The sequence below is a fragment of the Chanos chanos genome, chromosome 1 (assembly GCF_902362185.1).
Source record: "Chanos chanos chromosome 1, fChaCha1.1, whole genome shotgun sequence".
In the NCBI taxonomy this organism is placed as follows: domain Eukaryota; kingdom Metazoa; phylum Chordata; class Actinopteri; order Gonorynchiformes; family Chanidae; genus Chanos; species Chanos chanos.
The window spans coordinates 35043618-35115055 of NC_044495.1; the positions used below are offsets into that span (position 1 = coordinate 35043618).

At 39.8% G+C, this 71438-nt stretch overlaps 5 protein-coding genes across 6 annotated transcripts in view; 3 read left to right on the forward strand and 2 right to left on the reverse strand.

The window, feature by feature from the left end:
• The first annotated feature begins 3912 nt into the window (after nt 1-3912).
• On the forward strand, nt 3913-28964 carry LOC115821044 (suppression of tumorigenicity 5 protein-like). The gene is made up of 17 exons (XM_030784832.1): nt 3913-3983; nt 5799-6986; nt 7124-7319; nt 15010-15106; nt 18165-18209; nt 18826-19013; nt 20420-20529; nt 21017-21086; nt 21885-21962; nt 22532-22672; nt 22766-22914; nt 25155-25332; nt 26219-26260; nt 26359-26470; nt 26952-27191; nt 28614-28700; nt 28930-28964. The coding sequence occupies exons 1-17, from the start codon at nt 3913-3915 to the stop codon at nt 28962-28964; spliced, it is 3027 nt and encodes a 1008-aa protein (XP_030640692.1).
• A 748-nt stretch (nt 28965-29712) lies between these two features.
• On the reverse strand, nt 29713-31677 carry rpl27a (ribosomal protein L27a). Its single transcript, XM_030769562.1, has 4 exons — nt 31597-31677; nt 31257-31332; nt 30814-30988; nt 29713-29882 (listed from the first exon to the last, which is right to left on the reverse strand). The coding sequence occupies exons 2-4, from the start codon at nt 31286-31288 to the stop codon at nt 29754-29756; spliced, it is 336 nt and encodes a 111-aa protein (XP_030625422.1). The 5' UTR covers nt 31289-31332; nt 31597-31677; the 3' UTR covers nt 29713-29753.
• A 2287-nt stretch (nt 31678-33964) lies between these two features.
• Nucleotides 33965-40861, forward strand: LOC115821143 (zinc finger BED domain-containing protein 4-like). The gene is made up of 3 exons (XM_030784941.1): nt 33965-34450; nt 39212-40415; nt 40464-40861. Exons 1-3 carry the CDS (start codon nt 33965-33967, stop codon nt 40859-40861), a joined length of 2088 nt encoding a protein of 695 aa, XP_030640801.1.
• Nucleotides 40862-64223: 23362 nt separating this feature from the next.
• On the forward strand, nt 64224-68104 carry ric3b (RIC3 acetylcholine receptor chaperone b). Its single transcript, XM_030785057.1, has 6 exons — nt 64224-64341; nt 64881-65104; nt 65830-65911; nt 66148-66241; nt 66504-66646; nt 67686-68104. The coding sequence occupies exons 1-6, from the start codon at nt 64224-64226 to the stop codon at nt 68102-68104; spliced, it is 1080 nt and encodes a 359-aa protein (XP_030640917.1).
• Nucleotides 68105-69674: 1570 nt separating this feature from the next.
• Nucleotides 69675-71438, reverse strand: part of psma1 (proteasome 20S subunit alpha 1) — an 11033-nt gene continuing 9269 nt past the window's right edge. For both annotated transcript variants that reach the window (XM_030769343.1, XM_030769336.1), the window contains exons 4-10: nt 71370-71438; nt 71179-71267; nt 70832-70902; nt 70607-70736; nt 70335-70414; nt 70134-70238; nt 69675-69961 (exon numbers count right to left, since the gene is read on the reverse strand). The exon at nt 71370-71438 is cut by the window's right edge and continues 35 nt beyond it. In XM_030769343.1, coding sequence (XP_030625203.1) covers nt 69902-69961; nt 70134-70238; nt 70335-70414; nt 70607-70736; nt 70832-70902; nt 71179-71267; nt 71370-71438 — 604 coding nt within the window. In that variant the 3' untranslated portion in view covers nt 69675-69901. The remainder of the gene's footprint in view (nt 69962-70133; nt 70239-70334; nt 70415-70606; nt 70737-70831; nt 70903-71178; nt 71268-71369) is intronic.

Sequence of the window (71438 nt, forward strand, 5' to 3'; positions counted from 1 at the left end):
AACAAAGAGATAAACACAGTATGTAGCTTGGCTTGAAGTCAGACATATATGCATTTCATGATATTCCTGTCTTTTCAATGCCTAATTTTTGAAAGAGAAGTTAACAACAAGTCTGAAGACACTGGGTAGTCAGAGAGGCCTAACTGTTGTGTTCAGTGAAGTGATTTGTTTGGCCTAGAGAAGCTATGGCTTAATGTGTGAATGTTCAAAATATTTGCTATTAAACAGTATTAAAGTGTGTTATTTCCAGGTTTTTTATGCTTTCAGATAAACTTTTGTTAGAGTAATTGATTATTTGGCAAGTATTTGCAGAGCTAATAAAGATTTAACTGTTAACTTGCCACAATTATGTTGAGTTTTGTGTGTGACGTATGGGAATAGTCTTGTGACATAAACATTACCACAGATCACTGACACAAGGAGCGGTCATTTCAAACCTACATTACCACACCATATTCAGACAATCCTAGTAAGGCCCTGAGAAAGAGAACTGTTTGTAAGATTTGGACCAGAATAAAATTCTTTATTGGTATTTCTTCAAGAGGGGTATTGGGTACACGTATTAGGGCGTTAAAATACCTCACTGGCCCTTGACATTTGTCGGCATTTTATTAATACCGTTAGTCCTCAACGAAGCCAGCAGATAAATTTGTGTATACCGGCACCTAGCGGTTATTACTTTGTCAACATCTATTGTATTTTTTCTCGACTTCACCGACAGTTTTGTTTAGTCACAAAGTAACAAATTTAAGTTTGGTCCTAAAACTGAGTGTTGGCATCAAACAATTCACCTTTACCTCGGTATACTTTAGGAATAATTCCTATAGGCCTACTTTCAGCATTTTTAGTTGAGCAAAATAATAATGCACCTCCCAGTTACCATAAAAAAAATCCACTTTCACAATTCTGAGAAATTTAAACCGTCATAGTAAAACTGAAACTCGGTTGTTAAGGACACCCACAATCATAAAGTTGTTGTGAGCTCGAAATTCCACCGTTCTATCGGTTTAGAACAAAACTGGCATGTAGCTAGTTCTGATGGCTTTTCACAGTACCTACCGTATGAGATCTGTCTTCAAAACTTTTTCGGGAGTTCATACCTCTTGCCAAAACCGAATTTGTATTATTGATTAATATCACTGGTGATATTTTGAAGTTTTTGCTGTTACTTTGTCTAATCGACAACATTATGTTACAATAGCATAAATGCACAAATAATTTAATTTTCTTTATAATGTCAATGTCAGAGTTATGAACTAGCGAAATAAATGCCAGAGTAGGCAATTTACGACAAGAGTAACGTTCCTCATAATCATCATACCACAGGCTACGACATTGATGTCCATAACTGCCCTCATACGTGTACTTTAGTAGGAGTGTAACATGAGCACTGAACAACCACAATGTTAGATTAACTAATGAGATGTTTGTTTCGCAAACAAACAAGTAAAAATAAACAAATAAACTGAGCTCTCAGCGTAAACACAAAGCAGCTGAAAGTCTTGAATAAGCAAGGAGCCTCCGTCATACTTGAGGTCTCGTTGAGAGGCATTCATGCTTGTTAGCCGGCAGCGTCCGTACCTCGTTTTAGGGAGCTTGCCTTGGATTTGGTCAACACACGGACTTGCAAAGAACCATACAAATTTACGAATTTCCGCGAATTAACCTAATATCAAGGTAAGAGTTTCTACACTTTATCGTAAACATAACCCAGTGTGATTCATATTTCTGTCCGATAGTTCTGAAACAATATCTTGTGTTGTCACTGAAATTTGCATAACAAATTCAGTCAACTTTTTCTATGTTCTGAGCGAACGTTTAAGTCTGTCTACTGAGGTACAAGAGTTCTGTAGAGAGTTGAAGAATTTTGCACAAGCCTGCTGAAAAATGTGAGTGTAAAGGCAAGTGATTATCTATCAAACACGCTTGGAATAGTTCAAGCACAGGAAAAGGCAACATTTTGTGTGCTGTGTGTTGAACATTTGTGCACTTATAAACCAATTTTGCATTTCTTAAGCGATGCAGTTGCACCTTCCAAGGACATTTGCACATTGGCATACATTAGGCAGAAACAACACAAACCCACTGAATTAATTACCTCACTATCGTTGACTGTACATGTAAGGCGTATACTCTCCTCGCTTTATTCTTATTTTTAGTATCCTGGGGCAGTGATTCTCAGGCACCTTAATGTGACAGAGGTACTTTACTGCAATATTTTTGTGTTTTACATATTTTTTCATGCTTAGGGAGGTCAAAGTGGTAAATTCCATAAACTGTTTGGGCAAACGTTCATCGGGTCAAAGTCAGCCAGCAATACCGTGTTCACATATTATGGTACCCATAAGTTAAAATGAGACTAAATAATGACAATTTAATTTGCAGCAGCTGCAGAGAATGGAATTTCAACTGTTGGGACAAGCTGACACACTGTAGAAATCATTTCAGCATTTTAGTTTCCCTGCGTATTTTCACATTCATCAGCAACACAGGCTTTTTTTTGTAGTCATTTAAAATTATATTGCAAGACAAATGACCTTGGTCATCTGAGATAAAATCTCTCTCTCTCTCTCATACACACACACACACACACACACACACACACACACACACACATACTTGCATCCAACTCAAATGTGGTAACAGGCATTGTTCAGGTGGAACTTAGTTTAGGAAAGCTAAAGAAGAAGGAGGGTGGGGGGTGATATTTCAGTAGAATAGATCAGAAATGGAGATCAACGTTCTTCCAGTCTTTTGGCACAGGAAGTAACTGACAGAAGGAATGTGTTCTCCCTTCTTTAGTGTCACGGCAGAGTTTAGCACGAATACACCCCTAAAGACATGCACAGTCATATAACACTCTCTCACTGATGTCCCAGACACACCTTCCACATTGAGAAGTCTCTTGTTCTTCCATTTTAGCCTTTTGTTTAAGAACAATCAATTAAGGAAGGAAGATATATTAGTCAAGCATGTTCTTTGTACTGATGTCAGAGACATCCATTTGTTTGGTATTGCTGAGAACATTGTTTGCATGTGTTTACAAAACATGCAAGAGCATGTTCCCTGATTAGGCAAAATGAGGTTAATGTGAGTTGGATTAATAGACATATCTAGTATAAGCTAATGAGTGTTTTAAAGTAGGGAGCACTGCTTTTTTATAATTCAAATCAGATGGGATCTTTTTGAACGTTTCGGGTTACCTATTTGGATGTTGAAACATTTAATGGGCTTGAGTTATTATTCGTGGAGTCAGGGACAAATTAGTCACAGCACTGGCAATGTGCAGGTCATGGAGTGTTTTTACGTGTCTTGAAACAATAATTTTAAATATCTCTGTTATGATTCATCAGAGATTACCATTTGTTAAGCACCACTCCATGTTAAGTTCAAAATATGGAGAAATATTTTCATTACATTGGGATGAAACTCTCCTATTATTGGTTCACTTGATGACCATGCTTAGGCAACTGGTTCAGTATCAATACCTCTACTCAGCTTAACTGGTTCCAATCCTGGATGTGGAGCACCAGATTTCTTTCCTGGCTATGGAGGCTCACTGGAACCATGCAACAGCAGCTTTCAGAAGAGACAGTTCAGAATTCTCAGATACGTCTCCAACAGACAGAGTCTTCCGATTTCACTGAGACTGTGACACCAGATGCTTCAGAGACTGAGAAATAATAGGCCCTGTATGCTCAAGATTGAAAACTCCTTCCTCTCTGGCTCTCAGAGGGTGGTGAAACATAAACCTTCTGTTCTGGTAAGTTTGTTTATTTTGTCCTTCTCAAAGACAAGTACTGTGGATGAACTCATCGCTTTTGAATAGACAGTTTCAAAACTTGCTCATTTTTTGATGTTCTTTTTTTTTGTTTTTCAGCTTTTAGTGTGTACTTGAAGTCACTAGTTACCATGACAGCAAACAAGAGTGACAAAAATACAGTCCACTGTTGTGGTAAGGGAGCCAGAGATGCCCTGGAAAAGTGAGTGTTTTTGCTGGAAATGAATTTCGATAGCATAAAAGTAGAACCTGGAGTCCAAGTGTACTAGTCTCATTGTCCCCATGTGCAATTACTGTTTGTTAAGAGGGCTTGAAACTCTTAAAAATGTCTGCCACTCAATGACCCTAACAGTAATGAGGATGATGAGGATGCACCTACTTGAACAGTTAAATAATGTGTTAAATGAAGTGTGAACAGAAACTTATGCTAGATTCAGAGAAGTCTCTGTGGTTCTGAGGAAGTTTTGTTTTTTGTAAACATTCTCACCATTCGTGTAGAAATTAGGTCATGCTGAGGGGCTGTTACTTGGCAAAGTTCAATGTGTTAGAACAATTCACAGCAGATATGAACCCAGTTTAGGTTCCATCCAAGGCAGTTACACAAGTCCTGCTGTAATCAAAGACAGATCCAAAGGTACTTTGATGAAGAGGCTGGCATGTTGTCAGGTAAATAACGAAAAAAAAAGAAAGAAGAAACAAATGAGCAAAAAGCTATCATTCATTTTGTGAATTCTCATTTGTTTGTTTGAAGCAGTTTACCACTGATGTACCTCAATCAAGATTTCTATGGTTTGTTCTGTGAAAAATGTCTTTCAATGTAACAAATATAGTTCCTTTATAACAGATATTCCACATTACTTGTAATAACAGTGGATTTGATATCTAGAGATACAGTGTCTTACCAGATAATTCATAGCATTGATGAAGACAAGAAGTCTCAAATCATCAATAGATTTTGCTTCGTTTAGTTTGTGCACGAAGGAGAAGTATAAAGAGATTATATTTTTTCATAATAATTTCTCAAATATATTTTAAGTATATGAGTGAGTGTTATTATTAGCAATTCATATATTTTTCCACATATAACAAAATTTTCCACATATAAAACAGTGACCACAAGGAAAGGGAAAGATCCTTCAAGAGGACAAAAGGTTGTTTACCCATGCAGGAGGTGGTTAACAAAAAAACTTACTAAAAACTATTAGGTTATTAAGATGTTTTAATCATTGGGACAAGATTGGCGCTTCCATTGCAAATGGATGCTATGAACAGAGGTGACCAAGATTGAACATACAAGCAGTACAGGCAGTAGATTTGGCATTTGAAAAGAATGTACACGTTTCAAAAACTCTCATATCCACAGTTAAATGTGGTAATGGATCTTTAATTTATGGGGTTGTTTTGCATCCACTGCTCATAGAAATTGTAATAATATCTAAATCAGCTTCAGCCAACAAGCATTCATTTTGACCAAAATCCTGATCCTCTTTGCCATGAAACCAAAATTTGCCTGAAGATGGTCTTTCAGCAATGTAACAAGCCCAGATATACCTCAGAATCAACCACAAAATTGTAAAGTTCTCACAAAAATGATTTTTGTAATGACCGTGTTGGTCTCTGGTCTTGAACCCACTCTGAAATTTGTGGTTTTAGTTGTGACAGTGCACAATTGCTAGGGAATGATCTGAAGTAAAGAATTTTGCTTAGGGAGATCGTCAGTATGTTAAGAGCTATATGAATCTGTTTTGTGTAAATCTGTCTTTTTTAAATGTGACTCGTTAAATTGAGTTCAGTTGACCCAAAGTTCAAACAACATTATTTGTAGATACTTGCCTAAAACTCAGGGTTACCAACATCTGCTCTTTATATTTACTCTACACTTTGATGCATCTGTGTCTGACTTGTGTCCAATGTGTGAACAGTCCATTTATTCACCAGTTATTTCTTTGAAACCATGAAGCAGTCATCAAGAGTAAAGGCAGTTTTTTTTTGTTTATGGTCTTCTTCTTGGTTGCAGGTGCCAGACAGTTTCTTTGCCACCACCTGCACCTGCTGCAAAGGTGTCTTCTTATTCTGTGAGTGACAGTGAAGACCTGTGTCAGCAGCGTCAGAACAACCAGCCGATCGGTGAAGACATGTCTTTTCAGTGCAAGAGCCGCACTTCTGACTGCCATTCCCTCAGACTCTTGAGGACACGTGGTATTGGTCGCCTAGACAACCGTCTGTCTGTGTTCAAGCCAGTCAGAGGGGACAGCAAAGGGCAAAAAGAAAACCAGTCAGAGGGAATGTTGCAAGGAGATAGACAAAGCACTGTGGAGCCATTGTCTTGTGAGATACTTTCCCACAGTAGCCTGCCACCAAAGCTGTACCTCAGTCGGCCCAGTTCTCTTTCTGAGCATCACCATTCTGAACCTGGCCCAGTGGATCTCAACAGAGGGATTCCCAGATGGGACTACTGTAGGGTGGAGCTACCAAGGATGAGCCTGTATGTGGAGAAAAAAGCCCTTGGTGAGAGAGTTGGTGGTAGTGAGGGTTGTCCCAGCCTGTTGTCTTCCCCCTGCAGCGAGAAGACCTTTGAATTTCAGGACAAATGCAAGATGAACACGACCTTCTCTGATTGTTCATATCCAGGCACAGAGGATGAAGCAGGGTTGGAGACCTGTAGATTCACAGGCAACTTTGCAAAGAGACCAAGTCAACGTGAGGCTCAAGCCCTGCTCCTACGTTCCCTTGCTGGTCGTTCAGAGGGCTCCGTACTGAGCCGTGTTCAAAAGATTGAGCAGGCACTAAAAAATTGTCCCTCACAGCCTCCACAGTTCCCCAGTAGTTGTTATGCTCCTAAAAAAAACCCAGGTATTCCAGTCCAGATAGGTAAGCATCATACTTCAGAATGCAAGGTAATGAACTCCTTTTCAGGTACTTCTAAGGTGGATGAGTCCAAACCCAGGCAAAGGAGCCATTCAGGCGTGACCAGGTTGAAGAGTTCAGAACTGACTTCTTTGGACGTTCTGGGTGATACATTGGTAAACCCTATACCGAAACCCAAACGTACCTTCGAGTATGAGGCCAACCGCAGCTATGACAAAACACTGTCATCTAGCAACAGTCTATCCCCTAAGAATCTCTATGAGGGTCAACCTTTGATGACCTCCACCCCAGCTGGCCAGAAAACCCGCAGCCAGAAGGCAGTGTGCAGATTTTACAGGTTAGTCACTGATACTATGCATACCTGCTTTTGGGCAAAAATGTTTAGAGTGAGCAAGTGATGCGTATTTGATAGGATAGGCAGTTTGCTTCACAAGGATGACCGATGTTATTGGTTTTCGTCTTGATGTTTTTTAGAGAAGATGCTACCATCCCATGTGCTACTCAGTTAAACTCAGCTAAAGAACACAGCTCTGTCACCAAAGGAATACACCATGACCCATGTTTTAAAAGGTCTGCAGAGGAAAACACATATGAGGACATACTGGGTAAGTACACAGTGAGGGATGATGTGGAGCGTAATCTTATCAGTGGTTATACCGTCATTGAAATGGTATTGAGAGACTCACAGAATATGGCTGATGGAATCCCAGTTTTTGTGCCCCATACTGCATCATTACATGGATTAAAGTGCTCCTAGAAGGAGGCCCATAGGAAGTTGCAAACTCCCTTTTTCACATGTAATTCTGTCCTCTATCTCATTTTAAGTAATAATGTGGCCTTAATGCCTGAACCATTTCAGTTATTGGCCTGTGCATCAAAAATAGAACATGTGCGCATCATGATTTTTTGTGTACATCAGATTCAGCTATATCAGGACTACAGCTTTTGCCAGAAAACTAGTGAAGATTATACCGTTCTGTCAATCATTGAATGGTTGCTGATAGTCTGTTGTGGCTTGTGTGAGTGTAAGGATTGAGTTACCTGTTACCTGTAACCACAAGATTCCATGGTAGTATAAGCCATAGCAGTCTCTGTGCATCAGTTTATTAGCGAAGATTCATGCCTTCAGTGATGGTGTACAACAATTTCATAACTTACAGAAATGTTTTTTCTCTTTGAATAGCAACAGAAATCATCTGCAGTTCTGTTTTTTCTGGTGGTACTAAGCTTGTGAAGTAAAAGACGGTTTTGGGAAATGGCTGACCTCTAGCCAGGCCATCTGAATTTAACTCCCATTCCAGCTGCAGTGAGTGAAAGATTGAATAGATATTCAGTATTTGATAAATATACTTAAACGGAAGTCCTTTCCTTTGTATTTAATTTCATCAGACAGAGTTGTGTTTCAGTTCTTAAGAGAACTACTTAGGTTTCAGTGAACTGAGGCTTTACTTAAATTTCAGCTGTTTTCAAACACAATGCATCTGAATGTCCATCGAGCCAAGAAGCTGCTTGAATAATATTAGCTGAGAAACTTCTGTGCCCCAAACAGCTCTCCATTAACCATGAAGCGGAGTGTAGCACATCAGTCTTTTAATACCATACTGGGCATTTAACCATCTGGGATGTGGCTTCTGACCTTTACTCAGCCAGTGCCTCTCCTACATGATTTTCCTTTTTCATTGCCAAAGAGGCATGGGACCATAAGGTTGCATTCGTGACTATGTTGCCCTGTTTTGGGGTTCAGAATGAACATTTATGATAGGGAAACAAGGACTTGTACTACATTAGGGTTCTTTTAAAACTTTTAGTTCACATCATGGCCTTTTACTTTGTTTAGACTAAGGATATTTGTAGTTAATTAATTGCCTAAATATATGATAAGAATGTAGCCTTCTTATAGTTTTATCAGAAGTTGACGTTGTTAATAAAATGCAACTGTAAGAAAGTGAGAGATGGCAAAAAATTAGCATCTGTGAACAGCTTAACACTCAATCATTATTTAAGCCACTTATCCTAATTAGGGTCACGGAGGGTGCTGGAGCCTATCCCAGCGCTCATAGGGCAAAAGGCAGGGAAACACCCTGGACAGGTCACCAGTCCATCGGAGGGAAGATAGCTTAATAGTTTACCAAATTTAGCTTCTAAGCTGTGCAATATTTTCTTTTCTCTCTACAACAATTTTAAAAAGATCCATCTTAAATTAATGTAAAAGCGTTAACAAAAAGCATTGTTGCTGATACAATAGAGCTATATAAACCTCCAGTTAGCTTTGCCACTTAGCTGCACTAACAGCAGTTGTTAGCCCATGACTCTAAGACTCTGCGAAGAGCCTATGTACAACTATAAATCAACCTTACAGAGAACAATGACAAAAATACATTTTACAGCCCTTATGCCCTTAAACTGCCAATAGTGGTTAAACCAAACATATTTGAAAATTTAAAACTATTATTTATTTAAGTACAAATTCCTCTTCTGTCATTCTGTTGAAGGCCTTTGGTATTTTTCTCTAGTATTTTTTTGAGATCTGTTTGCCAAGGTTTTTGGACAGTGGGGCTGGAAATGATGTAACCATTGTATCCCTCAAATTCTTTCAAAAGAATTTCATGGCATTTCTTTGCCATGACAAATGTTTTGTTGAAATTTGATTGTAGACACTTGGGGACAATAGCTTGTTACCTAATAAAAGTTTTTAACTGGCAAATCCTCAATGTCAAGTAACTTTTTCTGTAGGGATGGGACAATCTAGTTAACTCACAATTTGTTTTGATATACGATATGAGGTTCGCGATTTGACATCACCATGATTTAATGGAACCTAATCACAGTTCAGTGACAATGTATGAATATTCAGAATTGATATGTAATTTTTAGCCATACAAAATACAAAATAAATTCTCATTTGAATAAAGTTCTCTATTAGAGTAACAAGAGAAATTCTCATAAAGATCAGAAATATGACAAAAGGGTCATTAATACAAGCTACCTCAGTGCTTTCTAGCAGCAAAGTTAATCAAACATATTAAACTAAATGACTAACATGACATCATGAATCATATATTAAGTATGTGTCTCTACATTATGAACAGAAGCTGTTTCTTCGCACAACAAGATACCATAAATCCCTTCATGTTTTCGTTGTTCAGTCATTTTAAACAGCAGTTTCCAGTGACACGCACGTAATGTAGTAATTTGACGTAATTTCAGTTAGTTGAAATAAAGCTTAGTTTTTAAATGATGTGTAAGATAACAAGATACCATAATTCCATTATCTCTTTCATTGTTAAGGCATCTTAATCGGTGAGTTTCAGTCAGTGACACACGTTCGAATGTAATGCATTCGCAACGTGATACTGTGAAACTCGATATGCAATGTATATTTAGGAGAAGAATGTATTCGTTTATTAAGTCCATATACATTGATTAAATAAGGCTCTTGGTCATAGAAAGAAGTTGAAAATCGTAGCCAAAGAAACTTTCACTTCTAGAGGGCAGGGTGCAATACAAAGTAGCAAATACAAATACAAGTAGGGTACAGTACAAAGTAGCAAATATCGTGATATCCTTTTCTGACTTACGAAATGGATCCTAATATTTTTGGATCATGATATACCGAATTTCGATTTCTTGTCCCATCCCTACTTTTCTGGCGAAATTAGTGTTAATGTTATGCTTTATCTGCTGTATTTTTCCTTCTAGTGTCTCACAGAAAGACTCGTAATGATGGTGTGGATTACAAAAGCAGAAAGACCCATCTTAAACAGGAAAAGTCACAACATTTTGCCCACAAAAACTGGACCACTCAAAATAAGAAGTGTGCTGCACCCTCGCAGGTATTTTCCAACTTTTATTTAACCAGCTAAGATTAACTGAGACTTTTTTAATGTAATGACGTCATTGTGGAGACAGCGAATGTAGTGACTGAGTTGAATGGCCTTTTGAGGTTAAGAACCTTGCTCAGGGGCATTGCACTGCAGTGCTTGGCACCAACATCAATGAAAACGCATCCCTATAGCTCCTTTGCATTCCCTAGCAGCCATACTAATGGTATCTTTTCTCATTGCCCCTGAATTTAATATTTAGGAATGAAAGATAGATGTAAATATTTTGTGTACAGAATCAGTCTCCACTGAAGCTTTAAATGAAAAAAGGTTGTGATCTGATGTCTCTTCTGCTGTGGCCATTTCTGTTTTATCAGAGGCTCTCTTAAATTATTGCTAAGGGTGTAGGCATCAAATGAGTTTTTGCATGACTCAGACATTTGTTTTTAAAAGTGGAAATTTTTATGAGAGTCACAAGGTCTGGCCAGCCAGTGTTAGAGAAAATCTTCCTTCATCATTTATTTTATTGTAGTTCCCGCAGGCTTTAGCAGCTGCTTGTTTAGATGAAGAAAAAAATTCATTTCCTCAGACACAGTGGGTTTGATTCTTCATGTCTTAGAAGGGACACATTCTGAACAAGAGTATGGTGGTATGTACAGGAAGCAGTTTTGAAGGATTTGATGGAATTAAGCTTGAATTTTCAGGTCCTCTTATAAGTACAAACAAAGATTATGGGCCATGACAACATTCAGGGTTGTATTCTACTTGAGCACAGCAAATGTTGACTGGAAAATGTATTGCTATCAGTGGACCTATCCTCATGTTTGTATGGAAAAGTAAAACTAAATATGTTGAGAGAAAAAAAATACAATTCATAGGCTCTCCAGAGTATGAGTAATATTTTAAAAAGTAGCGGGGTCAAATACTCCATATATCTAGTAGATGATTTGTTATTTTTTAACAAGGCGGATGGCCCAATGGCCAACAGGGGGGATGGCCCAGTGGTCACTGACACTAATCTATAGAATATATAGGGGGATGCATTTTGGTTATTTTGCTAACAACAGGGATGGCATCCCCCCTCATCCCCATATAAATCGCCTACTGCATATGTCCCGGGAATAGTGATAGCCTTAAATTGCTACACTGCTGTGAATATAATTATAACAAACAAACTAATCCACTTTCCCATACTTTTAAGCACAACATTTATACTGAGTTTAATCTATAAAAGAGAGAAACTACATGTGTATCAGATTAGTCAGGTTGGCTTCTCAAATTTGTTGACATTTCACCCCCTTGCACTTTTCAATCCAAACATGTGGAAATGCTGTGCCACTTATTTCACAACTGCTCACTTGTGTACCTCTTTTCAAGAGATGTGTTTGAGAAATGCATGATCCTGTTCCTAAATTTTATAACCGTGAACTGTTCTTGTTGTTGCTGCTGCTGTTGTTGTGTTGCTGGCTAGTGAAGCTCGGCTTTCTTTAATTTCTGAATGGGTAAATATCTTTTTCTTAAAGATAGATTGAAGAATTGTGAAGCTCTTATACAACTGTGTAGTTACAACTTACTGTAGATATTTTCATGTGACATCAACTTCAAAGCAACCACATCCATCCTGGCATCAGCAAGTTTTTCACAAATCATCAGTAACAACCTGGACAATGAACTACAGTAGTTTTCCACTCATTAATGGGTTTAAACAGGCAGCTCCATCTCCATGCATGTACATTTCCGTGAATGCTGGGTTTTAAGAGCACAAAGGTAAATGACTGTTTAGCTTCAGATTACACTACACTGACCTCTTGGTGATGTATTGTGTTGTAACTGATCAAAAATGAAGTCTCATAGCCTTGTTCAGGACCGTGATGTTTCTCTCCTTTAGAGGAGGAGCCTTTTACACTCAGGAGGTCAAAGGTGCCAGATAGCCTTGCACCCCATAGAGCAAAGCAATCATAATCATAAGCTGTCCTCAACGTACAGCATACCAGACATCAGCCTTAGCCTCTCCAGATATATGCTGGTCTCCTATCAATACAACAGGATCTCTAAGGTAGGAATTGTATTAGACACAAAGTCCTTAAAGTAAAATATGGAGTATGTTTTTGTCTTCCAGTGATGATTGATTGGTATGAATTCAATTTGTTTTTACTTTTCCAAAACTTTTTACGATAGGCATCATCACAAAACAGTTTATTTTACAGAATACCAGAGACCCTTGTTTAACATGTTTAAGGCAAAAGCGGCAGGAGAAAAATCCATTTTGCAATAATAGGATGAAGTCTTCAGTTAAAAAAAAAAGACATAAGGTGGGGCAGGCCTATCTTTCTCTAGCTAGCATCAGGCTAATAGAAGTAGACATTCGTTTAAGTATAGTCTAGTACAGTATAGTCTACATCTGGGAATAAGGGGACAGAAGGATCAAGGAGATACAACATCTTAGGACTTTTACTGCTGAAGTGTAACTACAATGGATGTTTATGAGGGACATTTTAGAGGGAGCTAAGTGTAGAATGAATTTGGGCATTCATAAGGAGTCTGACAAGCAGGAAGGCAGGAAAGAAAGCAGTGCTTTCAGGACTTCAGGATGTGACCAGACTGGCTAGACTGGAGCAGATTCTGAGTCATCAGTCATCCTACATGTGCATCTAGGGCTGAAGAGCGGGTGCTCCACAGGTGGGGAGTTGGATTCAGGTGCTAAGGTGTTATTGACATTATTGACATCATTAGATGGTCATACATAGATTGAGCTGGGTCAGCTGTTTCTTACCTAGCAAGGACTGAAACGAGACAAAGAGGTATTAGTGATTTTGTGAGGAAAGAGAATATATGGATTGCATGGTCAAGCTAAGTGGAATAATCAAACTCCAGCAGATCTAGCCATGGTGGCAAAACTAAAAAGGAAAGCCATGGGAAAACACATGCATGAAGGCTCCCTGTGACATCAGTACTCATCTAAATCAGAGTGACCTGTTCTCTGACAGAACTCTGATAGAGATTGTTTATCAGCCTGCTATAGTTTTTACTATTCTATAAACTGCCAAAGAACCTGCACTTTGTGTATGCACAAAAAGAGAATTGTAAAGAACTAAAAGATTCAAGAGTGAAAGTCCAGAAAGCAAGGATACTGAGATTTTTGTAAGAAAGAAGGTTTATTTTATAGTCTGTAGTCTGACAGGTCACTTGGATCAGGTTTTTGTGGTAACGGCCACTTTAAGTGATCTGGGTGTACATCCAGGATATAAAGACAAATTTGTCATACTCGCTCATGGTGAGGGTAAAAGCCAATGAGGATAAAAGCTTTAATGGTAGTCAGATCAGGCATACGAGTGGATGGTTTAGAAAATGTGATCAAAGCACTAAATTCTCGGTCTCCGTTTGGAGTACATGATTAAATTGTTTACTTAAGTTTGTGGTTAACTCAGTTCTTGTTGCTTTAGTGACTGAAGTAGGCAGAAGATTTTTAGAGGTTGAGAACAAACCTTAAATTTTGTTTCAGATCTTTTTCCTGTCGAAAAAAAAGGTTGTTTCTGCCAAAGCCAGCTGGAACTTAAGGAGTTGACTCTTGCATGCTTCCTGGTCAGTTTTGCCAGTGATGGAAATAGGCTGCAGGGAATGAATTAAAGGATGCAGTGGGATTTGTTTGGTAGAAAACACTGGTTACCAATATAAAGAATTTGTGTAATCTAGCAAATTTTAAATCTGAAACATCATGTACAAGACTCCAAGAATAACAGAGTCCTGCACATAATTTGACAGTATCTTTAAGGATAGAACTCTCATTAAGGTTTTGCCAGTGATGTGTCATGCCAGACAATGCAACACTGACACAGAAGTGCCAAATAACTTTTGTCTGAAATTACAAAATGACTCTGGCATTTTGGGGATTTCCTCATGAACAGTTTTGCATGTTCTATCTGTGTAGGCTTCAAAAGGGGGCCATTTAAAAATGGGAAAAAAAAGTTAATTTAAAAAGTGGTTAAAAAGGTATAGCTGCCTTTTGGCTGTTTTCCAAATAAAAACCCACCTTTACCATGGACCAGTGGATTGCTTTTGAGTTTGCTTTTGCTTTTCTCCTAGCACCCTCAGTATTTCACAATAAGAAAGAACCGCTTAGCATTTTATGTGAGCCAAAAATATGAACAAGTCAAACTTTTAGCAGTTAATGTGGTTATGTATAAATAGCAAATTTCTTCAGTTCCATGCATCAGCATGTGAAACTCTTGATGATATCGCCAAATTTGGAAATGTGTGATATGTTTTCACTACACTTTGTTTCACATATTACAAGCAAAATTCTCAGTGATATAAAAAAACATGGCACAGAAACCTTAATTTCAATAGCATGACTCAGACGGCATCACTTTCCATTGCTTTAAACCATCATTTCTCTTAGCAACTGGCTTTGGACTGTGTTGCTATGTGACTTGTCTCTCTGCTCTACTACATGGATGAAATATGATATGTATGTGCAAGGCTCCCCCACTGGTGTCTGACATTTGGAGTACAAACAGATGTTTTTCTCTCTTTGTGCAGCTGGTACAAAGGATCAGTGCCATATTTCGCTCCAAAAGAGGGAAGAAGAGACTGAAGAAGTTATCCCGGTCCAGTACCGAGACGTCCTCAAACAGAGGTATTTGTTAAAATCAGTCAGACTAGTAAGAGTAGATGGCTGTTAATGTGTATTGGAACACATGTGGAATGACGGTGTGATGCTTGATTCACTGTGTGGGTTTGTCTATGTAAATTACTACATAACCAGAGCAGTTAAGGCTTTATGTCATCAGTTAGGATTCTCTTGGTCCATGGTGGCACCATCAACAATTAGCAGCCACAGCTGAACAACAACAACAAAAAAACCCTTTGCACTGTCACCATTTTGAACCTATAACAGTTCAACTGTTATTCATCATTCCTTCATGTTGTCCATCATGTGTCTCTATAGCAAATACTTGACATCAAAAAAAAAAAAATCAAGTATGAGCACAGTCTGGTGATAGTGTCAAAGTTGCAGTGCTTCTCTGCAATTAGTCGAAACCTGTTTTTCAATAACATGTACCAATTTACAAGGGTGCAGCAAACCTTCAGACCATAATGACAGGGTCCCAGAATTGGACATGCACCTGCCATTGCAGTGATCACATATTGTCACACTGCCAGCATTAGACAGCCAATTTAAAGGAATAGTTCAAAATCAGAAGAAAAGGAGAAAGGAGAAAATGACGCAAATTGGGCTATTTTGAGAGAGTTATTATTCTGCTCAGTATTCTGGCTGCAAGAATGGAAAGGATTTTTTTGTTTTAGTAAAACTAGCAAATTTGCCTTGTTCACGTTGAGAGCAAAGCTACTCCTTGTATGGCTTAGTAGCAAAACTCTTTTGGATAGATATTTAGTAGATTCTTGCGTTTGGTAAAATTAAGGCATCAGTGAAGAAAAAACATTTTAAGTACGAGTAGTAAACAAATAGATATGGGAGTAGGGAATACCTGCAGGATTAAGAAACAGGGAATACAGATTGTTAAGAAGACTGGTGCTGACACCATCGCTGGAGCCACAAATAGCATGATAAGTATGTGCTGACAGTGAAGGAGAGAGCACAGCAAAACTGGGTAACTGACAGGAGAGGCTTATTGCATGTGCAACTGACGGGTCATTTGTGCTGCGAGAGCAAAGCTAGGAGGGGTTTATATGGCAACAACCCCCAAGGGTGCCAATAGAAATTTTGTGCCCTATGAAAGAATATCATATTGGGCCCCCCAAACCTTAATAGTGTTTTTAATAGTGTTCTATGAGGGTCCCCTGTCAGTGCTGGGCCCTTGGAATAGTCCTAACTTCCCCCCTCTTACAGCTCCCCTGACGACTCCTATACCCTAGATATCCCCTGTACAGCTCATACCCTGGAGCCTATAAAGATGTCATGAAAATCTGCTGTTGGCACTGTGTTTGATTGCGAGAGCACACTTAACAGGGTAAACTTTGGGATCAACTTCCAGGAGTTAGGATCCTGCTAATCCCTCGTCAAGTATGAATCACACGGAACGGTACCAAGGACTTCTCCAGCACCTGGAACAGATTATTGGTTGTCTATGATAGTGTGTTTCAGTTAAATTCATTCAGTTAAATCCTTTCAAATCTCAAACATCACTTAATCTCACAAATAAAATTGAACTGCAATTACTTGTGCTTCATATACATTTAAGAAATGCTGGATCTTGTGCATCATTGCAAAGCACCTACTTTCCACAGCATAGCTAAGGATGCAGCTGTGTTAATGTTTCGCTGTTTAGCTTATATGACTTCCTGACCCACATTGTGAAACAGTCTGTGTCTTTACAAAAAATGTCAGTGTCAGTGGCTGAGGTCCAGAACTGCCTGACCACTACTGAGGTAGTGATAAACTGATATATATGCAGGTATAAATATTTTCAGTGACTCTTCATACAAATGCTATTATTGTTATTGAGTTTCTAAAAACAAACTACACTCTGTTGTATTTACTGATGTACGGAATTTGGCCTTAAGATAGCATAAGGTAGTGTTGACAACAAGTGCCCATGCAGAAGAATGTTTGATGGACTGAGATGATAACATCCTGGTGCATTTGTTAGCATCCATACACATTTTTGGGTTAGTGTTCAGGCTGGCTGGAGTTGGTGTCAAGCTAAGGGTTTTGATTAGGGTCAGAGATACAGTCTGGGTCAGAGTATATGCATGTCTACATAAGGTGTGTTAGCTTGCCACAAATTGTGTTACTCAACCATAAATGCTTATGCATTTTCCATATTTTTGTTTTTCTGGATATATTGTGAAATCTGAAGTGGTGCTTTATTTCGCTCCCTTCCATGTCTCTTACCTTAGTCATAAAAATGGGTGGTGGTTGTTTATTATTCGTTATCATTTATGTGTCATGTTATGTGACATCATAAGGGGGCACCCACATGAATGACCAATGACCACCACAAGCCGCCAGAACTGATTCAGTTCACATTAGTATAGATCTTATTGGAGTCTAAGACTCTACTGAAAGGATGCAATGGTGTTCTTAGAAAAGTATTCTGCCACTTCATAGGAGATCTTCCATCACTTCATTTGAGATCCCACACTCTCAACTATGTGTCGCCAGAGGAAGCAACATTCAATTTGAAGAATATGGCGAAGCTGTCTAGCTTAGAAATTTCTTTTTATCATGCACCTCAGTGACCGTCACCTGCTAGTTTAGAGCAGGACAAAGACTGGCTTCTCAGGCTACATGTCTTTTTTTCATGCTCGGTATACAACTGCCAGTTTTCTTTGTACTGCTTTGCTCACATATGTATGTTTTTGTTGTAGTAAGTGGTTTATACACTGCCACGTGGTCATAGTATACTTCTATGTGAGGTTTACTAACATTAGTATTGGTGTTAGATTGCTGGAACACTGTTTTTGAAAACCCATGCTTCAGTTCCTGTACATTTGTACAAATAATGGTAGTTTATCTCTCAGTGTATTAATCAGGTATGAGAAGCTGTTAGATAGCCATTGAAACAGTGTTTACTAAGGACACCAAACAGACATATTGGGGTACATTGGAAGTGACTTAGTTTCAAATGACTAGCTAAATCTCTGTTTGTTGTAGAACAGCTATGGTTTGTCCCTTTGTGACTCTGGACCTTCTTGCTTTAACCCCCAATCTATGCTGTGACAATTTACAGATGGCAAGAGTGAGAGCGAGAGTGACTCTGATGATCGGTTGAATGGTGAGAGATCCCTGTTAGTGTTCATTTGGTCTACTACACAAAGCTATTTCAGACTAATATTTTAAGTGGTCTGCAAGGGCCATGAAGCATTTAAAGGGATCCACTACAGTATCAGGCATTGTGATCGGTTAAAGTGATAGAGCATTCTCTTCACTTTTTTGACAAATATATTTTTCTGTCACCTGCGATGCTGTAAATCAACCCAAGGAGTCATAAGAAGTTAGATGAAACTGTTGTAGTCAGAGGTTGAGTTTTAAAATCCCAGAAGTATTTTTTTTTACCTAGCACTGTCACTATCACAATAAAGGGGATTCTAAATAAGCACAAACTTATTACAAACATCCTAGAAACAGCACACATCTGGGTTGGACTACAGCATGGCAAGTATGTATAAAATGATCAAATATAGGGAAAAACCGATGGACAGTTTCAATATCATATGGTCTATTTACTGTATGAAACAAGCATGTGAAGCATGGCTGTGCGATGGTTTGTTTGCATTATTTTTCATTTGAAAGTCAAATTAATCCAGTCAAGTATGTATGTATGTAGTAGCTTGCAGAAAATTGTACTTCTTTATAATTCCATATTTTCCCCTCTCTTGCATCTTCTCTAGTGAACACACAGAGACTTTTACGTCTGCAGTCTCTGCTGCGGCACACTCCTAGCTACCGGACACTGGAGCTGCAGATGCTGCACTGGCAAGAGAAGAGAGAGCTTTTTGAGCACTTTGTTGTTGTGTCCCTGAAAAAGAGGCCTCCCAAGAGTTCATACACACCAGAGATCAGCTACCAGTTCCCGAAGGTAAAGTTGTCAGAGGCCGAGAAGGGTGAAAGTACTCTTACTCGTCAGTGGTACCGTGAGGATGTTGCCTTCCTTCAGTATATCCTGTGCATAAATACAGGTAGTTTCTGTTCAGCATGATACACAGCCCTGTTAATGTCATAATGATAAGTTGTGAATTGAGCTCAGTGTAACATTAACAACAGAAACAGCAGTGGAGATTAATGGTGTTAATGTGCGATTGGAACAAAATGTGGGTGTAGTGCGCCGCAGACTAGTGGGAGAATCCTTGGCATAAAATAGGGTTATCCTGTGTTTGACCCTGGTTTTGATTTGTTTTCACCATTAATAATTATGATTCAACATGAAAAATTGTACCAAAATATTTGATAAAAAAAACCCCAACCATCTACACCATAATTCCCTGCAGCTGATACTTTAAAGCCCTGTCAAAATGTGTCATGTTCCATTTCCTTACTTTGTGGTAAATTAAGCATTGCAGTGTCTTTGACATGATATGCCTATTTGGATGCTGTCTTTAGTATACTGCATATATAGTGATGGTGTTGGTATGCAGCCCCGAGGAGAGTCCATAAAGGAGAGGCACTCCTTAGAACATACCCTGTTGACCCTCCGTACACTTTTTATGAGGAACCCTAAACACTAACTCACCAGGCATTTGTCAGTTTAATTAACAGACAATGCAGATGTGGATGGACAGTTTATCCAACAGCGTACTAGTAAATTATCTGCAGAACGCCTGAAACCCATGTAGTATTGAGGCTGTTTGGGAGCTTCTGGCATAGTCCTCACTGTGGCCTGTGGCAAGTTTTTCCTCAGTCACTGCATCCAGCATTCATTGGGTCTTGCCAGTCCAATCACTGTGTTTCAGCATGTAGAATAGGTGTTTAAGCCAAGAGCTATAAGAAAGGCATAGCCTTACCACATCCAAAGCGCTACATGCATTTGTGGCCAGGATGTGGTCTATGCAATGTGTCACATAACCAATGCTTGGCCAACAGGCCATCACCCTAGTTATACCATTCACATATGAATTTGGGAGGCTAACACAAGTCCATTCCCTAATTATGTTTTTCTACTAAATGAACATACACAGATCCTAGTTGTACAAATAGATGATTAATTATATTATTTACCACCCAACTGGTATCCTTCTAGCAACAATGCCAAAGGCTTGGAGTACTGATTCACCAGGTAAACAATAACTAGTGGCACAAAAAATAGAATACTGCTTTGGATGGAATTTTAGCAGTGGCTATAGTACTGTACTGTGATGGTCATCTTTCTGTCACATGGACAGGATACACTATGTTTATGTGTGATATGTGGTATGCATGATAGTCATAAATCTTATTTTGCTCTTAGTAATCTGGCTTTGCAAAATATCCCACTGTTCTCATTCACAGTTAGAAAGGCTCACCAAACAGATGAGGGAGGCAGAGCAGCGCCTCAAAGCCATCCCCCAGTTCTGTTTCCCAGATGCCAAAGACTGGATCCCAGTGATTGAGTACAGCAGGTGGGTTTGCACAGGGCTGGATCTGAGCCAGCAGAATTTGTAACTGTTGCCTCACAAGTAAACATCTTAATCCATGAGCCTAAACAATGATTTATGCTAGTTCTTTGGTAAATGCCTTTTTTGATGTCTGTTGATGTGATGTCAGTTCAATCACAAACATTTTGTTGCTACTTACACTGAGAAGAAAGTCAATCAATGCCTGTTAATAAGGTTCAGGTATGGATACTGTTATGAGGGAAGCCTAACCCTGAACTGCCTGTAAGCACACCTCAGTTTTGTACATAACATTAATACATGCATTTACTTTACAAGAGCGAAAATAATGCTGTGTGCTCACATTCCTCTACATTCTGTCTCAGGGTTTTTGTGTTTGTGCTTGTTTGAACGTATATAGGTTCATTAAGATCTTTGGCATGATGTATTTGGGCTGGCCTTCTTGGTGAAGTTAGCTTTTCTTTTCTTACATTTTGCAATTTACCTTAAACAGTGAGACGTTCTCTTTTGTGCTGACTGGTGATGATGGTGGCAGACGGTTTGGTTACTGCAGGAGACTGCTGGTAAGCCTTGACTAACTTTCTAAATGGTCTCTGCTCAGTGTCTTTGACATGTACATTTAAGCAGTATGTGTATGCTTCTGCGACAATCCCTTTAAAAATTCCTCTGAGAAGTTTCTCAGCCTAATCCTGGATGTCAGAGGATGGTTGTGGAAAGATGTTGTTGTAAGGATAAGTGATGGTCCACTGTTTAGCTTTGTTACTCTGCCATCTCTGAAAGGAAATACAGATAAACTGGCGGTCTGTCATTCCTCACATGTTTAAAAGGGTCATTGCAGAGGGCAGCCTTGAAAAAGACTCTTTGACTGTTTATTCAACGGGCCCTCTGAATTTGTTTGGATCCATGGATGTTGGTATGTTTTTGTGTATGTGTATTAAGCCTATGAAAGCACACTGATGCTTGATAAGGTGAAAGTTTTTGGCAGCACATGACTTATCCTGTCTGATACTGAAGAAAGCATGGAATGTTTTTTTTTCCCATCTCTCCTCATTCCAGTTTTGGGTCAGGCCAAGCTAGAATTGTCATTAATTCTTCTGCCAAAGTCAAAACTCAAAAGAGTGGAGCTGACCTGGAACAGAACTGAAATGAACTGGTTAGGTTTAATGTGGAGGACTCACAAGTTAGACAACCAATAATCAACATAGGGATATTACCAAACAAATTACAGCCTTCAACTCTTTCATATCTACAAGAGTCAAGGGAAAGGGGCAAAAAGGAATGGGTCAAAATAAAGGTCTATGCAAGGTAAATCCTCTGCTTTCCTCAGTCAATATAGACAGTTTTGTGCTTTTCCTCCTCAGCCCAGTGGGACCGGGCCGCGCTTACCTGAAGTTTATTGTGTCATCAGTCGGTTAGGCTGCTTTGATCTTTTCTCTAAGGTAAGCCTTGTCTTGTCCTCTGTTACACATGTGGAATCAACATCTGCTGATCAGTTAAACATGCAGCCTGCTAAAGCTCCACCCCCTCCAGAACAAAGAGGATCAGATCAGGTTTTCCTGCGTTGGGACTTTCCCACCATCTCTCATTGCACTGTTCACTGAGCCAGGGAATATGTTGATGGAAAAAAGAAGTGCTTCCAGACTACTCTGTATCTCAATGTGTGTGAATTTCAGATTTGTTATATATTTGGTCCCTCTGCAAACATATGCTGTTACACTTGTTAACTTCAACCTGGGGGATATTATAACATGACTGTATGTAAGGGTTTGTTAAGTACAGATTTGATTCACTGATTTAGATATGATGAGAAATGCTACCAATAGTTTTTTCTTACAGTCATAACATATGGCAGTTACACTCTTGATTATTTATTAAACTATTTGTTTTATTTTACTGTGGACCTGAGTTTAAAATTGAGACATTGCGACTATCAATATCATTGATGAGGATGATTATGTCATAGAAAGTTTCTGATTTAAAAAGAGGTTCCTCTGTGTCCGTCTAACAGATCCTTGACGAGGTGGAAAAGCGTCTGCGTATCTCAGCTGCACTTGTCTACCCCTTCATGAGATGCATCATGGAGTCTCCATTCCCAGCCCCTGGGAAGACCATCAAAGTAAAGACTTTCCTGCCTGGTGCTGGGAAGGAGGTTAGTCGGGCAACTGAAACAAACAAATACCATTCAACTCAGTAATCCCAACCTCTCCTCCTCATTCCTGTCTTTCTTGGCTGTATCACTCAGGAGTTAGAGCTGAGACGGCCAGCAGACTCCCGTCTGGAGCACGTGGATCTGCGGAGTCTGTTCAGCTGTCTCAGTGTACCTCAAGTCGTGCGAGTCTTTGCCTCCCTGCTCCTTGAACGCAGAGTCATCTTTGTAGCAGACAAGCTGAGGTGAGAGAAGTTAGTTAGATTTAACATTTACTGGATTAGGACAGGTGGCAGACAATGCATGTTAGGGTACTAAATTGCCTGCTCTGAAATTGTGTCAGAATGTATTTAATTCAAATCTATGCAAGCGCTTGGTGAGAATGTTTAGAGTGAAAATTTGAATTTATGAGCATTTGACCCCTTGGCAATGTAAAAACTCATCACGACAATTTCATAATTAGCATAGCTGTTTACATGATTTAAATTGTTGTAAAGTAATGAAATCATTGAAAGGGGGTCTTCTGACATCGAAGTACACCTTTTAAAACTCCAACACGATCAAATTCTGAGGATTTATCCACTTTCAATGCACCAGTGCATATCCATCACTGTGACAAACAAACCAGACGTACTGATCAAATCCTCAGCCACTAACCCATCACTGTCAGTTTGGTCACTGTCTAGTCATGATTTCATTTGTCCCCATGAGCCTTAATACAGCCTCCCATACAGCCTTATTCGTAAATGCATCTGCACATTTCTCCAGTTCACAAAGTGAGGATCCTAGGCATGGACCATAAAATTAACTGCTGGTAAACCCCCATAGTGAGGTGCCTTGTGTGAAAAAGATCTGCCCCTTGCAGTCCTCTTTTAAATTTATGGAATGGCTAGGAATGCCCCATTATGCCCAGAGCAACTAATTTCTTTGTCTTGTTAACATGGATATAAAAACTATGAATAACTTATTAAATATCATGAGGCTAGTTTTTTAAAATAAACATGGAACTTGTTGAGAAGCAAATGAGGTCAGACCAGACATACGGAAACATCTGCCTTTTATTTTTTGCCTTCAGTTTAGTTTGAACTGTCCTGGCAAGTCATTGCTATAATACAGAGGCAGAACAGCAGTGCTGCATTCCTTTTGTCCTCAGTGAGCACTGGTCAATAGTTTGATCTCTCCTGACTAGACCGCCTACACAATATTATGCTGAATCTCCTCTATACACTGCGCATTTGCTTCCAAAATCTGGAGCAAACGCCAGGTTGTTGGAGGTTGAGGGAACCTACAGGATGACTGCAAGTGAAGAGTCAAAGTCAAGACATGTCTGTGCTGATGGCGGGATATTTGTACTCATAAGATATTTGTTTTCTCATGAGTACTCATAAGTACATAAGTAGGTGTTTTGCCAGTGTGAGCTGTGGGCATGACCAAAAGAATCATGACAGTGTTCATCTAATTCAAATCCATGGAAATGCATCAACAGAAGCAGTGCCAAGAACTGACAAAGTCATAATTCCTCCATAAATTTAGCATGAAAGGGGACTGAATGGCTATAATAGCATTGGAATTTCTTATTTTCCCTTAGAGAGAGAGTACAAAACCTAAATCCTGGATGTTGCATTATCTTCATCTTGCGTAAGCTCCAGACTCTTAAGTTATTTAAATGACGTTTGTTCTCGTGATTCCAGGTTTAACAGCAAGAACCTCCAACAGCTTGTTTGCTTAATCTTGATGTAGAATTGGATCGCTGAGTAGGCATATTTTTGGGATTTAGGGCAGGGATGGGAAATGACAGAAGTGTCCCGTGGTATTTGAACCCCTGCCATTTAAAAACAGCTTTTACGCTGCGGATGATTGAATACTCAAATATGCTTTCAGGACACTGATGCCATGAAAGAATGCGCTTCCTCTATTTAAGTGTATATGCAAGGAGTTACTTTGGCATGGTAACACTTCCAAATGAAGCTAAAAAGAATCTGTATATTCCATAAGGGTTTTGTAATTTATTTTCACTGAAAATATGTAAGCACTGTGCACAGTAAGAGTAAAGAGAAACAAAAGCTGATTATTTAATGAACTGCCCTGAGAAAGGCATTTGCTGTTTGCACTGGAAAAATGTTCAGGGTTTCTTTTATGCAGACCGCAAAGGGCTTCATTGATCAAGAATATCAAACTGGATCTACTGTAAAATAGCATGATCTAAAGATAGAGTAGACCAGTGTGGTCTGTGTTCATATTAGGGTACCAGCTTTCAGTTCAGTACTGGGTCTCTCTCACACACAAACACATACAATATTTCTGTCTCTCTCATGTGTCGTTTATTTTTTAGTCCAAATGTGTCATGATTTCAGTTGTATTATGTATGTTTGTTGAGTCTTTTGCTTATTTATTTAGGGGCTATTTAATATTAACATAGAACTCTTCTGTTCTCCCTCTCTCTCTCTCTCTCTCTCTCTCTCTCTCTCTCTCTCTTTCTCTGCAGTACTTTATCTAGCTGTGCTCATGCTGTTCTGGCTCTTCTCTACCCATTCTCATGGCAGCATACCTTTATCCCTGTGCTGCCTGCCTCCATGCTGGACATGGTGTGCTGCCCCACTCCCTTCTTGGTGGGACTCCTTTCTTCCTCCCTGCCCCGACTGCAGCAGCTGCCTCTGGAGGAGGTGGGTATGGCCCCTTGATACTCCTCAGAGAGACTGCTTTTCACTGTCAGAAGAAAATACACTTGTGTTATTTCATCATGATGTGATCAACGGAAATGTTGGGGACCACCGTTTCTGAGACAGAAATGAGGCTGTGTTCTTAGTGAACTTTTTCACTGCACCACCGGTTGAATGAATCTGTGCTGGTTATTTGATTGGCAACTCTTGTATATTATTATTATCTTTTGGACATGGCCCCTGATGTATCTGCTCATATTTCTCATTTGTGGAGGAGAAACATTAGCCACAGATCACCAGTCTTAATACCAGGAAATGAGGCCCTCATTTTAGCCAGTCAGGATGACCACCCAAATTTAAGGCGAAAGGCTTTCTTTCGCATTACTTTCACAAGGAGCCATGCCAGATTTTTCAGTTGCTGCAGAGCACAGCCAACTCCCATCTGATTCCAGGCAGCTTCCTTTGGAATCAGATGGAGATTGCATTGCTTCCAGGTTTTTAGGAAGTCCTCCTGGGAGGGATATCATTGCTTCGTTCTGAGGGACTGTCCAGAGGATGGAGGTCAGTCAGTTTAGTGAACTGGAGAATGTCCAAAATAAGCTGGATCCTCAGAAGAGTCTAGTATGGCTGCCAGAAAGTCCTCTTTTGGGAAATTAATCTTGCTATAGCAAATCTTTTGGGTTTTTTGAAGTGTTAGGAGTAACTTTTAGATCAGTTTTACACATTTTTTTTAAATCGAAGTGCAATTATTATTTACATAACCTTAGCAGCCAACAGATTCTCTCGTCTGTAATAGTTGTGCCGTGTCTATGAATATCTTTACATTCTGTCCACAAGCACTATTCTATTTGTGTAATTGCATGTGTTTAAACATTACCACTGATTTCAGACTCTGATGGTGGACCTAAGAACAGATTGTTTTATCAGACAGGTAAAATTTGCACAAACAATAACATTTTTTTTTCATATAAATTCAGCACTGTTTAGCTTCTAAGTTTTTAAAACTTCATATGTTCTGATGCTGCCAAGATGGATGATGAAGCCACATTGTTGCCAAGGAAACTTCAGGCAGCTCTAGAGCAGGCTCTGGAACAAAGAGATGACATCATCAACCAAGACTCCGACAGTGAGTCAGAGGATGGTAAGTTCTGGTGGGTTCCCAGGTTTTACCACAACAGTTGTGGTTAAAGCAAAACATTCTATCGTTCTGACAGATTGCTTGAAAAAATGTTAACATATTACTTTTTTAATGTGTGATACCATAATGGAAATACATAAAATGTGATACCAAAAGTTTGACAAGTGCGTCATGTAACCAACAGAATATGACTGTGTGTCAACCAAAGCAATACACACTGATTCCTTGACAGTAACCTCTGCTTGTCAAAGTCAATGAGTCACAGTTTAGTTTTTATGTTTTTAAATGCTTAATCTTTCATCCTACGTTCATCCTAGAGCACTCAAAGCAAACTCTAATTACACAATTGATTAGACTGAAACTGAATTTCAGTCAGATGAGTGTGAATGATACTCAGATAGCTACTTTATACATAATCATCTCACCTTACATAACAACAGTTAACATTCAACAACATAAAAATTCCAAGTTTTCCTGTCTCCAGATGCTACATCCTTGAACAACGTGGTGTCTGAAGTTTTTATCCGCTTCTTTCTGGAGACGGTTGGTCATTACCCCCTGTTCATGACGCAGAATGCCAGTGGAGAACGATTCTTTCAGAAGGAGGCCTTCCGTAAGGCCGTGGTCTCCAGAAGTGTTCGTCATTTCCTCGGGATCTTCATGGAGTCCCAGATGTTTGCAGGGTTCATCCAGGATCAGGAGCTACGCAAGACAAGGACTAAAGGTGAGTCTTTCTCATGTCTCACCATACCTGATAAAATGTGCATTTGAGGAAAGGGGTCTTGAACAGAATGGAAGAAAATGGAAGCATTAAGATGCCTACACTATGAAAAGCATACAGAACGAAAAACAGATGAGCACTAGGTTATTCTGGTTCTTCATTCACATGATAAGATTCATTCACTCATCTGGGTCTTACACCTTCCATAGCCTCTTAGTCCAGAGGTTGTGATTTTTAGCGCCCTCTTGTGGTAATAAGTAACAACAGTGGGTCCAGATAAACAAGCTGCTGTGACTTGTTGCCATGTGAACATAACACTATCCTCTTTCGGAGTAATAATGCCAATAAATGAGTCCTGTTTTAATTTAGGAACTAAGCAGTTAGAGCAAAATGAAATGGATATCGTACACAAATATATAGGCAGTAGACAAAGTAATGGAAACAACTGACAAAAAAAGTTGTATTGAAAAAAAGACGTGTACTTCTTGTTCTTATCATTTCCAATTATTAATATGTAAAATATTAATAAAATATCAATAAATATTAATATTAAAATAGAAATTGACATATGGGTTACAAAGCAGCATAAGGGTTGGTAGACATTCTGAGCTGAAATAGATGGTGATGCAATTGGCAAAATTACATCTCATGTTTAAGGCAGCGGTGTTCAAAAACAAGGAAAAGCTGCACTGGGGAAGAGGAACAGTGGTTAGGAGCTGAGGCTCATCAGTACGGATAGACAGAAGAACAGTAAAACTGAAAAGCACAAAGCAACACAAACTGTATATCATGAGTTTCAGTTCATTAGTTCAGTGGTTCTCAGTCCCGCTCCTGGGGCACTCTGGCTCTGTATATCCTCTATGTATCCTTGCTCAGAACACACCTGAAAAATGTAATTAACATGCTCTTGATTAAATTAGGTGTGCTCAGCCAGTCAAAAGTGCCACTTCAGTCAGGTAGGTAAGCAAGGAAAGATGGAAAATGTGCAGAGCAGGGGTCCTCCAGGAGCAGGATTGAGAACCATTGCATTCGTTTAGGGCAGCAAAATATTATCTATGTTGTTTCTCCCTGTGTCTGGAAAGATTTTATGAAAAGGCTGTATTGGTCCCTTTATTACTCTGCATGGTGGAATTGCATTCAAAGAATACCTAGGTCTTCTGGAAACCAGGTAAACTGAATGGATTCTACAGTGATGCCACGAAGACAAGATAGCATCAGGCAACATCCCCACGTTCCAAGTACATTTGGAATGTGCTCAGGGGCATGTTGGCACTCAACAAGTCAGTCACACTTGGGCTTTGAGTCCACAACCATCTCCTTATTGCTATGCTGGAACTGCCCCACCACAGGTACGCAGAATGCAAAAGTAGCTTTCACCCCCTCTTCATGGAAGCAGTGTCTTTGTTTTCGTTCCCTATGGGGCAGGTTTGTTTGAAGTGCGGGTGGAGCAGTACCTTGAGGAGCTGCCAGATGCTGACAGAGGAGGTGTTAACAGGTTCCTCAGAGGTCTTGGTGAGTCACACATGATTCTCATGTCAGTTTTTTTTTATAGTTTTTTTCATTAATCGGATGGATTGTACTCAGAGGTCAATGAATGCTCTGAAATTATGAAGCAGTAATGTGTAATAGTGAAATAGTCCATAGTTAAAAGTACAAAACTATAAAACGCTTTAAGATCATACGTCAACATAAAATGATCAGTCCTACTTTAAAACATGCTTCCTCTTAATTGTTTTTGCAGGTAGTAAAATGAAATTTCTCCAGAAAAAGAGCTGAAGTGGACATAGATGGGCACTTGTTCCCATAAGATGCCAAATATTTTTGTACATTTTCAACTGTCAAATAGTATTTCAGGACTTCATCACCAGGTTTTACTGTGCAGTAAACAAGCTCTCTCTTTATGAGCATCAAGACAAGCTATTTGAAATATTGAATGACTAAGTTCACAAACAGACCCTTAGTGTGTAAGTGAACAATAAAGCCCAACTAAGGTATTTTAGTATCAGTGTGTTTGATAGCCAAGCTATTGAGTCTTATTAATGCTTGCCTAAGCTACTTTCTATCTGATGTTATCATTTCAGCATGTTTGCTTAGGACATTTCCTCCATGCTTGGGATTTTGCATCAATGGTGTAATTAAGAAGTTAAAGACCATTAATTAGCGATACACAGCCGTAATGAAAATGTACACATTTTGTGCATCCAACAAAATAGGATGTTCTTCTCATTCAAGTCTTAGTGACATGTAATCTCGGGCTCTCTACAACAAGAAGCCAAGAGATTTACAAACTTGATGTAATTTACATTAAACAACAAGATCATCTGTGTCTAGTCTGTCTCCCTGCTCCAGTCTGTGGTAACCCAAAGTCTGCTTTACTGTGTGCTAACCATCCCACTGCAGTCTTTCATTAGTGATGTGTGTGTTCAGGCTCATTTGAATTAGCTGAGATTGTAAGGTCTAGGTCTTCTTCATCCCTTGGATTGAAAATGAGGCAATACTTCAAACAGACCACAACCGCCACTGGTTCTTTTTATACAGTTTATTTTGCAAAATACCAACAGGTGCTTATGCAGTCAAAACACAAGCTCCTCCGACGCCCTTGATCTTTTCTTCTGCTCGTCGGCTGAAGAACTTCGCCTTGACGATGACTGGCTGCTTGGGCAGCTTGCCTTTGCCAAGCACTTTGAAGTAGCCCTGTGAATATCAAAAAACATGATTATGAATGGGTAGGACCAATACGTGTGTTTTCAGGTAGATATTGCTGGAGAAGTCAGAACTTAGGGAAAAATTAAGTGATGTGAGTACAGCGATAAAATCAAACTGAATTAATGTACATATTGGTTACAGAACAGTCATGGGATAATAAATTACATTTTTTCACAATGCACTAATTACACCTACAGTACTCATGGCTTTCTTTCAACGAATTAAAGAAGCATGTAATACAAAGCTAACAGCATTCTAGCAAAGAAAGCTTAGGTCACAGCGACAATTGAGACAAGTCAGCCAATGCAAGTTTAAAGTAATCAACTGAATGTCAGGTGTTCAGTTGACTGTTTTCAAAATCTATAAGCGTGCTTATAATGCATTACACTGAAATTAAAAAAAAAAACAAAAAAAACGACAAGTCCTCCCAAATCAGGATATGAACAGTCAACTCTGCACACACCTGTGAGCCACAGACGTGATGAGGAATAAGAGCTGAAGCCTGCTGACGGTCTAAAGACTGCCTCGTTCTACAGCAGGGCAGATCTCACCCACCAAGGTACCATTTATTAACTGATCAATAACAAATGAAGTTCTTCCAATGAACCGATGTTTAATAGTTCGGAAAAGCATAAAGCTTCTGGCTACGTTACATGAGCCCACTGTTGTCAAGTCTAAGCTGAAGCAACTAACCAGGTGCCTACTCAATGGTCAGTGATAGTCCAATTATGCTCAGATTCTTCTATAATTGTACATAGCGTCAAACGAACAGCAGTCACCATAAACCATGATACACTGATGACATGACACAAAGCATCATTTGTCAAAAACACAATACATGCGTTAGTGACCTAAATTGGCATGTATGCAGCAGTCGTGCAGAGGTGAAAATGTAAAATGTAGTAACTGGTCTACTTACAGCACGGACAACATCGATGATGGGGGCTGGGCCATCAGGCTTCTTGCCGTAGTTGAGTCTGGTCTGCTCACTCACCAGGGTCCACAGCTTGTCCAGGTTAATGGTTGGGCAGAACATGGTGTTCCTCTTCAAGTGATAGTGCCTCATACCAACTTTACCAAAGTACCCTGGGTGGCTGTGAGAGGAGACACACCAAAATCATAAAAAAATGTGTCGGAACGGTGTTCACATGCACTGTACCTCGAAAAAAGAATAACTGTTCCATAGATGGAAGAAAAAGAATTCCTCCCAACATTTTACACAAAATTCCTCTGTAGACACAATATGGCCATATTCATATCCCATCGATTTAACGTTCTCATGGGAGAAAACAGGGAGAATTGTTTTCACAGGACATCAGCAAACAATGCTATACACTCAAATGAGACACACAAGTCACTCACTATTTGTCAAAGTTGATTCTGTGGTGGTGCATGCCACCAGCATTACCACGACCTCCAGGATGCTTTCTGTGTTTTCCTAAAGACACACAAACATTTCAATTCAATTTCATCTTTGTGCAAGTCTAAATTCAAAAAGATTTCAGTTCAGTCAACGAAAAATCCAATTATTAAGGGATATTACCACTGAAACAACTGTAACTTGCTCTATATAGCATCTACAATTGGCATATGACGATATCATTGAATCTTTTTAACAACTGCACCTGATGTGCCATTGTAAGAATTGTAGATGTAGAATTTTAAAATCTTATTCAAATATACATGGGCAAGTACTGCTTACCGACACGGCCATGTCCATGGCTGACGTGCCCTCGAAGCTTCCTAGTCTTACTCTTCTTGGTTGGCTAAAAATCACACGAGAAACAAAACCAGCATATCAAGAGTCGTCTACAGTAAGGAACATTAAAACACCATACAGCGTACAGTCTTTTGAGTTTTAATGACACATCGTTTCGCTCCAAGAACCAACTCAATGGTGTGCAGAGAGGATGAAGAACCATCGCTAACCAGCATACCAACGTTGGAAACACAGCTAAGACATGTCACGGCACTTTTGTGATTCGCGAATTAAACAACGATAGGTATACGAGTCTCCGCAAACTATGTAGTGTAAAATACTACATGAGGTATCGTGCTATATATAATTTAAGATAATTTTAACTGTAACACTACAGCTCTGTTGGTGTAAATTGTACTGGCCATGGCCTAGCTCCGTAGCAGCAGTGAGGAGCAACAAACTGTCATACTATTTTATGTTTTAATAGTCTCCATCCTCCAATAACGACAGAAACTTAAGCTAGAACTTATCTGTAGGTACAACAACTGATTAATCTACAATTAAAACATAGTACACTAAAGGATTGATCCCGATTTCCTTTTGAATTATTCTTGGAGAAACGCAACACTATACCTACCATCTTGGAGGAGAACGTAGAGAGGAAGTTTCAGCTGAAATCTCACGAGTAAGTACGAGATCTGCTGCCCAAGCGCGCTGTGCAGGTAACAACAGCGGCGCTTGCTGGGTGGAGGTCAATATCATATCCATAAGTTACCACACAACCTTTTTTTGCCATCCGTTCTTTCCCCCTCATCCTCTTCCCAGCCAGGATATTGGAGAGAGAATGGGAGAGATGAAGGAGTGCGAAAGTCCTAACTGCTACATATCTCTCTCTCGTCTTCTGTACGGAATCCTGGGTATCTTTTCAATAAAACTCAAACGCTTGATACCAAGCTCTTTTGTTGTGGACTCAGTGCTGAATTATTTCATCTCAAATTGCTCCCTGAGTGAAATAAAACCACGACTGAAAATGCTTAGGACAATGTCTGTACACATGTAATGTAGATTATGAGCAATCGAATAATCTAATTAAACCAGGCAGGCAATAACTTGTTTTCCTTCAGTGACGAGAGCGCTTTGCGCTGAGCTCCTTTACAATAGGTGGCGACACTTCCCCTCATTCTTGGAACTCTGATCGCTTGTGTCATCGAGCGAAAACATGCTTAAATCAGAGCAAGAGTCCTGAGTTTGAATTATACATGAGCACATAACGTCTCTATTGCTATCTGTAATATGCTTGTGCAGTCTGATTATAGTACATTTGTAAAGTTTCGAATCCATTGAGGCGAAAGTGTATGATATGCAGGACATGCACTAAATCAAGTTTTGTGAGTTTTGTTTTTTAAACTTAGCTAGCTTAGCAGCATCACGTGAATTTTCTTACAGAAGCCTGAAAGAACTCGTCAGTAATCGTACCGTGTCGCATATATTTTTTTCCACTGTTAGGTTTATGAACATTTTTTAAAATCACGACCCACCTTGATGTTAAAAATCCGTGAAAAGTGTTTGATCAGTGGGTCAATTTGGGGGTTTGGTGCTGGAGCACTTTGAATGGAAAGTGGATTGCGCAATCTTTTGTTTTGATGCGTCAGTAAACTTAAGTCTTTAGCTATCTCTCGATAATGAAAAAAATCGTTTATATAGAATGTCTTACAACTGCGATGTTTCACTGGGTTTTGCCAGTCAAATTTGTACTCACATGTTTGAGGCGACACAGAGCACATATCTGTTAGCTTTTTAAGAACGTAGTCTGTTTTAATACATAGGCTACATCTTTTTGTTATTGTTTGGCAGAAGGGTTCGAAAACCATTTTCGCTAGGAGAACACCGCGAAAGGTGTACATTGATATACTTTTACTAGATTTTAAAATATAAAGAGCAACACTGATCCACTGAAACTATTTATTAAAGGAAGAGACGTCCAAAGAGGAAAGCATTATGAAGGGCCCAATTTATAAAAATAAAAACGGCGCTCCCACTGATAACATGGCTCGCTCTATAGTTTACAGATATCATTTGTTAGGAACATCTTGTGGTTTATATTTTGATTTATATTTTAACATATGTTAGCAAGGGTACGAGACCTTTGTAGACCTTTTCAGAATTTGTTATGTTAGCAGTTTATCTCTTCATAAAACACACAACATGTATCTGGCTTTTAAGTCTTTTTTATCGTTTTGACTGACTAATATATATTCCATGTGATGGCAGCTGCTTTCTTATTGTAAAAAGCTCTTATTTAACAATATATGACATGGATTACATGTATGAACCTGTGTATTGACACTGTATGTTTTGTTTGGTAGTAGTGATGGATGGCCATGGTTTTGAACCTCTGAAAATGGAGGGGACACAGCCCTTTCAAAAGATGCTTAAAGGAGAGCCGACAGAGTATGAGCTAAGCACCATCTTCACAGATACCATGGCAACAGGGTCACTGTCCATTAAACAGGAGTCTTACTCTGCAACCATGAAGTATGAACCTGACAGCCCACTGAACATCAAAGAAGAACACTTTGAAATCACAGTCATGGTCCCAGAGGAACCCACAGGTCTGGAAATGAAGCAGTCTGCCAGTAGTAAAAGCTGTGGTGAGGGGTCCAAGCTTGCCGAAACATCCCCCTCCTCACCTATCCAATCAGACTATGAGTCAGAGTTGGATGATGGCCGTGATCCCAGCTGGGCTCCGTATACTCAAAAAGCACGCACATCCAAACCAAAGGTCCACTGTACTCCCAGCATAACTCAGGACTCCCCCAAAATACGAGTCAGGAAGATGAGACTGCCCGCTGAAAAGGTAAAAAGTAGGGGTCGACCGAATCTCTGGTCGTTAGATAATCGGGGCTGATATTTGCAAAATTTTGATTATCTGTCATTGGTATATTTTTATCTAAATTCTCGATAAAAAAAAATACATTTTGAAAGCAGTGTGTTTACTGTCCTGATGCATCTCCTTTGTCAGAAAAAAATGCTATTGGTATACTAACACTTCTTGTTTTTCTTGTGCTTTTGTAAATACATTTATGGTTGAAATTACTTTTCTTTTTTCACAGCAGTGTTACATGTGTCTGCTATTGTAATGTGCTCTTGTTGCACACGTGCAACATATACTTTTTTCGTTATTTCTGCGCAAAGAAAGAGAGTGAAATGTTACAACATACCTCGTGTGCGGGGCACATTGTAACACATAAGGGGCACATTGCAACATTTTAAAAAAACAATATAAGTATGTTACAAAATAAGAATTATTGAAAATGTCATAACATTCCATGCAATTTATTGATTTCATATAAATATTATATTAGCCTATAAAACACTATATTATAAATTATTAAAAATTACACAAATTTGGTGCCCAATACAAACAGCAAACAGATGAACACATAACTTAAACATATTCAACAAAACAAACAGACCTGAAGAACAACCTCAACCTCTGGTGAGGGCAGATGTGAAGGCAGATGTGGAGGCGTAGGCAGAGGCCTAGTGGTTTAGGGCAGATTTGGAGGCAGAGGCCTGGCTGTTGAGGGAAGTTGTGGATGGTGAAGGCTGGGGCTCTAGCCTATCGGTCACGCGGCTGGGACCAAAGTCTGCTTCAGTAAAAATGTTTGTTTTGTATGGTACAATGCCAGTGCACCGAAAAACACCCAGGATGTTTTTTGGTGTGGCAGCGAGTGTTGGAGCCTGTGCCACAATGCCTGGCAGGTTGTAGATAGTGGCTGTACTGCCAGGGTTATTTTTTAACTACCTATCCTTGGCTGCATTCACCTGCCTTTTGAACATCCCATACACACTTCTGTCAAGTGGCTGGAACTTGTGTGAGCAGTGAGGGGGGGAATGTGAGCATGACCCCTCCGTTTTGCTTACAATAGTCAATTGCTCTTATTGACAAGTGTGAGGTGTGGTTATCCAAAAGAAGGAGGCTTTGGATTCTGGTGTTGGTTTCACTTTGCTGACAAAATGTTGTAAGAACACCAAAAAATCATCATCTTGCATCTAGCCAGAACCATTTACAGTGCCAGTGCAGTCTGGTGGGCCATCACGGATGAAGTGTGGGTGGATTTTCTTCAGTGGGAAGATAAAAAGTGGAGGGATGGTGTTACCTATGGTGTTAACAGCCAAGTCCATGGTAACCAGGGTGCCTACCTGCCTGCTGCCTTTGGTTGCAACCACCATCTCTGGAGCCTGCACTATAAGGCGCTTTCGCACCGAACAGTTCTAGGGTCTAATTCGATAGGAACTACCCCCTGTGGAGCTTCCCCTAGAACTACATTCGTTCTAGGGCCTTTTTTCTGTTTGCTTTCGCACCGCCAGTAGGAACGCTGAAGTGACGTAAGCCGGCCGATGGTATAGCAGCTAAGAGCTGTTGTTTGTGACTAACCAGGATAGCTGCACATTTTTAAGTACAAATTTAATGACTTTTAAGACCTTTTAAATACCTCCAAAAGGAAAAAAAGAACCATTACTGCGGCAAAAGAAATCGACAAACTAGACTACAGTATACGCAATGAGTTTTATTGAATTTGAATGACAGAAATATTGATTGCACATTAGATAACCTATAACTGCCTTCTCATTAACGAAAATAAAACTGTATGGCGATAGACCCAGTCCAATGGAGAAAATAATTTCCCAATGCATTCATGCATTTACCACCGCAGTAGCAGTGAATGACTTGATGGGCATAGTACTTTTCGGGTGCTAGCATAGCGCTTGTGCCTGACCCTTGCTCACGGCATCGTGTTTTTTTTCCCCCCCTTTTTCCCTGCCGCAGCCCTAAAATCGTGAGCTGGATAAACACATTCTTATTTTAGGTTATAATGCGGATCACAGCCACACAAGCGGACACACATGCACCTACCGAAGCGGAGTGTACGCTACCTCTTCAATGTACAAATATACATTGGACGTTGCAAAATGGTCATTGTTGGGGGATATAAAATACCGGTAAAATAAAACATAAAAACTATGTGCCCCCTCCTACAATTCCAGACATTTTGAGACATGAATATCAAAAGCTAAATGAAATACGTTCTAAGACTTTATATTTTGCACGGATCTTTAAAAATGGCGGTTGCAATCATCGTATACCTGCGTCTGGACCAATGGCTGTACACCTACGTCACAAGGTTCCTATTGTGCTGCAAAAGTACCTACCCTGGAGTAGGGGCTAAAAAAGCCCCTCAAAACGGCATTCTTAGAACTAAAATCGTTCTAAGTTCCTGCGGTGCAAACACGCCAAAAAGGGGGTACTTTCTCCAACAGTTCTAAAAGCTATGAAAAGTTCCTCCGGTGCGAAAGCGCCTATAGTCACATCAGTTCCATCAATATTCCATATATTGTTGGGTTGAAACTGATGTTTTGACAGGACAGACACCAGGTTTTTGAAGAAACTGCCCACACTGAACATGTTGAAGCTCGTTGACCTGGAAAGACTGGTTGGTTGGGGCTTCCTGATGCACAGGCAGCAGTTTCTTTTTGAGAAGGAGGTAAACCAGTCCTTGTCTGCCATCTCTGCTGCATCCCAGGACACAGGGTACTTGCATCCAAATCATCTAGCAAGTTCCTGTTCCTAAGCTTGTGGACCTTAGGAACAGGAGCATTAGGCCTAGCTATACTCTTTTGTAAAACTGTAGGCTATATATTTTTGCTTAGGTCACAGGATTAAGATTATAGATTGTTGCTTAGAGTAAAAATGTATATGGTTCCTGGGTATAAACTTAACCTGTAGATTTATTTAACATAACCATTTCTCTCTAAGGTAGCTATTTCTATAGCTACAATTCTTAACATACGTGCGATTCTGAAATTAAGAGGGATTTAAACTGTTATTTTTATCTTTCAATAATTTAAGCTATTTCATTTGTTTTATCATTTCATTCTTCTGTTGCCTGTTTTTGCAGCAGTAGCCTTTCATACCTAAAAGACCCTTTTGCTCTCACTATAATCCCTTATGGCCCTTTTATTACCCACCTCTCTTGGACACAGGCCATAAAACATTGCAGATGCTGCCTCTAGATACTGGCTTAATATTCTCTCCTGCTCTGCACTAAAGACCTGCTGATGATGGGAATAGCCAACGGTGGGGTTCACTGTCGCTGGTGCCTCCTCCTTTTTTGTCCTTCAGTGTAACAAACCTATGGAGAGTGACGTGGCATATGCCATAGCTCCTTGGCACACCCCTGATAGACCTGTCCCTCTTTGCTTCTTTTGTAGCCTTCAGAAGAACATTGGCAGACACTCTGTTTGTTGTTCGTGGCCCATTCCTCATGCTGTAATAAATAATATTCATAAAAAGTAACTGTGTAAAATATACCGCGCTGCACGGATTCGTATTTCGTTTCACATTTCTTCAAAGCGGGGCAAATTGTAACACAGCATTACTATGTGCCCCCTCAGCACAACTGGGATCTTGTCACTTCTGCTTGCTAGCAAAACATTACAATACTATACCAGATGTTTACCAACATATTAAAGATCAAAAAGTGATTGATTTTCTTGTTTGTAGTTGACACAAAAACACTGTAATCAAAAATGGTTTTTGGGTTGTGTAGTATTACTTACGCTAATTTTAATGAACTATTGACAAACTTTTTATTATAATTCGATTGCTATTGAAAATTTTCATGCTAGTTTTGGCCTGTGCACTGTTGATATGGCAACAAATAAACAAAAGAAGTACCATCGTATTACCGTGTTTGTAACCTTAAAAACGAGCAATGTTACAAGGTGCCCTGTGTTAGTTTGTGCCCCACTCTCCCAGTGTTTTCGCTAACTTCATCACAGTCCTTCCACATGGTACTCTACTTTTGTATGAACTGTCCATTTTTCACATAAATGACTTATGCGCAAATGGGCTCCTAGAATCACACTGCAGCTTCAGAAAAAGTGTGGACACACAGGCTTGTTTTAAGGTTGATAGTTCATACTTTATGATAAAAATGCAGCCTAAATGATGTATCAATTCGCTTTATTTCTTACGCAGTGATTGCCATCGTTTAACCGATAATTGAATGCTTTTGAAATAGCGATAGGCATCTGTTGCGTAGCCAAAATAAGATAACCATACAGAAATTTACCCACGACATCAGTATTAGTTCAGTAGGCTCGGTCTCTCTCTCATATACCGTCACATTTGAATGTGCACACCCTCGCACACACGCCTCAGCTCAAGTGTGACCCTCACAGATAATATGTAATGCCAGATGTGGTCAGTATTGTCGCCTATATTGTAGGAAGAATTGTAGGCTTATAATTTTAAATGCAACTTGCCCACTCAAAATAATTTTCTTATCTTCCTGCCCTTTTTTCAAACCTGCTTTAGATGGATTCAAAGAAGAGATTAGTAAGTGCAGTATGGGACCACTACACTAAACAATCACCAGACCAGGTGATATGCAACACATGCAAGGCTAGAGTCAGCACAGGCTCAGGAGGACCGAAATTCAAAAACACCAGTAATCTTTGGGCCCATCTCAGGATTCATCACCCTGATTTGCATAATGCAGCACAAAAAAAAACATCAGAAGCGCAATCTGCTGCAACAACCTCACTCCAGCCTGCAATACAGCAACCATTTCAAAATCAAAAAAAGTGGCCAAATTCTGATGAAAAATCTAAACAACTGGACCGACTCATCACAGAAATGATAATCACTGACAGCCAGCCATTTACGATGGTGTCTGATGCTGGCTTCAAGCGACTTCTTGCAGTGGCTGAGCCAAGGTACACATTGAAAAATGAGAAGTTTTACCGTACCGAAATGCTTGAACAAATTCACCGCCAGGTTGTAGCCAAGATAAAGACCCTCATCCAAGCAGAGAATGCTGGTCAATGTCTTGCTTTCACTACTGACTGCTGGTCTAGTACTACAGAGTCACTCATGAGTCTCACTTGCCATTTCATTGACAATAGCTGGAAAAGAAACCAGGTAGTCCTGAACACAAAAGCAATGCATGGTTCCCATACTGACCAATACATAAGGGAAATATTCTTGGGCATGCTTGATGACTGGGGAATAGGCCAAAACCGAGTGATGCTTGTGCTTCGTGACAATGGAGCAAATATGGTCAAAGGAATGAAGCTAGTTGATCTTCCAGACCTTAGCTGCACAGCACATTTACTACAGCTTGTGGTGAATGATGGTTTGATGAGCCAAAGAGCTGTGATAGATATAACTGCAATGTTGAAGAAATGTGCAACACATTTCCATCATTCTGTTCTTGCCAAGGAGCGTTTGGGGGCCATTCAGAATGAACTTGGTCTGCCTAAGCACAGTTTGATTCAGGCTGTCCCAACCAGATGGAACTCAACGCTACACATGCTACAAAGAATGCTGGAACAGAGGTGTGCTCTCAATGCCTATGCAGGCAAATACGGAGGGTATGAATGTCCAAATGCAGACCAGTGGGACATTGTAAGTAATTTGGTTGAAACTCTCCTTTTAGTTGAAGAGGTGACACTTGATGTGAGTCAGAACACTTCATCACTGTCTTGCATCATTCCATGCCTGACAGTACTAAAAATGCTGCTTCAAGATGATGAAGGACCTTCCACAAGAGGAATAGGAACTCTTAAGCAGGTCATGAGAGAGTCTCTCAGCAAACGCTTTCCAAAACTTGAGGAAACGAAATGTGTGGTGCTTGCTTGTTTCTTGGATCCCCGCTACAAGCATCATGCTTTTTCCTGTGAGCAAACAGCTCAGAAAGCCAAAGAGTGGCTTTGTGAAGACATTGCACAACAAGGACAAATTGAGGAGAGCAGTCTTGCAGACTGTGCTGCCACTGAAACCACAAATGAAGAACAGCCAGATGCAAGTATAGAAGCAAAAAGGAAGCGAATTGAGAGTATAGCCTCTCATGGCCGGATTGATGAAATGTTCAACCACTTATTAGGACCCCACACAAGCAAGGCTGTACACCATACAACCATTGAGGATGAAGTAGATCTCTATATTAAGGAACCATTGATTGATCGCCGAAATGGAGATCCACTACTTTGGTGGAGTGAAAATGAAGGACGCTTTCAGCTACTTGCTGCGCAAGCAAGGAGATATCTCTGTCCCCCACCCTGTTCACTTCCTAGTGAAAGAGTTTTCAGTGAAATTTCACTGGTACATGACAAAAACAGGAGCAGGCTCACAGGAGAAAATGCTGAAAGGCTCTGCTTTCTTCACCACAACCTAGTGCTACTTGACTGGAAGTACTAGGGTGATTGGACTAGATGTACCAGTAACATGTTTGGAAAACAAAACCAAAAACCAACCACTTATGTTCAGAAAACCAAATGGGTGCACATTATAGTTATTGCAGTTTTTAGTTTATTTTTATCTTTGAGAAAGAGTTTTAATTTGATCCTTTTACTCTTTAGTTAACTTTCATAGTAGTGATGTATGCCTGAAAACCTTTTGACTAAGTAAAGAGGGTTTGAAATTAAGTCCATGTTGTCACAGCCTATTTCTTTTCACACCGAAAAAAAATTGTTAAAAGCATTCAAATATCGGCCTGAAATATTGGTTATCGTCCCCACCAATATTGTCACAAATAATCATTATTGTATCGGCCCTGTAAAAAACATATCGGTCAACCCCTACTGGAGATGGTGCAAGGTGTTACTGGCTCTGAATTTCTGACCCCAGTTTCACAGGGATTTGTGCTATTAGTACGAATGTCAAGTTGTACTCCTGGCACAAAATTTTAGCATGCTGTGTTAGCATCTTAGATAGTTAGCATTTATGATCATTTTAAATAGTACAGAAAACATCAAATGAATTACATCTATATTTAGAAAAAAATATTAGTAAGCATATGCAGCCAAGCATATGGTAAGGTCGATGCTTAATCTCTATCTGTTATCCTGACAACTTTATCCTCGTCCTTATCAACTGTGGAAAATTATGTCAATGTGTCTCTGTACAGTTTGTTTCACCAACTTCATACCTCCCTGATAGAAGAAGTGGATGCCAGATTATGAACTCTTAATATGCTAACGTGCTAACTATGTAAGACGATAACCTCCAGAAGCTAGCCAATGAGCGTTGGGGGAGTCGCAAAAATTTTGTGCCAGGAGTACAAATTGACATTCATACCAATAGCGCAAATCCCTGTGAGACCATGTTGGAATTTTCACAAGATATTATACATACTAGGTTATCCATACACAGACTGAGGCAAAAGCCAAGTGCAGGGCCCTGCTCAGGCATCCTTGTTTGTGACAAAAGGGAGGGAATTGAGTCCACTGATGTCAGTTTCTTCTCTCCAATCTGCTCAGAGTTGGATGATGGACATAATTATAACAGGAGCCCACACACTGAAGCTGACCCTACCCCAAATTTAGATTCTATCAGCAAAAATTAGACCCTAGTCCAGATTTACTAGTTTTTTTTTACGGCTTCGGGTAAAGGCTGCATTCTCAAGATCCACCATACAGGATGGTAACAGATTCTTTAGAAAGCTTCATCTTAACATTACAGATTCTTTAGAAAGCCTGGTCTTAAAATTATGTCCTCAATAGGGCATATAAGAAACAACCCTTGCCAGGCTGGCTTTGCAAGGTGCCTCTAACCAAAGCACTTATAAATCCATAAGCAATACTAGTACTTTGGGACTCTGAGGGTGCCCAGCACATGCTGGGACCTTGTAGGTGCACAGCAGACTTACAGCTTCTTACAAGTCTTTGGAGGTTAATAGCTAAATTTCCTTCATATTATGTTTTTTTGAGGAACAATTATAGATCTGCATGGGATGTAAAAATCCACCAAGTATTAGGATGACAGTGACAACTCTAAGGGGGCCAAGAATTTTTTGACTTATTGACCTTTGAATATATTTTAGGCTGTATCTTGGCAACGGAAAGGCCTAGACACATGGGGCCAACTGTTTTGGGGAGGTCTAGGCTTCTTCTTTATTGTTGTTAATTTGTTTATATTTTTACATGTTGTGAATTTTTTTTTTAACATTTTTATAATTTCATAATATTTGACACTTAATTTTGGGACTTTGCTGGTGTTGCACATTAAAGCTGGTGGCAGATTCTAGTTCAGTATCCCCCAACACCCTTAGGACAGACATTGGTGGTCCATTCAGTTAGACCTCGGAGCCTACAAGTCTTAGCATACTAGCCTACGTGAATGGATTTCACATAGACTTCAGTTACAGATTGTGGAGGGTAATATGTATCTTACCTTCAAATAATGGCTTTTTGAGGATTCAAAGGCCAAAAATTATCAGTGCACCTCTGAATGATTAAGATGGTTTCTCCTAACATCTTTATAATCTGGCATCTCTTTTGACTTTCTATTGGCGGCTAAATTAAAATTCAAAATATTTATGTAAATTAAATGATATGAGTCACATACATATGTTCATAATTATGTCATTTGCATGTCGCTTAGTGTTGGTAAATGAAATTTCAAAGCTCTACGTGCTTTTGTTGCTTCACTATGTGTTGAAAAAGGTTGCAAACCCAACCCTTATTTCCTAATTGACTTTTTATTGGTGACCTAAATTATTGGTTAGAATTGTGTTGACATGTAGATTCTGTTCAAATCATCAAATATGTGATACCAAGTGTCTACGTGTCATCTCCAGGGTATACAGGCCCGCAGACAGTCTCCATTGGCTTTGCATTGATGATTTTAATGCCTTCAAAAATTCATCCACAGCCACAGTGTTCGCTACAGTTCATCACAGGGTGGCCCTCTGTTAGAATATGAAGTTTGGAAGCTCCAGGTGCAGCGGTTGCTTACATCTTAACCCTAACACCTTAAGCTGAACCCTGAGCACTTCGCTCCCGGGACTCCTTAGGCCTTTTCATGGGGTTTGAGAGGAAATATTTGTGTAAATTTAGTACTTTATGGTAGACACACCAAATGTTCAGGGCTTCACCTATGAGTTCTTGGGTTGTAGAATCTGAAGTTTCAGAGGCCTTGGTGCTTTCTGGCCAGAAACAGAACCACGGGTCAGACAGAATGGCTGAATTAAATACTTAAAAAATTAGTGAAAATTCAGTGCTCAGCCATAGACATGCCAGATAAAATAATACTCAAAAACCTTTTCACTGAAATGCATTGAAATTGAGTCCAGAAATAAAATATTATTCTCGATCCTTCTCATTGACATGCATTGAGCAATTCCAAAAATAAAATCTTATTCTCTAAACTCCCCAGTGAAGTGTATTGAGAAAGTGATATCTCAACTTTGACAAATGTATAATTTATAAGAGATCGTTCCTGAGACTCTAAGGATGCAGAATGCCAAATATGGTTGGCCAAAGTGTTTCTCTGAAGAGCCTTTATGTGCAGACTTGGGCCTCATTTTTAGGCAGATGGAGATGAGGTACTGTATTCTGGATGAATACAAATCTTTGAGTAAGCTGGATCATGTTAATTAAACTAAAACGAAAGTAAATATAAAGAAAAAACAAATATTAAATGAAATTTATTAAATTAATAGTGCGTGTGGAGCAATAATTTATTTATTTATTTAACAGGGACAATGGACAGTTAGTAACTGTCCCAGTATTAGCTAGAGAGTCAAATTTCATCTGTAGTCCCTGGGCAGGTGATACAAAGACAGGCAAGTTTTACAAAATAGTTTACAACAAAAGTTGAAATTGCACTGTCCAGTACGTAAACATAATAAAATACAACACATAAAAGTAAAAATAGTGCAGTGTGGATTAATAGGGGATGCAGCCAAGAATGATTTTTCAAGTGCATGCCATTCACCAGCACCTGTAATTCCTGTGCCTATGCAGTCAACAAACCGTCTCGGGTACTGAACTTCCCCCTCCTGCGTTGGTTAGTGAAGAAGCCATTTTCGGGAGTGACGGGCATTTTACCCTTCCTCCCCACTGACTGGGTGACCAGTCCTACAGTCGATTTCTTTTCGCCCTCAACCTGCACCCAGAAGTAGAATTGGCCTGAGGAGAAGCCCTCCATGTACAAGTCTTACAAGGCCAGATTCATAAGGAATTTAAAAAGCTTTTTCTTTACAGGCCGTAATAGAGAGAGTTGGGAAAGAATAGTCTTTTCTATTCTAATGTGTTAGAACCTTCAGCTTATACATTTTAGCAGTAATACCATATTTATTACTTGCATAATAGTTATTATGTATTATGGGCCATATTGTAATGATTTAAGCGCACAGCCTAAAGTGCACGGTCTTTTTAACATATTGTGTGTTGTGCACCTGCCTATATATTACTATCTTAATAATGTGCCCTTAAAATAACAGTGCTCCCCATCACCTTCCAGGAACCCCCAGAACCTGCAGTGGTACCAGGCTGGAAGTGGCTCCTCACTGTTTACAGCTGACAAGGCTGAATGACATCAAGGCCAGGATAACCTCGACCTTTGGAGCAATCTTAAAATTAGATTCCACCAAAAAGGTTTGAAGAAGTCTTCTTTAAATTAATTCTGCTTTTCTTAAACATTTGGGTAACGCACACGCACAGAGGGCCTTTAAATAATGTGTGTTGCAGATCACCAAGAAGCTGACTGGGACAGCAAAGGGAACAGGACTCTGTTCCCTGCCACCTCTGTTGGCAATGAGCTGGGTCGAGTGCTGATCAGTGTGCTGACAGCTCAGGAGGGATCTGGGCAGGAGCTGATGGCTGCTGACCTGGTCAAGTGATACCAGAAGGCTGGTGTGGATCCCCCTGTTGTGCTGCATGTTGACTGTGGGTGCTGCACTGAGACTGGGGAAACCAAGCTGAAGAATAAGTTCAGTGGGTGGCGAGATCTCCATGTAAGGCTGGACATCTGGCATTTTATGCAGCGAATCGCTTTGGGATGCACAACAGATGCCTATCAGCTGTATCCCATCTTTATGTCATGGCTTTCAGCATGCATCTTTGAGTGGGATGCAGCTGATGTTGCCCTGCTGCGCAGAGTGAAAAGGCAGCTACTTGTGTCCCAGGGTCTGCCTGCACTGTCAGACGAAGAAGTCAACGAACGGCTGACAAAGGAAGAGCTGGCAATGCATTGTTGGAGGAGGACCCGTGGAGAGAAAACCACTGTTGACCTCATTGAGCAGCTGCTAAGGGAGCTCACAGGGAGCAGTGGCAACGACTCCCTTGGTTTTCCTCTCCTCGACAGGGAAAGGATGGAGCACATCTGGCAGGTCCAGCAAAAGCATGTCAAGTGCATCCAGGACCCTCCTGGTGTAGCGCTGTATGCACAGATAGGGAGCATAACCAACGGGGGTGTGCTTCTGAAGACCTACAGGTGTGCCAGAGGCTCCACCTCCCTGGAGTCCTTTCACCTGCACCTTAACTGTTTCATCCCAGGTTTGTGTCAGTTGTGCAAATTGTATATATTTTAAGAGGGAATATTCAATGTATTTGTGTGTTTCCTAAATAGCGTTGTATTTATTTTGTAGGAACCAGTGCCAACAGCCTGAACTTCCAGGTTTATCTTCTGGAAGGGCTTAACAGGTGGAATCGGGACCGGGCCGCTGATTCCTTCCCATCAGGAGTATTGTGTCTCCGCAGCTACACAAGAGACCTTGTTTACAGCGTAAACAAGAATTATGAGAAGCTGTTTGGCAGGAAAGTCATCCCCACCTTCTGTCCACCAACGCGTTACACTGGTAAGACATATTAAAATGGGTAACTCTGCAGTAATTTCTCCACAGTCTTAATCTGTTTATGAACTGTATTATTCTCACTTTTTAAGGAGAGCTCATAGGAGTCCAGTACCTGTTCTGGCAAATTGGTCAGGCTCTGCAGGACATGCATTCAGATGAGGCAGCAGAGTTACTAGAAGACCTCAATGTGGAGGAAGTCACTCACAAGTCACTCGCTATTCGTCAAAGATGATTCTGTGGTGAGGCATGCCACCAGAATTAACACGACCTCCAGTGCTCCCTGGGTAAAATTAAACCGAGACTGAAAATACTTAGGGCATTGTTTGTACACATGTAATGTAGATGAACAATCGAATAGTCTTAATTAAACCAGGCAGGCTATAATTTTTTTCCATCAGTTAAGTGAGCGCTTTACGCTGAGCTCCTTGACAATAGGTGGCGACACCTCATTCTTGGAGCTCTGATCGCTTGTGTCATCGAGCGAAAACATGCTTAAATCAGAGCAAGAGTCCTGATCTAGACATGAGCATGTAATGCTATCTGTAATATGCTTGTGCAGTCTGATAATAGTACATTTATAAAGTTTCGAGTGAGTCTATTGAGGCGAAAGTGTATGACACGCAGGACATGCACTAGATCAAGTTTGGTGAGTTTTGTTTTTTAAACTTAGCTAGCTTAGCAGCATCACTTGAATTTTCTTTCAGAAGCCTGAAAGAACTGGTTAGTAATCGTGCCGAGTTGCATATAATTTTTTGTTGTTGTTGTTGTTTTTTACGACTGTTAGGTTTATGAATATTTTTTAAAAAAACGATCCCCTTGATGTTAAAAATTCGTAAAAAGTGCTAGATCAGCATGTGAGTTTGGGGGTTTGATGCTGGAGCACTTTGAATGGAAAGTGGATTGCGCAATCTTTTGTTTTGATGCGTCAATAAACTGTATAGCTATTTCTCGATCAAGAAAAAAAAGTTAATGTAGAATGTCTTTACAAATTCGAGACACTCTAAAACGCTTAACGTGAAAATCGCTTAGCGCGGTTTAAAGTACCAGATATGACAGGTAGACACTCCGAACTGATCACATTTATAGCTATTCCATAGTACTAAATATATCCAAAAGCTTGAGAATGTAGTCAGAGGGGAAATATTTTAATTATTGTTTAAGCGGTCTCTCTGTGCATACCTAAACCGGCTTAACGAGCTAGAACCTGTATCTAAAATGATACTCAAACCCTTCAACGAGTATAGCTGTTCTTCAGCACTAACTACATGCAAAATATTGAGAATGTAGTTAGAAGGGAAATGCTTCAAATACTCATTAAGCGTTTTTGGGGGGGGGGGGGGGGGGGGGGGGGGGGGGGCACATCTGCTTAACGGGCGAAAACATACCTAAAATGGTAACTAGAGACTCAAAACGTTCCACGATTATAGCTTCCCTTCAGCACTAACCATATCCAAAATCTTGAGAATGTAGTTAGAAGGGAAATACTGTAAATGATCATTAAGCGTTTTCTTTGCCCCCATCCGCTTAACGAGCGAAAACATGCCTAAAAAATGATGAGAGAACGTTCCACGATTATAGCTTCAGCAGTAACCATATGGAAAAGCTTGAGAATGTAGTTAGAGGGGAAATACTTTGAATGATCATTTTGTCTTTGCCGACATCAGCTTAACGAGCTAGAACTACGGGTGTAACGATACTGTACCGTACCGTTCGGGTACAGGACGTTCGGTTCGGTGCGCGTTGTGTTCGGTTCAGTACTGGTTGCGCGACTGAATATAGTCCAGCTTTAACCACGCACGTTTTTTATGCTCTGATGGTCAGTCGACCGAAACGTTAGTGAGTAAAGTGGTACTTGACAAGAAGTGTACCCACTCCTCTACATTTTTGTGTTCGGAACTAAAATTAAAAACCGAATTTCCTCTCGTAACGGTTATAAAAGCGTTACACTCTCCGATTCCACAATGGAGCCGTAATTAGCAACTGAATTAGCACATGTTCAGTGATGCAGCCTCGAAAGTATGGCGACCACAAAGCCAGAGCTTTATTATTATTCATTTTAGAACCTTCAGAAGCACTTTACGTTTTGTTATTAGGTTGCAGCAATATTAACTGACATTTTGAAAAAAAGTAATACCTAGACATAGGTATGTTTTTTTTTTTTTTTTTTTTTTTAAAAGAGAGAAAGGTGCCTTTATGTGCATTCCTTATGTGTTCAGGAAATTATTCTCAGTGCCACTGTTTACAAGTTTGTACAAGTTTATATGTTTACAAGTTAAATTCATAATAAATGAAAAGAAATTTCATGTTTAGCACGCTTTTCTTTCCCACTGTACCAAAAACGTACCGAACCGTGACTTCAAAACCCAGATAACCGAAATACTGTAAATACTCATTAGTCTAAGTGTTTTCTTTGCCCACTTCCACCTAACGAGCAAAAACATGCCTAAACTGATAACTAGATACTCAAAATATTCTAAGCTGCAAGGCACCAGTCGGCTACCAGTCACAAAAATGAAATGAACTGGTTGTCACATTGAGAATGGTTGCTCATGCTCAGCCTCCTGTACACTCATATTTATCTATACGAATCCCAATTAGTATGACTGTATGGAAATAATTTTTAAATTCATGCAAAATAAGCATAACATGTTGGGACTACAAATCTACTACTGTACATATCATCATTCTTAAGTTTCAAACATGTTGAATTAAAAACATCATCTCACTAAAAACGTCGGTCATGTTGATCGTTTGTTTTCGTGTACGGCTGACAGTTGCTGCTGCAAGGAGTTGTGGGACGCCAGTAGCTCCTTTCCTTTTGTAAAGGATGGTCCAGTGTACCCCATGCTAAAGGAGATTGAAGCATTGAAGCACCTTTCCTCAACGTTTACAGAATTTGATCAGCTCTTATCATGGCTGCCACTTAGATACTTCCGGGTCATTTCACTCAGCTAGGAACCTTCCTAAGCAAAAAAAAAAAAAAAAACCTATTCGAATGCATCCCTAGTTTGATCAGTACTTATGAAAACATAAGGGCAATCGTATCATATCAGAACTGCAGATTTGAAAAAGGTTCTTCAGCTTTTCGAAAAAGTGTGTACTGCTTGATACATGACAACAGCAGGACTCCAGCAGATTATTACTTTATCCATTACATGTGGAATGAAAAGGTATTGCTTCCCAAGAGCCATGGCAATTCCAAATCAGATAAGATATTTGTTCCATCCAAAAAAGCAGTTTTTTCACAATATAGTGTCTAATGACAAAGGCCAAGCACCCATAAACAAGTGTATGAGTGATGGAAATCCACAACATATGCCAGTGGATTGCCCTCGAAACTTAAAGCAAGTCAAAAACACTATTTAGGGAGTGAGAAGAAGATTTCAAAGGATGAAATGTCCAGTTTGCATGAGCTGGCATATCAATTTCCTAGCCTCATCTGGAACGCTACCACCTACCCAGACGTTGTGGTGTTTGCTGGAATGCCTGACATGATGGATTTATCACATGCAAATTTGGATGCCTCTGTGAAGCATAAATGTCCTCAGATGCTCAGTTATGATTAGGGGTGTAACGATACGCCAAAGTCACGGTTCGGTACGTACCTCGGTTTTGAAGGCACGGTTTGGTATGGTCTTGGTACAGTGAAAAAAAGACATGCAAAACATGAAATTTCCTTTCATTTAATATGAATTTACTTGTAAACTTATAAACTTGCACAAACTTGTAAACAATGGCAAAGTGGCCCTAATTTCCAGTTTGCTCTCCACTCTGGTTTTTAATTTTAGTTCCTCATACAGAAATGTGGAAGAGAGGGCCCACCGTATCTTGTCAAGTATCACTATTCTCTGACATTTCGGTCAACTGACCATCAAAGCATAAAAAAAGTAATGCACGTAACGTGCGTGGTTATAGCTAGACTATATTCACTGGAATCATATATTCCAGAACCGCGACACGAGACTTTGGAGGTTTGCATCGCGGTTTCAGTCTCAGTTTCAGAACCATTGTACCCTTAGTTATGATACATAAAAATCCCCTAACTGGAAGGTTGTATCAATACTTGTTAAGAGAAATACCGAACTTGAAGCAGACCCCATATTTCCAGTGGGCTTTATGTTGCATGAGAGGAGATTCATGAAACATCATGAGGGATTTTTGGAAGATATCCTTGGTAGGCTGGGTATGGATACCCAGAAGTACAAAAATAACCTGCTAACAATTGATAGAGAGAAAGGTATTGTGGTAGGCCTGTTGAAAATCAGTATTGTCTTGTGCTGCAACCATGCCTTGTGAGATGTTGAATACTGGGTCAGGCATAATGGAGGGAAAAAGGATGATGTGAAAGTCCTGAAACACCGTGTGTAGAAACTGATTGATTCCGCCCGTTCAAAAGAGTTTGCTGATCAATACCAAATTCTTGCTAGAATGTGATCAGAGGGTGTCAAGAATTACTTTGATAGGCAGCTGAACCTGGACACCCAGCCGCACATGGCCTCTTATTATACCTCTACTTTTCAAGGAATGTCAGCAACCAACAACATTAGTGAAAGCATGAACAAAATGATAAAGAACCAAAATGAATGGAGAGTACTTCCTGTAGATGGTTTGGTTCTCTCTCTGTACTACATGCAATCAAACTTTCTCATGAGTTCCAGAGAGCCAAATGTGGATTAAGGACTTACATTTTGAAAAAAGGATCTACAAGTTTTACAAACCAAGATGACAACAAAATTAACATCCCTGCCTTTCTTCCTCTGTAGAAAATAATAAACAGAATCATGACCAAAATCAAAAGTGAAGCATGTGCTGTTGAAGGAAAGCCATCTCGTAAGGTAACTCAGGCATCTGTAGCCAAAACAGCTGTTGAAATGGGACTGATAAGTCTGAATTCAGCCTTGAAGGTGTTTGTTGTGAAAAGTCCTGCAAATGCATGTGAATGTTGTGAGAAACACCTCTAGAGGAACAATGTGCTCTTGTCCAAGCACTGGTAAATGCTACCACATCCTTGCTGTAGAGATAGCCACAGGAACGCATTTCCCTATAAAGTGGACGTACAACCTGTCATTGATGAGGGAAAAGGCGAGGGGACGAGAGAAGAAATCTGGCAGGAAGCGACTGTGAGTGAAGGATTATGATTATGAGGTGCATCCTGCTCCTGATTCCTTACTCATGAATATCAACCGATTTGACAGCATCTGTACCATTCCTCAGTCTGGGGACAGTGACTATGATAAGAGAACAATGGCAACACTCCCAAGTCAAGTAGGCTCTCTCCACAAAGACCCAAAATGTCCTCAGATCCTGCCACATCAATGCCTATCTAAAACTGACACCATCTTCTGATATTGTTGACCCTGACTGGTGCATTGTTTCAGGCAGAAACATGTGCCTTTCTCCCAAGACTTGACTTGAAGGTGAAACAGTTGAGCAAGCAATAATATCATTCATCCAAGATTCAGAGAAGTCTGACAGTGTAATCTGTGTACCTACATACATGTTCCAGCTTGCAACAGTATACTGGGCACTCAGTTGTGATATGGTCCTCATACCACTGAATACTGATGTCTTTGAGGAAGGAGTGCATTGGATCCTAGCTGTTTCAGCAATTCCTGAAAGAGATTTCTATGTTTTCAACTCCATAAAGAATCGTGCAACAGCTGAACATGCTGCTCCAAGCCTGAGCATGCTGCTCATGGCTTTTGTTTACACAGCAGCTGGAGAACAATTCCAATTTGAAGATATGAAAGTGATTGCTGTTTCTGATACTCCTCAGCAAGGTAATGGTTATGATTGTGTCATTTATGTGATCCTGACTGCATGCTCAATCACTGGCAACTTCCCATTGCGCACCATAAACAGCAAAAAAGCAAGATCCTGGATACATACTATGATTCTGAAACACAACCCAACAAGAGGAAAAAGATCAGGGGCCTCATTACAGAAACTTCCTAAGTCTGAAATCCTATCTTATCTCAGTTTAGGATGACATTTAGGATTTTTGGTATTACAGAAATATGTGTCCTAACTGCATTTAGGAAAAAGGATAGGAATTTAGCTGTTACAGAACCATCCTAACATTGTACACGTCTTTTTTTTGTCCATAATAGCAATGAGAGTTGATATTATGACTTGTCCATCTTGAGCAGCCTACTGGTACATTCTAATCAGAGATACAGGCAGTCTCGTGTACATTCTAAGCAGAGGTACAGGCATGACAGGACGACCGCAATTGAAAATCGAATTTACAGTTATTGTTAGGATATCTGAGATAGGATACGACATGGCCATGAGTTTAGGAATTGCTTCTGTAATAGGAAGATAGGATTTTTCCTATCTTTGAAACTTAAGATAGGACAAGCAGTTGGGATATTTTTCTGTAATGAGGCCCATGGTCTTAAAGGACAGCAGCTTTGAAAATTCAAAGAAAAAGTCAGGTCTTATCAAAGTCCCTGTCAAACATTCCAGTAAATGAAAGAGATGCAGGTAGAGGAGGCTTCTGCAGAGGCTCCAGTTGGAACTAAATCATGACAAAAACTGGACCATATGCAGAGCAAATGGCTGCGAAGGGGATCCACGAGACAGAGACACTCAAGTCCTCTGTGTTGTTTGTAGATCTTGGCTCCACCAGCAGTGTGTGATGGCAGTTGACAATTCAAGCAACCATCAAATGTTATACTATAAGTGCCACTACTGCCTATGAAAGATATTCATGTAGCTGTTGTTCTTTAAAGTATTCATTTGTTTATAATGACTGTAAAAGTAGCTGTTCAGTTTAGGATTATGGATCCCACCTGCATAAAGAGATACTGTTACCCTGCAGAAAAAAAAACAAAGAACAATGAAGTGAGCTGTTTGTACCGAACTTCTGGCCTATTGGTGGGAGATGGATTCATTTTAGTTAGTCGATTCCTTTGAACAGTTCGAGACACTGAACCGTGTTTTTTGGAGTTTTCGAGATTTTGGTTTTTTTGCACTTCTGGCATGTCACTCCTTTCTTCACTCGATGAAGCTTTATGCTGAATGCAAAAGGCCGTGTACAGATCTAATCTTAATCATGTAGATACTCAAACTTTGCATAATTTCAATAAAGCTGTTTATTTCTTCTTTGCTAATGTTCCCTTTATATTTAAATTTCAAAATGGTAAAATAAAAAATGTATCGATAAACGTGGAAAGCCTAAAACACATCAGTTTAACATCATACAATTACGTGCATGTCCTTAAAACTCCTTATTTTTTTCTTTCCAACAAACAGTGCTATCATTTAATTGTTAAAAAACGTTTCTAATATCAAATTTTTAATCAGGTAACATAAACCCACATGTCGCATTTATTAGCTACACGACAGTTTCCTTTTTGTCACACAAAAGCGAGCATGCGTGTCTTTCAGCCTCTTCCTCTTTTCCGAACTGTGCTAGCTAGGCCTTATAGGATACTGGAATGGCGTATCTATCGAATCAACAGAATGACCGAGAACATGAGTTAAGTCTTTGGGTGTCTTCGGGTAGACTCGTCTACTGCATGAACCATCGAACTCGGGCTTTGAAACTCAAGCTGTCTGAGTATTTCCCTTATGGCTACATTCTTAAGCTTTTGGAAATAGTTAGTGCTGAAGGACCGCTATAATCGTGGAAGGTTTCGAGTCTCTGGCTATCAGTTTATTAGACAAAGTTTATTAGACAAAGAGACATCCAGAGAGGAAAGCATTATGAAGGGCCCAGTTATTAAAAATAAAAATGGCACTCCCATTGACAACATGGCTTGCTCTATGGTTTACAGACGTAATTTGTTAGGAACATCTTGTGGTTTATACTTTGATTTATATTTTAACATATGTTAGCAAGGGTACGAGACCTTTGTAGACCTTTTCAGAATTTGTTATGTTAACAGTTTGCTCATAAAACACATCATTTTGACTGACTAATATATATTCCATGTGATGGCAGCTGGTTTCTCATTGTAAAAAGCTCTTATATAACAATATATGACATGAATTACTTGTATGAACTTGTGTATTGACACTGTATGTTTTGTTTGGTAGTAGTGATGGATGGCCATGGTTTTGAACCTCTGAAAATGGAGGGGACACAGCCCTTTCAAAAGATGCTTAAAGGAGAGCCGAAAAAGCATGAGCTGAGCCCCGCCTTCACAGATACCATGGCAACAGGGTCACTGTCCATTAAACAGGAGTCTTACTCTGAAATCATGAAGTATGAATCTGACAGCCCACTGAACATCAAAGAAGAACACTTTGAAATCACAGTCATGGTCCCAGAGGAACCCACAGGTCTGGAAATGAAGCAGTCTGCCAGTAGTAAAAGCTGTGGTGAAGGGTCTGAGTTTGCTGAAACACCCCTCTCCTCTCCTATCCAATCAGACTCTGAGTCGGAGTTGGATGATGGCTGTGATCCCAACTGGGCTCCGTATACTCAAAAAGCACGCACATCCAAACCAAAGGTCCACTGTACTCCCAGCATAACCCAGGACTCCCCCAAAAAACGAGTCAGGAAGATGAGACCACCTGCTGAAAAGGCAAAGAGGCTAAAACATGCACTGGAGATGGTGCAAGGTGCTACTGGCTCTGAATTTTCACAAGGTATTATATGTACACGGTTATCCATACATGGACTGAGGCAAAAGCCAAGTGCAGGGCCTTGCTCAGGTGTCTCTGTCAGTGACAGAAGGGGGGGACTTGAGTCCACTGATGTTAGTTTCGTCTCTCCAATCCAGTCAGAGTCAGAGTTGGATGATGGACATGATTTTAAAAGGAGCCCACACACTGAAGCTATCCCTTCCGCAAAATCGCAGAACCGCTGTATTGGACCCACACCCCAAGCCCCAGCCACTGAAAGGGACAGGAAAAAGAAAACCCTTGCAGAGAAAGGGAATAAACCAAAGTGCCATAAACCACGGAATCATTTGTGTGATGCATGTGGAAAGGCTTTTACGTCAGGAAGAGACTTGAGACGTCACATGCACACTCACACTGGAGAAAAGCCATTCCCTGACCGGTACTTTCAGGAGATGACAACTTCAAATGGAACCATTGAAATGAAAGAAAATTCAGTCATTTCCTTACAAAAACACCCTTTCACAAGGCGTTCACTGGAAGAAAAAAAGAGGATAAAGGAGCTTGGACCGGACCGACCCGATTTACAAATTCAGCAGCAGGCAAGTGATCGAGGACGAGCTTACTTTCGGGGCTTCTCCCGCTCTTGTTATGACAAACGGAGTTGGCTAGCTGGATGTGGTGTAAGTAATGCCTTTTATTGCTTTCCCTGTTTGCTATTTCAAAGTGTCGGCACCAAAGCGTTGTGGACAACGACGGGGGTACAAGACCTAAAACATCTTTCTGAAAAATGCAAACGACACGAAAGTAGCCGCAGCCATCTAGACAGTAGCATGAAGCTAATTTTTTTTGGCAGGGTTAGCATTGCTGTACAGCTAGATGAAGGCTACAGGATTGGCATTAGAAGGCACAACGAAGAGGTGACAAAAAATCGACACATCCTGTCCAAAATAATAGACTGTGTGAAATTTTGTGGAGCCTTTGAGTTAGCTTTGCGTGGCCATGATGAGAGTGAGAGCTCTGATAAGCCGGGGATATTCGGTGGGTTAGTGGATTTTGTTGCGTCTCTTGATGGAGTGTTGAAAGAGCACCTTGAGAATGCCACTGTATTTAAAGGAACTTCAAAAACTGTGCAGAACGAGCTACTGGACTGTATGTTGTCTGTTGTGAGGGAACACATCATCAAAGAAGCCCAGAACAGTGATTTTTTATCAATCCAGGCAGATGAGATAATGGATATTGCCACACAGTCCCAACTTGTTCTTGTGCTGCGCTACATTGATGACAGAAACAATGTGCAGGAAAGATTTTTTGAGTTCATCCCTCTGCAGTCAGCCACAGCTGAGTCCATCGCTACAGCACTAAAAGAGCGTCTTGCTGCCATTCTGCCTGAGGATCAGAAAAGTAAGCTCATCTGCCAGGCATATGGTGGAGCCAGCGTGATGAGGGGTGCCACTGCAGTTGTTCAGAGGAAGATACAAGATGTGTACCCAAATGCCCACTACATCCACTGCAGAATGGTAAACATCTCACAGTCCATATTTTGTTCTTTGCTGAAGAAGAATGCAATTTGTATGATCAAAAATATAATGCACTTTTGTGGGAGCTGTAGGTTTCTGTATTGAGTGAGTCAGGGTGCATATGACAGAGAAGCTGAAATAATATTCACCTGAGCTTCACTTCTCCTGATATCTTCACTTCTCCTGGTATCTCCTGATACTCATAATACACCCTCCCCTTGTCTCTGACCACTGTAAAAAAGTCTTCCTGTTTCTTCATCTTGTTCAGCAATGACGCATTTGTAAAAGTTTAGCAAATAAGTAGTTTGTATGATGTTCATTGTAATAACACACCTTTAGGGGAGAGGCATAATATGGCTAAAACCACCTGTTATTTCTTGAGCCCCTCCTTGTTTGTTACATGGTATAAAATAATGCTTTTTAAAATAATTTAGAATGCTTTTTAGTTTCTCTGCACAGAGACACACTACTGCATCTCTACTGAGATGTTTGTATTGTGTTGTAAAATAAAGCCTCGTTTAGAAATCAGTTTGGTTCCTTAGTATGAATTATTCAGAGCTATTGGGCATTGGAGATCTGAAATTATTCATCACCCTCAAAACTGAAAAGAGAATTTCTTCCATATTTTTTATGAAGATGTACTCAGACACTGATATTTAGCATTAGATAGAAAGTCGTACATCAGATGTACGATCAACCGAGGGAATTTAATTTCTAGATATTTTTAACTACAGGATTCTTTGCTGCAAGACTTAAGGAATAATCTTCAGTGTTCACATTTTGTCCAGCAGATGGCAACAGAAGGCTCTATAAATGACCTTGGAGTTAGCTAATATTTTCCTACTCTTTTTATGACTTCATAGAGTGTAACAGTGGCAGTAAAATTACTTTAGTAGTTCCATATTTAGAAATTTGGAAATGGGTGATGTAGGTGAAATGGGCATTTTCTCATCTTTACATATTATTATTATTTTTATTCTTCTCTCTGTAGGTCTGTGATACCATACTGGGACACACCCAGGAACACTTTTCCTTCACAAACCACCTTGTCAGTGCTACCTTGCTGCAGGGGGACAGGTTTGAACAGTACAAGATGGCATTTCCTGAAGATGAACTCAGGAAAACTTTGAAGGCATACCCAATGCTCAGTGGAAGCAAGCTGAAGACAGAGCTTAATCTCATCTACAGCACGGAAGAGTTCAAAGCCTGTCGTGGTGCTGTGGACCTATTCCAGTTGTTTATGGAGAATAATCTTGAAGAAGTCTTTTCAGAGACTGTCACTCTCCTAAAAATCCTCATCACCACACCCATGACCACAGCAGAAGATGAGAGCTCCTCAACTTTGAAAAAAATTAAAACTTTCCTCAGAAATGCCATGACCCGGGAGGGGCTGAATACACTGGCCATGCTTTCGGTGGAAAAAAGACTGATGACTAAGATGACTGACTTTAACCAGAAAGTCATTGAGAAATTTTCAGGCCAGAAGGAAAGGAGGGCAAAATTTATGTTCAAATAATGCCACTGGCTTGTGTTAGGCAAGATTACACTGTTGTGTTGTTTTTGTTTTTTTTTTATTTTTTATTTTTTTTGCTGAGCTATGAAGCGCTGCTTCGGTTTGTTTACCCCCCCCCCCCCCCCCCCCCCCCCAAACATTTTTTTTTATCACCAGCCGCCACTGCAGCTTAATGTATCTTTTGTGGTCTTGTAATCTGGAATTTGAATAAAATGTAAATATTTAAATCTGTTCACTTTGTGAAAACAGTATAACATGATGTAATACTTTTTATAAGCAGTTTGTGTACATGAAATTGTCTAAGATTAATACCAGGCTAGTTGAGAATAATCCCCTGAGGTGAAATGAGGATGTGTCAGATACAAATAAGAACAGAATATTGTTCACTTTAAAACCTTACATTCCTAGTGACCTACTTCAAACATTTCCAAATCATAACACCCCCATAATTTTATTACTGTAGCTTTGCTATTCATTACAATAATCATATTAGTTGTTTGTGATTTGTAATTGCTTTTTTGAAATTATGACTCGAGAGAGAGAGAGCAGCGTACAGAGCCTGGGCAGGGCTCCACCTGAGCAGGTGTGTCTTAGTAAATGCAGAGTGTGCAGATGTTTTCCACTTGAATGCAACATCAGTCCATGTATTTGTCTTGTTTGTCACTGCTGGCATGAGCTGCTGAGTCAAAGGGCCTGGGGTTTTATTTTTGTACTGCCGTTTCTTAGTTATTATGATCTGCTCTTAATGAGATACCTGGGGAGAGACCAGGTCGACCAATGTGTCACAAGTTACAGTTTTGCTCCTCCCCCGCCAATGAGACATCAGTGAGCACTTCCTTTAAGGTCCTTCCATCATCATTTATGTGTCATCGCACACCAGCCCTCTTCAGCCTCACCCATCCGTCCTTCCATCCGTCCACTTTTTTTGTCTGTTCTCTTGACAACGAGTAACACTTTTCTGAGGTGAGTCATTGTGATGATCATATGATTACTGCTGACAGCGGTGTTGATTTGACATCAGCCTTTTGAAATTCATTGTTAATCATTTGTGCAATTCTAAGAGCAGGTATGAGTGCATTTTGCACGTCTTTAGTGGAGTAGATTACATATTCTTTCAATAACAGTAAGTTAACAAGTCAACAAGTGAATATACATTCTTCATATTTTCTATGTCTATATATATTTTACAGTATATATTGTCAGTATATATTCTTTCAAGTGCTTGTGAGAGATGTAAATTTATCTTTACACAGAGTGTGCTGCCTTTTACTCAGACTTAGAACCTCGAACTGTATGAAACTGTTTCTTCTCTCAAGAGATTGACTACATATAGAGATGTCAACACTGTCGCTTGGGCTCCACCACAACATGCCAACAGGGGTTAATGTGTCGTTATGGAGAAATAGGCTGAGGTCCAAACACTATGCAGAAAAGCTACCCCTGCAGCCCCTGCAGGCCCAGTCTGATGGGAGTGCATGCAACCTAGCAACCACTGCAGAAGAGCAAGGAGAAACCATGCAATTGGTAACAAGGGAATATTCAAATTTTACAAATTCACCACAGTATTCAGCCCAGCACTGATAATTAAAATGCTAATGATTTACAGTCTGTGAAATTCTTAACGTAATCACATCTGTCAGAAACTATGAGAGGAAGCAATGTAAGATGTGAGTTAGATAAAGGTTTCACTAACTCATGTTCCATATTTTTAACACTCTCACAGGCTGAACCAGTGTCGTCAAGGACTGAATCGGGTATGAGGGTTGATTGGTTACTGTCTTCAGTGATTGAGATATGAATTCTGATTTTTACAGATATAATCAATATGCCACAATCCAACACTATTCTCTGGTCTTCTAGGAAGATTTTATTCAGAAAGAAACATTGATGGAGACAGCAAAAACATGTCCAAACTCATATCACAGGACATTCTAAGGTATAGAGTTATACATTGCATTTCACAGCTGTGTGGACAACGACTTGAGCAGATTTAAGTGCTACGCACATTTAAGCACTATGCAAAAAGATTTTGAAGTACAACCTGATATGAGGAGAATACCAACATGAAACATAGCACCTCCACACTTGAGTTTTCACTAAATCCATTATTGCTGTACAATTTGACCTGAATGTCTCTCACCTAACTCAACTCAGAAAATTACTTTAAAGGTTTCAGTATTTATAGTTAAAGTTAACTAGAAGTTAACTAGAATGGTTCTTTAGAGGCCTGTTTGTATCACTGATTTCAAGGATAGCCACATTTATTGGATTGACATAGCAAGAAATACATAGCCAGCAAACTGAATAAAAATGAACATTTCCAAGGTAGTTGATAAGACAATAGATAAGAAAATGGGATGAAGATTAGCAAGGGTCAGTTGAACTTAAAGACTTCAGATGAACTGTATTTGATATCATTGAGGTGAACATGTTTTAACATGTTTTAATCCATAGGATTCATATGGAAGCAGAGAAGATTTTGGGAAGGTGCAAGGTGCCGTATGTTTGCTTGGAAAGGATACACATCTATTTATCTCAGGACCAACCTGTTCTCACGACAACAGGAAAGATTCTGGTATTATTAACTAACCTCACCGTGTCAACCATAATATTGAGATGGTTGCAAAGTTAATACTTTTTTAAAGGCATGTTTGACATTACAGTGCCTGTGCCTTTCAATGTATGTGCTATACTAACACCAAACATTCATATCACATACACAGCATATTCATTTAATGTTCATATCACATTTATGTCCTTAGCAGTCCCTTCCTGTATATTTCTATGCATAACATTGGTCAGTCTCAAATCATTTCAACAGAAAGAGCTGCTGAAACAAAGTGTAACTTGGTAAAAGAGAAGAGTAACAATTAGGCAGCAGTAAAAATTGATAAAACAGCCACTGGAATACTTTTGTATGGAATTGTTAACATTTTTAACTGAGCCATTTTTAACTGAGCCTAAAAACTTTTGGATTCTACTGATTCAAGACTATCTGAAGGAGTAATCCACTGTCACTATACAGGGTACCTTGAGGACCAGAGAAACGCCATTCAGGTCAGTGCCCATGGGAAAGCAGATACAGGAACCTGAGATCCCTACCACAGGAACAGCACTATGTTCACCCTCAAAACCTCCGCCAACCAACTTTACTCGGCCGACCTGTGGAGAATCAGAGTATAGAACCTGTTTGAAACACGAACCTGAATCTCCACCAAAGTTTCAATTTGACATATGTATGAAACATGAACCACATACTGAAAATGACCTGGTTACAAATTTCAACATCAATCCAGAGACCAAGCTTGAACGGAACTGGGCAGCAGAGTCTTCAGCAGATTCTGAAACCCTTACGGAGCCGAAATCAGAATCGCCTACCACCACAGACTCACACGTAAACCAGTTAAATGAGGACTACTGTGCTGTATGTTTGAATGGAGGAGACCTGCTGTGCTGTGACCGCTGTCCTAAAGTATACCACCTTTCCTGCCATGTCCCTCCTCTCCTCAGCTTTCCTGCGTATGTATATATCACATTTTAAATTCATGACTGTCATACATAACATTTACTTAATAGTTCATAGTGTCTGCAGTATTTCAGACAGTCACCCTTACATCTGCTTTATAATGAAGCCTTTGTTATTGCTTGCAAACACAGAGGCGACTGGGTGTGTACACTTTGTCGAAATGTACGAGAACCCGAGATGGAGTATGACTGTGATAACAGTCGCTTCCACATGGAGAACAGTCAGATAAAAATGTCATATGGATTGTCCAGCATTGATCAGAGGGTAAGTAGTGAGATATAGAAGATAACTAAGCTTCTTTCCCAGTTGCTGAGAGCTGTACTCATGTGGGATTTGGCTCTAGCCCCAGCCAAATTTTAACCAACCAACCAAATGTTACCTTTCTGGGTCACCCCAGGGCCCTGATGTATGTTAATGTATGACTGAAACAATAATCTACATTCAGCATAGCTTGTCTAAAGGAGAGTTTTCAGATCATAATTACAGAAGGATGTGCTTTCAGACAAACGCAGAAACTTGAAAATGAATGTCATGTATGCAGTTTTATGACACACACACACACACACACAGACAAGAAGAACAGCAAAAAAACCAGTTCTTATTATATTCTTATGATTTTTGTATGTTACCCAGCCAGAAAGTCCAAACTAACATTTGTCTGTGTGCTCTTTCCTTTATTGAACTTGATACGTGTTTACGGTGGGGAACTGCTGAGGGGTCCTGGATGATGCTGAGTGTTTTCTTCCATTGCAGAGATGTGAGAAACTGACGTTGCTGTTGTGCTGCAATGCTCTCAGTGGTCCGTTCCATGAACCTGTTAGTCCTCTGGTCAGTCTCTGGTCAGCTAGTACAGTTTTAAAGTAGTTTTCTTGTTTGCTCCTCCAAGTCAAACAATAAAGCTGATTTGAAGACCTTATTTATATCCAGTGACAGAATATTCCATAACAGCTTTGAGACAGCTTATCAGTGATTTTTTTTTTTTTGCTGCCCTTTCAGGTTCGTCATTATTACCAGATCATTAAGAAGCCAATGGATTTGTCTACAATCAGGAGGAAGCTGAGTAAGAGCAGTCCCCTCCACTACCGGGTACCTGAGGAGTTTGTGTCTGACGTTTACCTCATGTTCAAGAACTGTGCCAAGTTCAATTATGTGAGTGACACATGGACAGTTTCACATTTTCACAAGATAACCATGAGAAAGAGTATTTTCATGACTTGTGTATGCATATAGTATAATATGTGGTATGACACAGAAGGTCTGATGTTGGTTATGGCTAAACTTTACCTCTTTCATGCAAGAAAACATTTTGACTATGGGATCTTAAAAAATTATATCAATGAAGTATTTTTGATAATACTCCATTATGTCTTAAGTCTAAGGGTAACTTTGAATGGTGTAGGCTGGTGATTATGATTGTATTAAGATTTGTCACAACAATACTACGTGCCTTATATGAGCAAGATATATGTCACCGGTATCTGTTCTAACCAAACACAAACCCGGGTATTTGTTACAACCCAGCTACCTTATTGAACTGTACACTGCCCCCTGTTTCAAGACTTGAAATAATTTTGTATTGTACTAAATCAGCCTTCAGATGAAAACTGCCATTTCAGTAATTTTCAGTCAGCTTCAATCTAGCACTACTAGACAGGAGCCAAGAAATTTTTGATAACTGGTACTCTAGTTCTTCACCATGATGCATATCTGAAGCTATTAATGAATTTTGAAAAAAATATATATTGCAGGGTACAGCTGGAACAAATACCTGAACAACATACAAGCCTATACTTTTGTTTTAGAGGTTAATGCTGCATCTCCCTTTTCTCATTTGTGACCTCCAGCCAGATTCAGAGGTTGCTCAGGCAGGTCACAGTCTGGAAGCATTCTTCACCTCTTCGCTTAAGGATGTATTTCCTGAATATGACTTCTCAAGCCTTGTGCATCACAGACGTCAGTCAGGCGACAGCCGACATCACCACCCCTTAATCAGCAAGAGGAAAAGGAAGAAGTTCTTTGTTAACAATAGGAAAGATTACTATTAGCTGGTAGAGCTCAATTTGATGTCAGTCTGTTTAAGGCATTAACTGCAGTTGAATGATATAGATGAAATCCCAGAGTGGCCTCAATGAATTTGTTTCAGTTCATGGCAAGAATGGCAAAGATTATGTTAGGCTGTAGTACACTATTGATTAAAACATTTTTTGTTTACATTAGCATTATTGCATTCACATGATTTGCAGTTATTATTAAGTTATACGAAAATGCTATTGTCGCACTAGAAATATACTTGTACAATTAGAATGTGTCTGTCCTTTTTCATGTTAAATAAAACGTATCGTCTTACTCTTCTGTTTTGATTCCATTTGAATTCAGTGCAACATTGCATCAAGCTTCCTCATAAAAACAACCTTTAGACAACTCCGAGATGTTTTGGGACCTCTGTAGTTACAGACACACTAATTCCAGTGTCTCTGCTATAACGTTGGAAAATATATTTATTACTTATTTTTATTTATTACCTATTTGCGGGGATTTCCCTAGGGATGAAGTTGAGCCGTTGAACTGATGAATGTATTTAAATAATGTCAATCAGTGAGCGCAAAAATGAAGGATGGGTTTATTCTAATTATTATAATAATTACTACTACTACTATGCAAATTCCTCCTCTCGTAGTCCGGTGGCACCATCTAGAGGGCATCTGGCGCCTGGCAGTCGTTTTAAAGAATCAACATGAAAGATGAAATTTACCGGAAGTCACCATTCATTACTGATAGTAAAGCGGTACTAAGGGGAATGTAATGTATTTATGGTCGTAATATATTAAACCTCAAAACGCTTATCTTCCAAAATGTCAATGTCTACTTTTCAAAAGATTACTCTCGTATCTTGTCTCGTGCTGTGTGTCGCTCTACTTCTTCCCAAAATGCTTTTGTCCCGAGGAAAAAGAGACGTTGCGCAGCCAGATGGTAAGGTTTTGCGTTTTAGCGATGGTTGTAGTTAATTAATGATGTCATCTTCAGCAGTTGCTTTAATTTCCACGGTAACTTTGTGGTTGTTACTGAGGCTTGGCTATGTCTTCTTGTTCTTATGTTATTTTGTTCTGGTCATTTCTGTTCCAAATAAATGTCTTGTCATGCATACAAAACCTTCCATTTTGTTAGACGTTTGCTTCGACCCCAACTCTTCGAAGCGTTTCATGCAGTAATGTTTATACGAATTTAAAACAGTAACCCCCTTGTCAACACCAGACTGGAATTGTGAAACAAAAATTGGAATACGATAAGATAGCAACAGCGAGGCCCTGTCCCATCTGCATATATTTTATGTGAGGGTGCACGGATGCTGTTAATGCTTGCTGTCAATTAAGAGTTCTCTTGAAACGTTGCCCGGTTGTCGAGACGTGGGTAGTTAAATGCATTTATGTGCCCGTCTGTTATTTAGAGTGAACCTCTGAACAGCCACCCTTGCAGGCCTACTACTATGCACATTTCCTCTTTTTTTTTAGGGACACCTGGACATTATCCTCCAATGGTCCATAGACAGCCAGCTGGAGAAAACAGGCGAGGTGCTGGTAAGCATTTTTCCAGGGCTCATAACCCCGAAGCTATTGCCAGAGCAAAAAGTGGAGGTACAGGAGCCGTGGCTGGTGGAAAGTCTAACCTTGCAGGGCAGATCATTCCAGTTTATGGGTTTGGGATCCTCCTCTACATTCTGTACATTCTTTTCAAGGTAAGAACAGGCGCTTACAGTACAGTATACCCCTGTATTTAAAATAAAATCTGTTTATTTAGTCATTGCATAAAAATTCATTTTGTAAGGTCAACATATGACAAATAACACAGCAGTGTGACAAATCTAAGGCCGCAGATAGGTATATATACTGTGCACAATATATATATTACACATTACAATACAATATGATAGTGACCAGTATGTAATAGCCAGGTCTATGTATGTTTTTACTGAACTCCTTAATTTAGAAATCTTATCTCAGAATGAAGCTTTTAATATCCTGATTTTTTTTTCTTTTTGGGTAATGGTATTGTACACCATTTTCCTGAGGATACAAAGTTTCAAAAACAAAAAAAAAAAAAAAAGAGAGAGAGAGAGAGAGAGGGAGCTTTGGCCGTGCAATCAAAAACTTTATCAGTTAAGCTTATTCTTGTTGATTTGTGATAATCTGCTATATGGAGTCAGAAATGAACAGTGGAGTGCAGTCTTATGTTACATATAGTAAGTGGTAAGGATCTCAAGGTTGATATTAAATTGACTCAGCCTGTGTACAGTACTTCATATTGCTGAGAGAAAAAACATTGTCTATTATTGAGCCAAGGAACAAGATATTGCTCTTTTTCAGTCAGCTACCTTTACATGCACTTGAAACCAGTTCTTAGAATTTAAAGTCCACCAGCTCAGTTGGTATAGTCAATAATATTTTTCCTTTTCTTTTGCAGATTACATCCAAGGGGAAAAGTGCCAAACCCTCTGAGAGTCGTCTCTCCGCTTTGAGATCAGAGAACATGAAGAGAAAAATCAGTAAGTGCCGTTAAAACAGACTTATTCATGGGCATAATTAGTCAGTGTGTTTTGCTTGCTCAGTGGTTTAATATGTCACTGGTGATGACATCACTTAATAAGGTTTGCACAGTGGTGTAATATTACAGAGGTTATTAATGTGAAGGTTTGTTTAGTGTGGATTCAGAGTTGATCTGCTTCACAATGAGTGTTTTGTCGATCCTGTTGATATGCATTGATCTTCCCTTCATTCTTAGCGGATTTTGAGCTTGCCCAGCTTCAGGAGAAGCTGAAGGAAACTGAAGAAGTAATGGAGAGGATTGTGTCCAAATCCAACTACAGCCCTGAAAGGTTTGCTTTTTCACTCTTTCTTTGTCCAGCTCTATTTTCTCTGTCTTGGCCTCATGCTTTGTATTTCTATCACTCTTATGTTTACTCTTTATCCTCTCTCTCTCTCTCTCTCTCTCTCCCCCTCCCTCCCTCTGCGGTTCTCTCTGTCTGTCTCTCTCTGTCTCTCTCTTTCTCGCTCTCTCCATCTCTCCCTCTCTCTCTCTCTATCTCTCTTTCCCTTTCTTTGCCTCTCTCTCCCCTTTCTCATTTAATACCACGGCAGGATCAGAGGTGTGAGTGCAGACCAGGAGGAGAAGCTGTTGCTCCAGTTAAGGGAGATAACATGTATGATGAAGGAGGGCCGGTTGGTGGAGGAGATCTCTCCAGAGACAGCTGAGGACTCTGCCTTTGCCCACGATTGGGAAGGTATATCAGGAAACACAGTTCACCTCTTCATGTCACATCATGTTTAATCCATCATCATATGTCCCCACATGACAGATGTTTATCTTCTGAGTAATTTAGTTGCCCCTTTTAGATGAGTAAGTTAGATGAGTATGAGTGCCACTCAGATGTGGCCATTTTGCAGTATCTCTAGAAACCACTAATGAAGTCTGTGCACATCATGGTTCAAAAATGTTTTTTCTTTTAAACTGCAGAATTACTGTCACCAATATGGTGTCCAAGATTTGTACACCACTGATCATTGGTGTTTGCGAATTACGTGTAACAAATGACTTCCCATTTAGCGCTTTAAAATTAAGGATTTGTGAATTAGTGGTGTAAGAAGGTAGTTTTTCATGTCTTTATTGTGTATAAGTTAGTTTGCAACCCATAGTCTAAATCTGAAATCACAAATTTCTGTATAAATAACCTCCTGTACTTCTACTTATTTAAATTCCAGTAAGTGAAATGGACGTGTGGCTTGTATGAAATATGTCAGAGTTGTAGCTGAAGCTATGACTCAGGGTGCTACATCAAATAAAACATAAATACTTTACATTTTGAATTAAAAAAATACATTTTTACTTTGTAGATATACAGTGAATTTATAGAACCCTTTCAAACTGGATAGACCCCTTTCCTGAGCAGAAGGCAGTGGAGAGGCATGTTATCTTCGAGTTTGCTAAAAAGAATGACTGTCAATACATGAGAGAATAGGGAAGGACAGTAAACAAAGGCAATATGATCCTGGGAGAGTGGATCACCTGCTCATGTATACACAGGAGCACACACGGTATTGAACGTATTCAATGTGTAACTCGAGATGTATCGCTGATGAAGTTTCTCAAATCATTGTCCAAGCCTGTTTTAAACTATTAAACATCAATTGAATAGTTAGCTTTAGAGACAGGTATGTAGTAAAACTATTTTCTAAACTGTTAGCTCACTAATAAGTACACTGATTCTCTACAGTGAATCAGTGATCTCTACGTATGACTGAGTTGAGCCTTTGTTTAAACAGACTACCCAGAGGAGCCACACCAGGAGTGGGATCACCGCTGCTGTAGGCATGGTCATTTCCACCAGCCCAGTGAAGAGACAGAGACTGTGGATGGGGGTGTTGAGCTGGAGGATGGAGGAGAGTTGTCGTATGAAACTGGAGGGGACGCAGGAGTGCCTGATGATGTAGGTCCTGGCATTGATGTTGAGGATAAAGTGTCAGATGATGCTGTCAGTGGAGCTGATCAAGTGGACTTTGAAGGTAAGAGGGAGGGTAGATTAGAGGATGAGGCTGTCTATGAAGAGCAAGCACAAGGGTTCAAACACCAGGATTTCCCTGAAGATATGCAAGAGGACAAGTACAACCTCAACTGGACAGATTCATGCTCTAGTGTGCTGAGACGGAGGAACAAGAATGAATCCGAGATGACAATGAATTAATTTAATTGCATGGATTCTTCTCAGTTCAGTTATTACAGAGTGAAGAGATAGGGAAAGCTTGTTGCTAACCAGTTTTTATCATTGTTCCCTTATTTCTGAATTTGGGGGGGGGGGGGGGGGGGGGTCCGGCTAGGATTAACCTTCAGAAGTAGGGTGCAGCTTCAACAGGCAGAAAACGTGAACCTCATTTTTGATAATCTTGACTCTGGCCCAAGGAGATAATTCTTGGCTTTTACTTCTGTGTGAAGAGGTGCATGATGGGACCACTCTTCTGCAGGGATGTGACCTCAGGGTCTTTTGTGGAGGCTGCACTTTTTAACACATCATCTCTCAGTCACACATCTCTTCATCTTGTTATTGTACAGCCTGGGCAGCACTAGCCTTAGAGTACCTCTAGACTGATTTCTTTCTTTCTTTTTCTTTCCAATGAACTTCCTCTTCCTGTGTAACAGTTCTGTGATGTTGAATGCACTCTTGCACAAATCTGAGGTATACATTGGTAATAATTTGTATTACCACAGGCACTGATGTTGATATTGTTGGATGATTATAGTATTTAACATATTTAAATATGGTTCGAGAGAGAGATGCCAGTGATAAGCTTTGTATCCCCCCCCCTTTTTTTTTTACATTTATGAACTCTCCAGGTGCATTATGTCTCAATGAAAATATGAATAAGAAAACTAAAAATATCTGCTTTTTTTTTTTTTTTTCATTTTTTTATGATCTTTTGTTGATTAAATATCTTATACTGTAAAAACTTAAAATACAGTTCAGGGTCCTGCTGCTTATCTGGCCCTTAATACTGCATTGAAATTGAAACTTCTAAAAGTAAATTGTTAAATTGTCTTGATAACGTAGGAGCTTGATTGTTTGTTAGCTTTGGATGAGTGTTTTCTTAATGCCATTTTGAACTCCATACTACTGTAAGGCTTGTGAAATAGAAAGCAGTCTCTTTTGGTTGGTTACATTTACTATTTATTTATCTATTTATTTTTTGTCTGTTATTTATCTATTTAACATGTTCACTGTATGTTTCAATGTGAATCATACCAAAATGATGTAAGGAAGTTGTCTAGGTTGTTTCTTTTCCACTTTCGTTATATATCACTGGTTTAGTTTACACATAGTGCACTCAATAAAATATTTTCATTTCTACATGTCATGTGCTGTATCGATATTATAGTCTGCTAAAATAGAATGATTTAAATAATTTAGGTCTGAGGGAATTCTTCGTTATCTTAGGTAAGTTGTTACCTTGGTTGCTGCTTATAAAGAAAAGGAGGCAATGACATCTTGGTTCACACCTCCTCCCTCCCTCACAGGGGGACAAAAGATAAAAACAAGTACTTTTCCCTGCCCTTCTTGCTGATGGAAGTAGCAGTAAGTAGCTTTGTTACTCTCATAATCCTGACAGTTTAAATCATTTTAACTCAACAAATACTCTAAACTGAATTGAGTGAGACATGAGGTACCTCAGTCTGGTCCCAAAACAACCAATTCTGTCAGGCAAGTACAGATATGCTCATGACAGCACCACTCCACCACCCTCTTTTTTTTTTTTTTTTTATTGAGTTCAACTCCATACAGATAGAAAACCAAAAAAATCGTACAGTCATTGCAATTAGCACAAAGTACATGTCATGTATGTAGGTTAAATGTCACAGCTGTTCCTCTGAACAGCAACCAAAAGAGGTTAAGTGAAAGACAGGCTGCCTTGGATTCTGGGCAAAATAGGTCTGACATATAACAAAGAATCAGCGGTTCACGTGTAACCACCGTGTTTCTTTGGCCCTCTCAATGCTCCATTGGCTCATCTGAGGCAGCTGGAGCTGGTTCATCAGCTGGCTGAACAACCTGCATCACACACAAGTAGAAGTTAGCAATAATCTTTTTTCCCATCCTCTATTTAGGTATCCAACCCAGTAAAAACTTGGACCACATGTATGTGAAGAATTTACCAAGATATACTGACTCTGACACTGGGTGTGTTTTAATCCAAATAATATTGATAATAATATTGATTTACCTTTCTCTGGGGTCTCTCCTCCAGACCTTCAAGGAAAGGAGCAACATCGTCGTCATCATAGATAGTGAACTCCATGTCTTTGCCCACAATTCCAATGGAAACATTCTGAAAGACAACGTTTGGGAGTTTAGGTCGTGATCATAGAGCTGAGCGTGAGACTGACGTGAGCAGGTGAAGACAGTGAGGCTCTGAAGGTCAAACCTTGGTGGTGAGGTCCTGTTCTGCGGGAAGAGTCTCTCTGAGTGCACGCAGGCCATGTTGAACCAGGTCGTTCAGATTACCTTTCATTAATGCAATTCAAAAACACATAGACAGACAATGCGTGAGCCTGCAGTAACAATGAGAACAAGACCTGGTGTATTCCTTGGAGTGGGAAAAGTGTTAAACCTGAGAGTTAGAATTTATGACATTTGTATTGTTAAAATGCAATTTTTTTTGTATGTATAATATTGTTAATGTATAATAGTCCTCACAGTCAAGGAAGTTGTCCATGTGTCTCTCTAAGTAAGTACGGGCTGACTGAGAGCGTGCTCCGATGGACATGGCCTTGCAGTCAAAGTAGTTCGCTGAGGGACAGGTCTGGAAGATATGAGGTCCCATGTCCTAGAAGCAAAATGGATATATCTGGTCTTGGACTGTCACTTAAATAATAAAAAAAAGAAATATCTCTCAAAACATTAAAACCAATGTGTACTTACATCATAACCTGCAATTAAGAGGCCTACACCATATGGCCTTCTTCCATACCTTTGTGTGGGAATCTGGGTTTCTGAGAAATGTGTCAAGGAGGTTAACTATGTGAAGTTTCACAGTTAGAGACCCATGGGAACTGTACAGATTTGGTTTTAACCCATTATTATAAGGCCAGTCCCACCTGATGAACAAATAAAACGCTTGCTCACAAAAACCAGATGTGTTTATTTACAGCTAACTAGAACAGCTATAGGTCCCCGAACTGACATTGTAAGGAAAGCACTTTCCCTGACAGAAATGCCCTTTCACACAAAATCCTCCATATAACCAGATATCTGCTGAAAAAGGATACTGCTTCCAATGAGCGAAACAAGCCGAGATATGGGAAGAGGCCGGTCAAACACAAACCTGGAATCCAGACACTCCTGCCGCATAAAGTTGCTATGGTAGTAAAGAGGGAGAAAAAACAGTGATGATCTGAGAACTGAACCAGTTTTTCTGTAACTGTAACCTCTACGGCTTATGGCAAAAACACACACGTACCACAGGAGTCTGGCATCAGCAGTCAGGCCGGCGATGGAAATTCCCACATGATTATCAACATGGAGAATC

Excerpts from the sequence above, each read along its gene's own strand:
- LOC115821044 (XM_030784832.1), top strand. The coding sequence starts at position 3,913 with ATGACAGCAAACAAGAGTGACAAAAATACAGTCCACTGTTGTGGTAAG. Across the intron at positions 26,261-26,358 it reads CAGATTGTTTTATCAGACAG|ATGGATGATGAAGCCACATT; the intron begins GTAAAATTTGCA and ends GATGCTGCCAAG. Across the intron at positions 26,471-26,951 it reads CGACAGTGAGTCAGAGGATG|ATGCTACATCCTTGAACAAC; the intron begins GTAAGTTCTGGT and ends TCCTGTCTCCAG.
- rpl27a (XM_030769562.1), bottom strand. The coding sequence starts at position 31,288 with ATGCACCACCACAGAATCAACTTTGACAAATA. Across the intron at positions 30,989-31,256 it reads AGAATCAACTTTGACAAATA|CCACCCAGGGTACTTTGGTA; the intron begins GTGAGTGACTTG and ends CTCCTCTCACAG. Across the intron at positions 29,883-30,813 it reads TCATCGATGTTGTCCGTGCT|GGCTACTTCAAAGTGCTTGG; the intron begins GTAAGTAGACCA and ends TGATATTCACAG.
- LOC115821143 (XM_030784941.1), top strand. The coding sequence starts at position 33,965 with ATGGATGGCCATGGTTTTGAACCTCTGAAAATGGAGGGGACACAGCCC. Across the intron at positions 34,451-39,211 it reads TGAGACTGCCCGCTGAAAAG|CCTGCAATACAGCAACCATT; the intron begins GTAAAAAGTAGG and ends ACCTCACTCCAG. Across the intron at positions 40,416-40,463 it reads AGGACAAATTGAGGAGAGCA|ATGCAAGTATAGAAGCAAAA; the intron begins GTCTTGCAGACT and ends AAGAACAGCCAG.
- ric3b (XM_030785057.1), top strand. The coding sequence starts at position 64,224 with ATGTCAATGTCTACTTTTCAAAAGATTACTCTCGTATCTTGTCTCGTG. Across the intron at positions 64,342-64,880 it reads AGACGTTGCGCAGCCAGATG|GGACACCTGGACATTATCCT; the intron begins GTAAGGTTTTGC and ends CTTTTTTTTTAG. Across the intron at positions 66,242-66,503 it reads TCCAACTACAGCCCTGAAAG|GATCAGAGGTGTGAGTGCAG; the intron begins GTTTGCTTTTTC and ends ATACCACGGCAG.